At 36.6% G+C, this 56348-nt stretch overlaps 1 protein-coding gene and 1 non-coding gene across 2 annotated transcripts; one reads left to right on the forward strand and one right to left on the reverse strand.

Annotated features, from left to right (window-relative positions):
• Positions 1-9430: 9430 nt before the first annotated feature.
• On the reverse strand, positions 9431-9537 carry LOC113750965. The gene has a single exon (XR_003464730.1). It is a non-coding gene; the product is annotated as a small nucleolar RNA R71 (small nucleolar RNA).
• A 24700-nt stretch (positions 9538-34237) lies between these two features.
• On the forward strand, positions 34238-51177 carry LOC113748838 (39S ribosomal protein L47, mitochondrial-like). The gene is made up of 5 exons (XM_027292412.1): positions 34238-34397; positions 35385-35505; position 35563; positions 40546-40581; positions 51070-51177. The coding sequence occupies exons 1-5, from the start codon at positions 34238-34240 to the stop codon at positions 51175-51177; spliced, it is 426 nt and encodes a 141-aa protein (XP_027148213.1).
• Positions 51178-56348: the final 5171 nt, after the last annotated feature.

The raw sequence follows: 56348 nt of genomic DNA on the forward strand, positions 1-56348 counted from the left end.
TAGCTTCCTGGCTGCCACTATGGTACATTTGAAAAACACCATGGTGTCATCCACAAACATCAAGTGGGATTAAGGAGGACCACCTCGACAAACTCGTAAAGGTGGGGATGAATTCGTTTCTGCCAAATGTGTTAAGAGGGAGGATAGAGTTTGTTGACATAGGATGAATAACTAAGGGGATAACGGACAACCTTGACGGAGGCCTCGAGTGGGGCGAAATGTAGGTGAAGATACCCCATTGATAATGATTGAGTAAGAAATTGAGGATATGCACCGAGAAATAATCCTGATCCAAGGATCTGGAAAGCCCATTTTACAAAGTACGGCTACTAAAAATTGCCAAGAAACCCTATCATAAGCTTTGCTGATATCAAGCTTTAAGGCAGTTAGATAGGTCTTTCCCTTATTCATCTTCCTTAAAAACTCTAGCGCCTCATGTGCTATGAGCACATTGTCCGAAATTAACCTTCATGGAACAAAAGCATTTTGATAAGGGGAAACCAGCTTTGAAATCTTATGCCTTAGCCGATTGACCAATAGTTTAGCAATGATTTTTGTAGAAAACATTGCAAAGACTTATGGGGCGAAAGTCAGAGATCTTGCCAGGACTAGGAGTTTTTGGAATGAGGATAATATTTGTGTGGTTCCAACCATCTGACACGGAACCAAAATGGAGAAATTGTAAAACTGCTTTGGTAACTTCCAGGCCAACTAAATCCCAATAATGCTAGAAAAATCCCGCAGGAAACCCATCTGGTCCTGACGCCTTCCATTTGCCCATTTGAAAGACTGCTGTTTGATCTACAGTAAACTCCTGTTGTAAGTAACATCTATCTTCATCATTTAAATGAGTATTAACACAAGCTAAGATGTTTGTCAAAATCAACTGGTCCATCCTGGTTTGGAGAGAGATCTACATAAACTCTGGATCTGTGGCCTTGGCATAGGTTCAAAAAATATTGCAAGATATGATTGCTGATATCATTGGGGTCAGAGATCCAATTACCTTCATCATTCAGTAAGTTAGAGATATGAGTTTTAGCTCTCTTTTTATTTTCCTATTGATGATAAAATTTTGTGTTATGATCCCCTTGTGACACCCAACAAATAGAAGATCTTTGGGCCCAATAATCTTATTTACAATCCAATAAGTAATCCAGATAACCCCTCAGTTGGCTGTCATACTTAATTGCCTTTGCATTATTGATTTGACCCTGAAGCCATTGTAAATGAAGTTGGGTTTATGATAGCATCATGGCCGTTCAAGGTTCGGATATAGCTTCAAGTCAAGTTCATGTTCCAATCGGACCAATTACAAGAGCTCGAGCTAAGCGTCTCAAAGAACAACTTAATACCCTTGTCCAAGCTGTCCATGAGTTGTTCAAGGGGTAGATCGTTCCATGAATTTTATACTTGGATTACCTAGATCTAGGCATGGCCATGATTCCATCTATGTTGTAGTGGACCGATTTTCTAAAATGGCACATTTCATTGCATGCCATAAAACTGATGATGCATCTCACATTGCTAACTTGTTCTTTAAGGAGATAGTGAGATTGTATGGTATTCCTAGGACCATAGTTTTTGACTGTGATGTTAAATTTCTTAGCTATTTTTGGAAGACCCTATGGGCTAAACTAGGTACAAGGTTGTTGTTTTCTACTTCTAGTCACCCACAGACGGATGGTCAAACGGAGGTAGTTAACCGCACCTTGTCCATTTTGTTGCGTGCACTAATCAAAAAGAATCTTCGAACATGGGAAGAATATTTACCTCATGTTGAATTTGCTTACAATAGGGTTGTTCATTCTACTACTTGCTTTTCACCGTTTGAGATTGTCTATGGTTTTAACTCACTAACACCTCTTGATCTAGTACCTTTACCTAGTCATGAGCGTGTTAACTTAGATGGCAAGACACGTGCAGACTTTGTCAAGCAATTGCATGAAAAGGTCTGTGCTAATATAGAGAAGCGTACTGCTTAGTACGCTAAGCATGCTAACAAGGGATGTCGCAAGATGGCGTTCGAGCCTGGTGAGTGGGTATGGTTACATATGTGCAAGGAGCGATTTCCAGCTCAGCATCGCAATAAGCTATCTCCCCGAGGTGATGGTCCGTTCTGCGTTCTAGAGCGTACAAGCTTATGTTGCCAGGTGAGTATGGGATTAGTGCTACTCGTGCATTGCATTCAAGTCGTGGATGCTCAAGAGTAAAGATGCGATCTTGGAAGCCTAGCTTCTATGGCGCGATAGCTGTCTTATTCTATTATGTTTAGTTAGTTTCTATTATGTTTAGTTAGTAGTTGAGTCAAATAAGGAAACTTGCATTGTTTCCAACACCAATTAAGTTAAGTCGTATGGGTAGTTTCCTAATATTGCTTGGCGTCAAAGTATCATAGATTTGGTTGGTTTTGAGGGTCTTGTAAACTCTATATAAGACTCCTTTTCATTCATTAATAACAACAAGAAATTTTCCAGCAAACTTGAGTGAGTTTTCTCATAGCTTTCGAGCTTCCTTTGAGCAACTTAGAGTCTCCCTAAGTGTTCAAGCTTTGCCTTATCAATCAAGAACCGCACTTGATTGTGTGGTGCCTTCTATCAACACCTGTGGTTCGCTAATCCGTTAGTTTGTAGGTTGAGATAATATTAAGATTGTTCGCAATCTCGGGGATTAGAGTGTCATAAGGTTCCGCTGCCAATTCCAAACTTGAATTCCACCATCAAGATCCGGGCTTGTGAGTTGTGATCACAGTCTCCGTCATACCAACGGGATTCGTATCAATTTAACTGATCTTGTTATCCAGGTTACCGTAGGACAATTGGTGCCATTGGGTTAGATGTAGAATAGTGTTCTGGATTCCTCCATATCTTGCTAACAATGGCTTTGCATGCTGAATCTCTTACCTAAAAGGATTCAAATTTTAAGATTCTGGGCTTTTGCTTGGGTACATGTTTCGTATCTAGAATTAACGGGCCATGATCCGAGCGTATAATTGGAAGGTTTTGAAACATTGCATTTGGAAACAATTGCAACCATGAATGAGTGACAAAAGCCCTATCTAGTCGTTCAAAGGTGGCATGGGAACCAGACCTTGAATTGTCCAAGTGAACCAAACCCCCTGATGTTGCAATTCTGGAAGTCCCAAGTCAGATAGAAAGGAACGAAATTGGTGAGAGCCTGTTGGGGGTCTATTACAAAAGCTGAGTCTATCTTGATCATTTCAAATCTGATTGAAATCCCTCACAATGGCAAATGGTTGATTATAAGGGGAAAGTTTGGACTTCACATCTTGCCAGGTATGCTGCCTTTTTGGCAAGTTTGGATGGCCATAAAAAAGAAAGAGGACCCATTGAAGGCCAGATAATTCAATAACTCGCACACAGAAGTAAGTAACATGCTTTGAAATAACTTGGAACTTAACTGATTCATATCAAGCTAAGCACAGACCACCTCCATTTGGACAGCTCAAGACCACCTCAACTAAGAACCAAGAGTTGTCCAATGGTCCCGCTTAGTAAGTAGGCTGTATGGTCCCTCTATTGATGGTTGTGATGTTGCCGCTGACTAGATCCAGGGATTGATAAATTCATGAGAGCTTTCTCAATGGTCCTCGTTATGTTGCTTTGTTGCTGACCATGTTCCACGTATGGAAGTTCAAAGGCCAGGGCCGAATGAGAATTAGTTTTACACAAAGCCCCAACACACGATCCTTGAAAGGAGAGAAGACCCACACTTGTGTCATTACAGAAAAGACTATCAAAACAATCCGTAAGAGGCCTACCACTAGAAACTCAACTCCACTTGACTTATTTGAAACCTTAATTTATGGCAAGATCTTTATTTCTTTACTCTTCAATTTTTACAACATTGATTTCTTTAGAGGTAATAAATAAGCTTCACTAGTGATAGGCTCAAACTCCTCTTCTTGATGTTTCCCATAATTTGGATTGAAAATTCTTCATCCACTGCCAATATAATGAGATAATATATAATGGATTAAGGCCCGTTTGAGGTTGCGGTATTTTTGATAAAAAAAAAACACTTTTAAGTGCTAAAAGGATTTTTAAAGTGTTTGGTGAACATCATTCCATAAAATTAGGAATAGGGCTTTTGATGTTAAAAGTACTTTTAGCAAAAGCCAAATATGGTGCTTTTAAAGTAGCTTTTGTGATTTATAAAATAAAATATCAAATTTAATCATTTATCCTATATTATGAATCAAATAAAGAGATAAATACTTTTAAAAAATTTCAAATCACATATTATCCAATACAATAAGCACTTATTGAACTATGTCTCCAAATAATATATTTAAAAGTATTTAAGCAGTTAATAAATACTTTTATTAAAAACTCTACTAGGGAAGTACTTTTAAATAAACTACCGCAACCCCAAACGGGCCCTAAATTGCATTTGAACACACTTTCAAATCCTACTACAATCATTTCACGAATTTGTCCCATGTTGTTTTTGTTGTCGTCGTTGTTGTTGGTGTTATCATCTTCTCTTATGGGACCAAGTATTATTTTGAAAAAAGACCCTTTACCCTTCCACTTCAGACAAACAACAATAACAACAACATTGCGACAGCGATGGCAATGATGATGATAAAAAAAAAAAAAAAAAAGAAATTTAGTTCAGCTAAAATCTACTGATGCAATCGCATTCAAATTTTTGTATTATATCATTTTTAGTCACTGACTCTTAAAATAACATCCATCTTTTATTGTCTGATAATGTGCTAAATTGTTATATAATTTGTTTCAATTCTCCCTTGTTTTAGTTAATTATTCCGTTATTGTGTGGATTCTATTTAAGTTTTGCGTTTTGTTGGTATCTTTTAGGAATTTGAAATTAAAAAAAAAAAGCTCAAAAGAATGCTGTAAAGCATGGGTGCGTCTTAAAGAGCTTGCATAATTTAAGGCTGCAAGACCTAGATCTAATGTCAGAAGATTGATTATTCTCTGCAGCTATTGGAAAAAAAGACTAGTCCTATTCCTTCGTGAAGCTTATGGAAGATAATTAATTAGGATTTTTATTCCAACTTTGGTCCGTTTGGATTCCTTGTTTTTGCCTCTGTTTTTTAAAAACTGTTTTTCACATTTCAAATGCTACAGTAAATGTGTATTTCAAAAACAATTCCAAAAACACCATATCTAAACATTATATCAAAAACAACTCCAAATATATATATTTAATATGTATATTTCAATTATGTATATTATATATACATATATTATATTAATATAAATTGAAATATACAAATTGAAAATTATATATTTATATATTATATATTATATAAATATTTATATACATTAATATTATACATAATATTGTATATTATACATAATATAATATAAATAATATGTAATATTGTATACATAAATGTATAAATATTGTATACATAATATATTATGTACATTACATTATAATATATACATTATTAATGTACTTTCATTATTATGTACATTATTGTGTATAATAATGTATAATAATGTTATGTATAATATATAATATACATAATATGTAATAATGTATAAATGTATATTATGTATAATATATTATATATATACAATATTATGCATATTATACAAATTGAAAATTTTATATTATGTATTTATATATTATATATTATATAAATATTTTTATAACGAAATATACAATAAATATTATAAATTGAAATATTATATAAACACCATATTTATAATTAATATTAATTACATTATATATATTAAATATTTATTTATTTATTTATTCATATTAAAAATATTTTATTATATATTTATATAAATATTATATATTACATATATTATATATTATATAATATAATATATATTTTATATATATTATACATTTATATAAATGTACATTTATACATAATATATATATTTATGTATATTTGTAATATACATTTATATTATGTATTATATATAGTATAATATATTTATAATACATTTATACATTTATATTAATATACATAATATTAATTTTACATTTATACATAATATTAATATATTAATACATTTATACATAATATTAATATATATTTATAATATATTAATTTATACATTTATAATAATATACACTTATACATTTATAAATATATTTATATTATGTATTATATATAATATAATACATTTATATATTTTTATATAAATATATAAATATTTTTATTTATAAATATTTACAAATGTATTATAAATGCATAAATGTATATTTATGTAAAAATTAAAAATTAAAAATTATAATTTATGCATTTATATAATATTCATTTATAATTTATACATTTATACATTTATAAATATATTTATATTATGTATCATATATAATATAATACATTTATAAAATGTTTATATATTTTTATATAAATATATAAATATATTTATTTATAAATGTTTATAAATGTATTATAAATGCATAAATGTATATAACTATAAAAATTATAAATTATAAAAATACTCAAAAAATATGTTTTAAAAATACCTCTAAAAATAATCCAAAAAAATCTACAGTAAAATTTTTTCGTATAGTTTTTAAAAAACAACCCCAAAAACAACTAATCCAAACGGATTTGTATTTCAAAAACGAAATGCTACAGTGTTGTTTTTGAAAAACAACCCCAAAAACAGCTAATCCAAACGGATAGTTTTAAGGAAAATCGTTCAAAACGTCCCTCACATTTTGTAAAATGACTTTTTTCGTCCCTCACTTTTAAAAGTGTAATTTTATATCCCTTACATATTCACATCGGTCAAATTTAATCCCTAACTAGGTTTCCGATCATTTTTTTTAGCGGAATCCATCACGTGCAAGGCACGTGATCATTTTTGAACGGTAAATTTGTCAAATTATATTTTACATAATCTGATCTATAGTCCTCCACATTTTATAAAATAAATTTTTTCGTCCCTCACATTTTATAAAATGATTTTTTCCATCCCTCACATTTCACAAAATCAATTTCTCCATCCCTCACATTTCAAAAAATGAATTTTTCATTTCTCACTAATTATGTGTGTGAATATATTTTTTTAAACACATGTATATGTCTATTTGATTTTGCTTAATAATAATAGCATAAACACATGTATGTAATTGGGCCCAACTTGTGGGCTATCTTCTCTATTTTTTTGTGATTATGACTAATATTTACCAATAGAACCTTAATTTGCATATTCTTATTGTATTTTGACCAAAAATAGCTTTATTGGCCAACTTGACAATGAATGCAAGATTTTTTACTAGCTAATACCAGATGAAATCAAATGATCACGTATGATATATGGTATTCGTATTGTTAAGTGAAATCAAATAGACACATACATATATTTATGCTATTCGTATTATTAAGCAAAATCAAATAGACATATACATGTGTTTAAACAAAATGTATTCACACACATATTTTTTTTTTTTTAGGGTTTCCCTCACATACATAATTAGTGAGGGATGGAAATATTCAATTTTTGAAATGTGAGGAATGGAGAAATTCATTTTGTGAAATGTGAGGAATGAAAAAATCATTTTATAAAATGTGAGGGACGAAAAAATTTGTTTTATAAAATGTGGAGGACTATAGATCAGATTATGTAAAATATAATTTGACAAATTTACCCTTCAAAAATGATCACGTGCCTGGCACGTGATGGATTCCGGCAAAAAAATGATCGGAAACCTAGTTAGGATTAAATTTGACCGATGTGAATATGTAAGGGATATAAAATTACACTTTTAAAAGTGAGGGACGAAAAAAGTCATTTTACAAAATGTGAGGGACGTTTTGGACGATTTTCCCTTAGTTTTATCTAGGAGAATAATCTACCTTAGTGGGATAATTATACTGATAATTTTTAGGAAGTTAGAGGGACTCTTTTGAGTGGGAACATCGACATATATTCCCAACTCACTCTCATTCTCAGAAGTCAGAACATCGCGATTAGTAGTTTTGCTCTCTTCTTCTTTTGAAATGAAAAGTATCGATATTTTTCTTGGCTACTTTTTCCATAAGATGTGGCTAAGTCCTTCTCTCTAGTCAAAGGATAAATTGAAAATTTGGTTCTACAAATAACTTGAGATAAAATTTATTTTAATTGTTTCTCTCTTTTATTGGTATGCGTATGTTTCTTTTTTCCTTGTATTATGATTATTGGGTATGATTAAATAGTACACAATATTTGATTTTTCACAAGTCTATTACCAATTGAATAGTCAAATCTATAAATTTTTTATGATCTCAATATTTGTGATGACTGGCAGGATTGGATTTCTGTTAGGGAGATGTACAAGCTAACATAAATGAACCCTCATAGCATGTTTGTTGATTAGAATTCTTAATACAATTGTGAGATTAAATCTTATTATTGTACCTAGAGTTATCTTTTCAATTAAAGAAGTAGTTAATGGCCGTATCTTGACTATCAAAAAAATTAAGAAAAACAAGTTGTCAAAACTTGTTGACAACTATAATCAGCATATCAATGGATGCTTGAATTTATTTTTGCATTAATGATTAGTTGCATGAACCATTTCTAAAGTTATTCCTTTAACTAGAGCCTTTGTTATCATTATTTAGATTAAATTAATTTTTACATGCTTTTCTTTATTAGAGTTAATTAATTAGTTTAATTTTTTAGGAAAAATTCCCGTATCTAACTATTACTCTGAAAAGAATAAATCATCCCAATCCCTATGGATACAATCCTATTTACCACTATACTCTAATTTTTATTTATTGTAGAATAGGAATTTGGATTTGATTGGCTGAAAACTTGCTAAAATTTTGGCATTGTTTGCTCAGGATTAGTGCCTAATTTGATTTATTTCTTTTTTGAATTTTTTATTTTCTAGTATTTTTGTTGGTTTATGCCTCGTTCTTCTTGTACAGGTGAACTAGTATATATTCTTGAAATTGAGAAAACTGCACATAGGTTAAGGAAAGAGAACAGGAAAAGAGAAGAGGAGCAGTCATCTACTTCATCTCCAAGATTAAATTTAGCTATTAAATTGGCTAATTCCTCTAGAGATTATTATAGTGATTCAGAGACAAAAGAAGAAACCATGGCCAATAATAGGGTATTAAAGGAGTTGGCTGCCCTTGACTTGAACCAACAACCTTTGTGCATTACATTTCCTAATTTAGATGAAAATACTACCTTTAAATTAAAATACAGGATAATACTTCTTTTACCTTCTTTTCATGGTTTTCTAGGTTTGGAACCTCACAAGTATTTGCAGGGATTTCATGTTGTTTGTTAGAGTATAAAACCTCTCGGTGTCACAAAAGAGCAAATCAAGGTGAGATTATTCCCTTTCTTACTAAAAAATGTTTCAAAGGACTAGCTATATTACTTACCTCTAGGAAACATCATAACATGGAATGATATGAAGCAAAAGTTCCTAAGAAAAATAATTTCCTGCTTCTAGAGTTGTCAGCTTAAGAAAAGAAATTTGTGTTATCAAGCAGCACCATGGAGAATCTCTATATGAATATTGGGAGAGATTCAAGAAGTTATGTGTAACCTGTCCACATCATCAGATAAGTGAGCAGCTTTTCATTCAATACTTCTATAAAGGTCTCCTCTCAATAGACAGGAATATCATTGATGCTGCAAGCGGAGATTCATTGGTAGATAAAACTCCCAAAGAGGCAATGGAGTTAATTGCAAATATGGCTACAAATTCTCAGCAGTATAGCACAAGACAAGATGTGCCAATTCGTCGAGTAATGAGGTAAATGTTTTTCAATTTAACAATAATTATCTGAACTTATCTCTTTTGTTAGACAATTACCGTAGGAAATGTGTGAGGACCCGAATTTTTTTCTTATTTTTATTTTATTTTACTGGGTTATTTAATTATTTATTTGCCCGTTTACCCCCAAATAATTTATTTCACCCGTTTTAAGTCCATTTGTATGCAAAAATGTCCCTTTTATAATTTTAAAACGTTTTGTTAGCAAAATTAATTTTTCTACTGCTCGTTTAACGAGAAATAACGAGTACACGTTTTTGGAGATAATATTCGATTCGAGAGTGCATTAGTTTTGGAGAATTAAGAATGATCAATACTAGACTAAAAAAAGTTAATTGAGGGATTAGATATGAGTGAGTTCAAAATAAGCTTTTACCGCGCGCGCGTCAATAGTTTCCCGAAAATCGCGCCGATACGACTAATTGGAGATTTGAGAAATTAATAGTAGACTACTAAGGATGAGTAATTACCATATTAAAGAAGGTACCTTGGAAGATTAGTGCATAAGTGTACCAAACGAGAGAGAAAGTGGTAGTATGAAACCCTATCGAGTCACTATTAAGGGTTGGCTTTGTGCACCAACTTTAAGTTAGCTTCTCCAACACAATTCTTCATTCTTGCTCTCCAAGAATTGGACCACCAAACCCTTCTCTCTCTCATTCCATTTGGCTAGCCCTCAAGACAAGAAAGGGAAGAAGAGAACTCCTCACTTCTAGCTTCCATTTTGCTTGCAAAACATCATCCCACTATCAAACTCCTTGGGTTCTTGCTCTAGCTTGAAGGGAAGAGAGGAGCGGCTGGTTAGGGGCTGTTTTAAGGAGTTTCTCACAACAAAAATATAAGGTTTCTTCTTGGGTTTTGAAGGTATAAACATCTCTCACCAAAACTCTTGCTTTCTTGTTTCCTTTCTTGGTTTTGAAGCTTGTAGCTTCCTTATTGTTGTTGTTGCTTGGATTTGGTTGGTTGAAGTGGGCTCTATGAACTCCCCACCTTGGTTAAATGAGGGCTGCCATGATGTTTATGTGTGTGTTAGTGTGTTTGTGATGAGTTTTAATGGAAGAAACTAGAAGAGGAGAAAGAAAGAGAGAAACCGTGAGGAAGAGGTGTTGTCCGAAATTCTGTTCTTGTTTGGTCAGTGGTTATTTCGAAATTTTTGATGTTTTTTGGCTGTGAAATTGGTTGTTATATGTGATATATTGTGTGTACAAAGTATCATCCGAAAATCATTTGATTTGGTGGAACAAAACTTGGAATTTCGAAATTGAAAGAAACCTGGAAATGATGTTCAGGAAGCCCGAACAGTGCTTCTTTGATTGAACATATCTCTTTGTACAAAAGTCAAAATCGAATGCCGTTTGTGGCATTTGAAACTAGACATCCGTAGTTTTCTAACAATATAAAAATCACTTGCTAGTTCGATCTGAGTGAACTGCAGTGAATTGATAAAATCGGCTGTTCTGTTCTGTTCTGTCTGCCTGTTCCATTCGAATGGACATGAGAAGCTGCAACTTGTGGCTTGAATTAGGACTACTTGTGAGCTGATTTTGGAAATGTTTTCTTCTGATAAAATGAATTATTTTGAACCTAGTTTCCAACGCCACCAACCATTCATAATTTGAACTTGTATTGAGTGAGATATGGCCTGATTTTGAAAGTACGATAAAGCTGGAAAATTGGAAAGCTTTTCCTTCTTGCTGGCTGACTGGTCTAGTTTGTTGTGGGATGTTTTATTTTGAAAATTTTGATGTCAATCAATCATCAATTACTTTTTGAATGTTTAAAGGACCTTGGTTCCAAAAATGAACCGAATTGGAACTGATTTCATTGTGCAAAATGTTTAGAAAGAAAGAAAAGGGTGAGATGGCAGATTTGCTTTGGGAATTTCACGAACTTTGATTATTTTGTTAACTGCCTTCCCACGTGAGTTTTCATATGAAATTTGGTAGAGATGTAGTTCACATATGGAAGATTAAATTTACCCAAATTTGGTGTATTTTCAATGCCATTTCGATGGCCAAATGGTACCTCAAAAATGCCTTCTCAAATCTGGAAAATGACTGGACAGGTCATGAAAGTCGACCAATTTTGGTCTGATGTATCTCGATATTCAAAACTCTGAATTTAGTTTTGCTTATTGTGTTTGAAACCTTAATTGGAACTTATATTGTGTTACGAATTTCAGAGTATGATTCGCTTTCTGTGAATTATGCCGAGTTTCTAAATATTACCGAAAACCAAGACTGATCGATCCTGTCTTGTTTAAATCAGCAACTTTGAGCTGAAAAGTGGATGCTTTCCGTTTAGAATTTTGGAAAAATATCTTCTAGGAACTTTTAGTACTTTGGATCTAGTTTCCAATGGTACAAAGTTTTCCATTTTTGGACTTACGGGACTCGAGATACGATTTTTCAAAATAGTGTCACTCTAAACTGGAAAAATTTCTATTTTCAACCAAATTATTCCTTTAAGAACTTTCCACCTTCCTTTGTGATTGTTGGACTGTTTTAAGTTTGTTTTCATGGTTTAATACAAGGTCTCTTTGGAACTTTGAACTTTTATTTCCAATCTTGGTTTCCGAAGGTTAAACGTCTCTTGATGCATTTACTTGGTCATATAACTCCCTTGGTTAATGGTACTTCTCTTCGTACTCAACTTAGGGACTTCAACCCCTATTCTTATGGCCTTGATAATTGTACTAGAGTTGGCAATCATACAAGTATTCTAAAAGAATGATTTGAAAGGTTTCTTGTGAACGTAATTAGTAATACTCGGAATGTTTTGGCCAAGCTTCCAAGTAAAAATGTGTTTATCTTCCTTATTTGAAAACCAAAGCTTCTATTGCCATAGTCTCTTGAGTATACGCCCTCGATTTAATCGTTGAAAATGGACGTTGAGTGAGGCTTTTATTAAAAGAGAACTTGAGAATTTTACTCGATTTATGGGTACAACTTGAATTGGTGGCTAAAGAAGTTAGTGAGCCGTTCGTGGCGATTGTACTAGACTTTAACTAAATGAGTTTGAAAAATGAGAAAGCTCACTTATACTTGAAGCTTGGGCGTTCAACTAGGAAATTTTGACAAGAAACTAATCCTCCATCTTTCTTGGTCTGCGTGCCAAAACTTAGAGATCTGTTTAATCTTCAACTTGGAGAATTTTGGACATGACTTGACTCGGATTAATGTATTCTTAGATATTTTCAAATGCTACCCTCATGGATTAAGTTATTAAGTGATATTTGTATTCGATTTGAAACGCGTTATCTCTTAAATGAGAGTAGCGAAAATACTACTAGACCTTGGTTGATTGCCTAGGTGATTTGTAATTGTATATGTCTCAGGTGATCAAGAGGATCCCGAGGAACCCGTTTGATCTTGCCTCGCTCTTGCTTTACACTTTTGATTTGGTGAGTGTTTCTTAGAGGTGTTTGTGACTTGAATAGTTTTGCTACATGTTTACCGCATATTTCTTGTGTGTTTAAGTGTTAAGTGTTCCTTATAATTGCTCCTATGAAATTTTTCACCGTTTTAAGACGAGTGTGTACTTTATCTCACTCGACCTACTAAAATAACAAATTTCAACCATTTAACCATGAATTTCTACAGTTTACCGGTATATTTGATACTTGCGCATGTTGTAAGCTCTTAGCTGAACTGGACCCTGCCCTTGGTTACTAACCTGCTCGAGCCAAGACTGGGTTCGGTCGGGTAGGTTGGAATACTGGGCCACCGTATCGGTATACTCGAGTATACCACTGGAGAGATAAATCGATGGCCAGACAAACCGAGGGAAATATTGGAGTTATAAGGTGCAGTTGACCGAAACAGTTCCACGTGAACACCGTATTCTTTTAATGTGTGTTTATTTCTGTAAAATGATAAATGTCTCATTTTAATGTGCCAGTGTGACACCTTGAACCGTATGTGCATTATACTCAATTTACTTGATTTATTAGAACTGCTAGTGTGTTTTGGAACCTCACTGGGCTATTTAGCTCATTCCACGCTTTTGTTTTCCTTAACAGAGTTCAGGACTGAGAGTGCTCACGAATAGTTCTAAGTTGTTTTCTTTTGGAGACTTCAACTTGTATTATAGCAATGACTGTAGTACATATTCTTTTGGGTTGTATTTAAACTTGAAAGTTAACTAATGGTAAGTATGAAATGTTTTGGAGTACTTTAAATGTTATTAAAAATATTTGAAGTATTTCTAGTTTTTGAATTATGGATTGTAGTGAGCCCCGGCGAGAGTTGGGCAGGAGTTCCGCGGATACCCTTGGGTTCGCTCTTGGGAGAAGTGGGGGCGTCACAAAATGCTCTTCAAGTGATTGCTTGTGGAATGTTTGCAAATATGGTGATGCAATGTAAGGATCAAGTAGTTTGAGTGATGATCAAGTGAAGGTTTTGGTGGGTTGAATTACAAGAGCTCGTACTAAAAAGTTCAAAGATTCATTTCAAGCCTTAGTATGCACTATTCAAGAGCAATTCAGACCATACAAATGCATATAGAAGGAGTTGGACTCACAGGGAATGAATTCTGTACGTTGATCCAATATGAGAAAGAAGAAAAATGAAAGATCCGCGGCAGAGCTACGTGCAAATTTGGCCATGGATTGTGTTTCAAAGCAAGTCTGGCATTAACTCAGGTGTTAGAATTTGTTGTATTGTTTTAGGGTTCTTTGCGAGTATTTCTTTCAATTTTCAATGGGTTTTCGTTAGTCGTTAGTTAGTTGTGATAGTTTTCATGAGTTTTCAATAAACCAGCCAAGTTTGTTTTAAGCTTTAAGCTTAATAGGCCAATAGTTAGTTTGTTAAATCCGTTAGTAGTTGGAATAATTGACTAAATCCAAGTCAAATTCAGATTAATCTAAGCAGTCAAGTTTTGGCTATAAATAGCCATTCCTTTGCTTGTACCAAGTTAGACATTTTCGATAATGAGATTGAGAGTTTCTCTTGGCATCCTTGAAAGCTTACTTTGAATACTTTAGAGTTAGACTGAAGTGTTCAATTGGTTTATCAATCAAGAACCACACTTGATTGTGGCACTTTTTGATATGAATTCAGTTACCTATCTGTGCATTCCCAAGGGTCTCGAGCTAAGTATTCAACCAAACCATTCAAGCGGACCTTTAAATGTGTGTAACACTTCAATTCAAGTTTTGGTCCGTTTTATTCAAAAGCAAATTGGAACATAGAAATACATAGAAGGTGTTGGACCTGTATGGAATAAACTTTATACACTGGCTCGAGCTGAGGAATCGAGCTTGAGAACCAGCCAATCAAGACCCTAATTCAAGTCATTGGTGTTGATGGATCCATGATAAAACTCTAGTCGGATGAGCTGTTCATGTGTCACAAGAAGCGAATCAAGCCTTGCTTGTTTTGTCTCAAGTCGTTTATGTCATGTTTAAGTCGTTTATTTGGGTTGATTCCTTGGTCATTATTTAGTCTATTTCATAGTTTGTTTCTTCAGTAAATTCAGCTAAGCTTACATAACTTTAACGAGCCATATGTTTTGTTTGTTTATTTTAAGTTCATTAGCATAGTAGTTATTGGATAGAAAAGTGATTCCTTGTCCAATTTTGATTAGTCCAAATAGGTTAGTTTTGGCTATAAATAGCTGGTCCTTTACTTGTAACAAGGAAGTCGAATTTTTCCAGCAAACAAAATCAAGTGTGAAAATTCTATTGGTTTCCTGCAAGCTTTCTTTGAATACCTTAGAGCTATCCTAAGTGTTTATCCAAATCAAGAATCGTACTTGATTGTGGTGTCGTTCTACCCAACCTAAATTCATTCTTGTGCTATCAAAGATCGAGCTAGATTTTCACTCCCAAAATTTGATACCAACAATTCTAGATCTTGTGGTTTATAATGTTACAGGTTGCATCTGAGACAGGGTGTAGGATGTATTAGCCGGTATTAAAATTTTGGTTTATGGTAGCAAATTATATCCGTTTGTTTTGTTGTTTGAGTCAATTTCCCTTATCTACGTCGCTTTGTTCTTCTAGAGTTTTTTTGTTGAATCATGCTTTATCTTTTTGTTCTCGTGTGTCTCTTATGTTTTGTGTTTATCATTACTGTTCACTACTACTATTCGTTGTCACTGCTCATCCAAAAAAAATACCTATTCATTGTGTTTGTCTTTGTTTTTGTGGCTGTTTTGTAGTTGATCTTTGCTGTCCAAATTGATTCTTGACATCTTCTTGATGTTCTTGAATTGTCTTGGTTAAATTCTTAAAGTTCTTGAAGCATTCAGGGTTTCTTGGAATCTTAAATTCTTGTGGCTGTTTGATCCAAAAAAAAAGGAGAAATCTGTTCGGGTGTTGTTTTCCATCTCTATCTTGTTTGTTTCTTACTTGCACTTTATTGGGGTTGTGTGGGCTGATCTTATGTTTCTTAGCTAATCTTGAATCGAAGAGAAACAAAAATGAGGAAGCTTCACTCTTATTGAATCTTGAAAGTAAAGGTTGTGCATGTTAAAATAAAAAAATAGCTTCCTAAAACAAAAAGGAAATAGCCCAACCCAGGTAACTCGTGTGCTGTGTTGCTTCCCTTTAGGATATGACCACCAAGGATCGAGTCCCGGAGTCAACGTGTTCGAGAGGAATGTGTGACGACCCCACCTTCCCTTAGGGCGTACCCCAGGGTTTAGCGGACCGCCTGCCCAGCTCTCGCCAAGACTCGCTCACTTATTTCGAATAAAATAAGTCACAACCTTAAACATAAAAGAAACAACCATTTTCAAGTTTGAAATGTACAAATACATTCATTTCTATCTCAACTCAACTTACATACAATCCCAAATACATCAAAAGATTTGGAGTTCTAAGTACATTCAACCCTAATCGAGCAACTAGTGCGAATACAATTACAAAATTTCCAAAAATTAGACTACGCTAGCCTGCACAAGTCTCACGCCTTGCTCGTACCCCCTGTAAGGAAAACAAATGGCGTGGAATGAGCTAAAAACCTAGTGAGGTTCCAAATAGCAAATTGACCATTATTTAAAAGTACAAGTAGCAACGTAGCAAAATAGCAAGCATAACAAGTTCATAATTGTGAGCAATAACACTTCAAGTAGCAATTCTCAAAAATAAGCGAGTGCAAAGTTTTTTTTAAAAAAAAACAATTACCCAATAAGCAATAATTATTTCAAAGTATAAGGATACGAATGGCTCTTAGGAGCCAAGTTCCCCTTTTTCTTCACCAAAACTTGATCAAGTAGTAGTTGACACTCCGTCAACTTTCAAGTAAAGCAACCAGTCCAGTAGAGCACCACTTAACTACAATCTCTGTCCACCATCCAAACCCCTTACCGGGCCAGAACTCCAAGATAAACACTGGTGGTAATACTCGAGCATACCGATTAGTCGAGAAGATACACTCCACTCGACAACACTAGATACCCATGGTTCGTTATCTAATCGACCAAGCCTTTGCCGGCTCGACTTGAGTAACTAGCCAATGGGGTTTGGGTTCCCAAGAATTCGATGAGATAACATCTCCAATCGACTGAATCAAGATAAAAGTAAGGAGACGGGAATGAGAGGTACCTCCCACTCGAATCGAGTGTGGTACATACTGCCGCTCAGTACTTACAAGTCACGCACAAGTATATCAAGTCAATTGCAACAATAAACGAGTACATATCACATTAGGGTAAGTGCGATAAAGTACACCCTTACCCGATCATATCAATCACATATCATTCGATCACATTGGTCAAGTATTGAAAACAAGTATCCAGTTCAATCAAGTATTTGGAAGTACTCACCAAAGGTCTAGTGCCTCTCAAAAATCACGTTCAAATCCAACTCCTTGGTTGGAGTTCAAATCTACGATAAAATATCATTTACGAATGTAAAACTCTCTAAAATTTGAAACATAGGAGTTTCGCTTCAAGAAAATCAAGTAAATGCAACTCGTTTAAGTAGTATTCAAGATACTTATCAAATTTCGAAAAATTCATGCTTGCTTGTTTAGTTATGATCAAGAAGTGGTTTCGACTTTAGAAGTTGTACTTGGTATCAAAGACCGGAAAAATCATATTTTGAAAGGGTCATTATTTTCACTTTTCAAGGGTACGAGTTCCGGCAAAATTTTAGCTTATATATCTTGACTAAAAAAAACTCGAATACCATAGGCGATCCGAGTCCAACTTGACCTCAAATCGTCGCTCAAATCACGAGTATATATGCCTAACACTCGAGTGAAAATTTGGGCAGCATGCCCTTTGTATTTAGCTATTTTCCAGCTATTTATGACTTCATTATTTTTCTTAATTCAGCCCAAAATCAAGGTAGTAAGCTGTCCCAAATTTTGGACAGTATAACCCTGTTTTGTCCTATTTTTTCCTTTCCAAATTCAATACAAAATTTCATGGCCAAACCATCCAAATCAAGAGCACAAATGATAGGGTATACAAGCTACTAATTTCAGACCGTAAATCCAGCAAAAATAGACAAGTATTCAGCTCACATGTCTCCATACCAAGGCTGGCCGTCAAGCAAAAGTTCAACTCCACAAGCTTAAATTTCCATAAGCAAACTAATGGAACATATGCAAGCTGGAAAAATTACATGACATGGCTAAAATATATAGTAAACATGATATTAGTATTTTAACACTCATTTTCATTTTCCTTAACTAAAACGGGAAATTTATTGCTTGGGACATGAAACATGTAAAAGTGAAGTTTTCATCTCTCAAAACCTTTCATTTTCTATTCCAATTCACTACTCATACCAAAGTTAATGTTTAATCATGTGTTTAGGACATTAACAAGTTGATTTCACCACACAAAACCAAGAATAAAGCTAAACAAAATCACTCTCTCTTTCGGTCAGCCTCAAGAAGAATTCCAGCCATGAAAATAGTGAAATAAATGGAGTTTAAACCACTTAAGGTCCATGGTTTTGGTTCAGTTCCAACACATACTTGTAGTTTAAAGTCTTCTAGGGTGTTTTGAACAAATTGAGCTTAAAATCATCTTGAAAATTTAGCGATCAAAGCTGAAATTCCAGCAAGCATTCTTTCTTTGGAAAAATCATAACTTAAGTTATAAATGTCGAAAACTCATACAAATTATCTCGTTTAAAACTAGACTTGAAATACTAACAATCTTTAGCAGACATCTCAAGGAGATTTGGTTCATAAGTTAATCCAAATTGAGTCACAAGTTACCACAGCATCCCAATTTTTACTTGTTCAGGACCGATTTTTCAGTCAACTTTGCTGATTTTCTGGTGCATATATAAAATGAACCACAGCTCCAATTTTATACCATTGGAAAGATCTATGAGTCTAGTTTCAAACGCAATTGACGGTACTCAATTTCGATTTTTCTACACTAAGTTATGATCCGTTTACTAAAACTGCCCAGGGGTGACTGTCACCCGAAATTTCAACCTTTCACTTGAGTTATTCCAACTTTATTGCTGCCAATAACTCACATTTAAGCTAGCAATTTGCTACCCAATTCAAAGACAACATACTATAGCATACTAAACAAGAAATATAACATTTAGAGCATGACTTCCTAGTAGAAACTTCTCAAAGGGATGAGATAGCAGGCTGTGACAAGGATGGAACAAAGTTCCTCCAATTTTTCTCAAGCTCTCAGACAAATTTTCAGCCAAATCAATGAACATACAACTATTATTCAACTATATAAACATACTAACTTCTATATACATGGTTGTCATGATATAAAACATGAAATCTTAGCAAAACTTCACTCCAACTTTAAAGTAAAACTGATATATCCAACTTTATGCAATCGGTCAGCCCACAGATTTTTTTCCAACCAGGTTCCTTCAAATTTTCTTTCATCCAAGCCACTAATTTCTCACTCATTTTCATGGCAAATACACCATATATCATTTTTAACATAAGATGAAACATATGACCTGAGTTCTTAGTAAGAAAACCCATCAGAGTTTCAAATACAAAGCTGCAAATAAAAACTATCAGCATATGTCACTAAATTAAAATTCCAGCAACCTATAACTTAGTAAAGTATATTTTTCTTCTGCTAAACTCCTACCTTTTGGCTTAAATTTAACATACATCAAAAGCCCTCTAAAGTATGTGAAAGAAATTGAAGTTCCAAATCATGTTACCTTTAAAACAAGCTAGAAGTTAACTCCCTAGTTTTGGTCCTTCTACTCGATCCAAGCAAGCTGGAAATGGAAGTAAGACACAAGCTTCCTTTCAGTTTTCTCTCTCTCGTTGCTCTTGGCTGAAGTGGAAGCAAAACAAGAGAAATTTCTTTATTTTCTCTCAAGCTTCTCTCGGATGGAAGGTTGGAGCAGGACACAAATCTTTCCTCTCAACTCTCTCTACTCTCTCTCTCGGCTAAAGTAGGACAAAATAAGTGACCAGCCTTGTTTGTCTTTGTTTTTCTTTCTCTCGCTGGTTGAGCTAAAGAAAAGAAACAAGAGGAAGTAAATTTGGCTTAGTCAACTAGCATGCTACTTGGTCAAAAATGGAGGCAATGGAGAAATATGTCTCTCTCGGTTGGGAAATTGGAGTAGGACAAGGAAAAAAACAATCCTGCAGCTTTCCCTTAATTTTTTTTTTCTACTCTCTTGCTTAGTCAAAATTTTCGGCCAAGAGAAGAAGATTATGGCTGATATTTCCACTCCATGGTCGGCCAAGAGGTAAGAAAAGGAATGAAATGTCTTGGTCCATTTTGCTTTCAACGTGAAGACTAAAACTAGTCTTGATCAAAGTCAAAAATCCAATAATTCTAAAAGTAATTAGCCAAGATTAACCCTTCATTTCCACTCAAATAGAGTTTGCACAACCAAATAAGTTTGACTATTTCAATTAAACCCTTGCAAATGTTTTCAAAATTATTGGACGGAAACAAGAAGGTATAAAATCATATATAAATCATTTTCCAATTACTAAGAAATATAATTCATTCAAAGTAGAAAATTTCAAAAAAAATACATTTCGAAAACACCTTGCAGCACAATAACCCCTTTTGTACAAATCTCCCTCTAGTTCACAAAATTTATCACACCTACCTCGCTAGTTCGACGAATTGGTATATCACTCCAAGAAAACCAACATGCAATAAATTGAATGAGGCAATAGGAGTAAAATCATGATTCAACCGTTAGATTAACCAAAGATTCAAGGCAATTAGATTAGAATACAAATATATATATAATATATATATAATTTTTCAGAATATCAATATAAATATAATTTTCGGGTTCTCACAGAATGGGCCTCTCCTCTCAGGCGCAGGGGATTAGTCGGGCCGAAAGCCCGAATGGCCCTGTGTCAAAAAAAAAGAAAAGAAAAAGGAAATAGCCACTACCATAATTCATTTCCTAACTTGGAAAGGATTTGCATAAAACAGTCTAGTTTCATAGTTGCTTTCCTAAAAGGTTCGAACTCAAATTTCCAGCCACTTACCTAAACTTCGGTAGTCTAGTTGCCTAGGATTTCCTTCAAATTTCAAGTCGTTGAAGTCTTTAAATTTTTCAGCTAAGTTCACTCTACTCTTGAGTCAATTTCTTGTGTCAAACAATCAGTTTCTTTGAGTTGAGCTTGCTAAATCTTTTGAATCTCTCATTGAGCCATAGTCTTGTTGGTTTTTTGATTTGTTAGTTGGTTGATTCACCTTGAGAAATTCTAATTTCTTTAAGGAGAGCAATCAAGAGCCTTGAGAACTTAATTGGTGATATTATTAGTGTTATACATTTGAGTAATATACAAGAGTTGAATGGATACACGTAAGAGAGTGCGTGAGGGTATTTTTTGTCCTACTAACCATTGTTACAAGTTGAAACAAGTCTACAGGAGGTGAAGGAGTTCCTAGCATAATGATTTTAATCTTATAATGGAGTCAATGAAAGAAGAATTTAAGTAGGTTTTGGACGATGCTTTCAAGCCACTCCACCAATAGCTTGATCGAATGGTGAATAACACTGCCAAAAGAATAGGTAGTACTCAACCTTATCCAATGATCAATCTAAATCATGGGAGGTCGCATTATCCAAGGAGGAAGGAGAAGTTTCAATCCATTTCTTTTAGACTTAAACATGAGGATGAGTCATCCATAGAGGAGTCATTTGAGCATATATTGGAGACCTATCTAGCACCATACATTGATCAATATAGTCGGATGAAGGGTTCAAAGGGCTGCCATGAAGATAAAGTTCCTATGAAGGAATCGGTTGAGTCCGTTATTCATGAAGGAGAATCTCATATATCCAGTGTTTTGAAAATCGGACCGGACCGGCCGGTTCGATCGGTTGAACCGCGAACCGGCCATGGCACCGGTCCGGTTCTATGTTGATGTTGACTTTGTCAAAAGTCCGATCAAACCCGGTCAAAACCGTAAAAACCGGTTTTCAAGTTTCCCTTTTTTTATAAAAGTTTTGTAAAATATTTCTATCAAGATTCGATGATATAGGCAACCCTAGGGGAAGACCCTCCTAGAACCTCCCAACCTTGTAATTATCAGAGTTGGATCTTTTCTCCCAACAGAAATTGAACTCGATTGTTCTCATGAACTCAAGACCTCTGACACACAAAGGTAATCAGCAACCTTAAGTAAATAAGGATGGATGAAGCGACACCACGATTAGGGAACAAGCTAATCGATAAAGTCTGATTTGAATCCTAAGCCATGAACTCAAGAATTCAAGAGTAAGTTCGATTAAGAACTTGAAGGAAAATTCCTCACGATTTCTGGTTGTAATAATCTGTCTTTTACTCTTACAAGAGGTGCCTTTTTATAGGCTAAAACTAGGGCAAAATCCAGCCCACATAAACCTGGAAGAAATTCGGTCCGCATAAAGAGCTTAAAGAGCCAGCTCTTTAAGGCTTTCCGATAAGGCCCAATAAGTAATAAAATACTCAACGCCTAACAACTACTAAACTAGGTAGTCCTTAAACAACTACCAACTAAGCTAACAAGTATGAGATCATTCCTTCACTTCAAACGTACAAGTGAACAAAGTAACTTCATGGTCCATCAAGTCTTCAAACCTAGCTTGCTCCTTGCTTGTATGGTGAATGATCAAGGCTCGTAAAGCTTCCTTCACGTTCTTGGTTCTTGATCTTGTCATCGGACCACCAATGTTGATCAAAGGGTCCTTGACCCAAGGTTGAAGTTGTTGCGCACCCGTATCTGCATCATTACTGATATAGGCAACCCTAGGGGAAGACTCTCCTAGAACCTCCCAACCTTGTAATTATCAGAGTTGGATCTTTTCTCCCAACAGAAATTGAACTCGATTGTTCTCATGAACTCAAGACCTCTGACACACAAAGGTAATCAGCAACCTTAAGTAAATAAGGATGGATGAAGCGACACCACGATTAGGGAACAAGCTAATCGATAAAGTCTGATTTGAATCCTAAGCCATGAACTCAAGAATTCAAGAGTAAGTTCGATTAAGAACTTGAAGGAAAATTCCTCACGATTTCTGGTTGTAATAATCTGTCTTTTACTCTTACAAGAGGTGCCTTTTTATAGGCTAAAACTAGGGCAAAATCCAGCCCACATAAACCTGGAAGAAATTCGGTCCGCATAAAGAGCTTAAAGAGCCAGCTCTTTAAGGCTTTCCGATAAGGCCCAATAAGTAATAAAATACTCAACGCCTAACAACTACTAAACTAGGTAGTCCTTAAACAACTACCAACTAAGCTAACAAGTATGAGATCATTCCTTCACTTCAAACGTACAAGTGAACAAAGTAACTTCATGGTCCATCAAGTCTTCAAACCTAGCTTGCTCCTTGCTTGTATGGTGAATGATCAAGGCTCGTAAAGCTTCCTTCACGTTCTTGGTTCTTGATCTTGTCATCGGACCACCAATGTTGATCAAAGGGTCCTTGACCCAAGGTTGAAGTTGTTGCGCACCCGTATCTGCATCATTACTGATATAGGCAACCCTAGGGGAAGACCCTCCTAGAACCTCCCAACCTTGTAATTATCAGAGTTGGATCTTTTCTCCCAACAGAAATTGAACTCGATTGTTCTCATGAACTCAAGACCTCTGACACACAAAGGTAATCAGCAACCTTAAGTAAATAAGGATGGATGAAGCGACACCACGATTAGGGAACAAGCTAATCGATAAAGTCTGATTTGAATCCTAAGCCATGAACTAAAGAATTCAAGAGTAAGTTCGATTAAGAACTTGAAGGAAAATTCCTCACGATTTCTGGTTGTAATAATCTGTCTTTTACTCTTACAAGAGGTGCCTTTTTATAGGCTAAAACTAGGGCAAAATCCAGCCCACATAAACCTGGAAGAAATTCGGTCCGCATAAAGAGCTTAAAGAGCCAGCTCTTTAAGGCTTTCCGATAAGGCCCAATAAGTAATAAAATACTCAACGCCTAACAACTACTAAACTAGGTAGTCCTTAAACAACTACCAACTAAGCTAACAAGTATGAGATCATTCCTTCACTTCAAACGTACAAGTGAACAAAGTAACTTCATGGTCCATCAAGTCTTCAAACCTAGCTTGCTCCTTGCTTGTATGGTGAATGATCAAGGCTCGTAAAGCTTCCTTCACGTTCTTGGTTCTTGATCTTGTCATCGGACCACCAATGTTGATCAAAGGGTCCTTGACCCAAGGTTGAAGTTGTTGCGCACCCGTATCTGCATCATTCCTTCCCTCCTCGAAAGGATTCGTCCTCGAATCTTCAAAGTCTGTATCAAAATCAAAAGGGGATAGGTCAGACACATTAAAAGATGCGCTTATGCCATACTCACTTGGAAGTTCCAATTTGTATGCATTGTCATTGATCCTCTCTAGAACTTGAAAAGGTCCGTCGCCTCTTGGATGTAACTTGGTCCGTCGAGATGCTGGAAACCTTTCCTTCCTCATGTGCACCCAAACCCAATCACCAGGTTCGAATACAACATGCTTTCTTCCCTTATTCGCATGCTGTGCATATTGCGCATTTTTCTTTTCAATTTGAGCTCGGACTCTCTCATGCAAGGTCCGAACAGACTCTGCCTTTTTGACACCATCTGCGCTTAAACACTCATCAACAGGAATAGGTGATAAATCTAGAGGGGTTAGCGGCTGAAACCCATAAACAATTTCAAAAGGAGAATGATTAGTAGTAGAATGAGTGGTTCGGTTATATGCAAACTCAGCGATAGGCAAACACTCTTCCCACTTCTTCAAGTTCTTTTGAACAATGGCTCGAAGTAAAGCACCAAGGGTTCGATTGGTTACCTCGGTTTGACCATCCGTTTGAGGATGACTAGAAGTAGAAAATAGCAACTTCGTTCCCAACTTTCCCCAAAGTGATTTCCAGAAGTAGCTTAAGAATTTCACATCCCTATCACTTACAATAGTACGCGGTACCCCATGCAATCTTACCACGTCCTTGAAGAATAAATCAGCAACATGGCGCGCATCACTTGTTTTCCTACAAGGGATAAAATGAGCCATTTTAGAAAATCTATCCACTACAACAAAGATACTATCCATACCTCTAGAAGATCTTGGTAAACCAAGTACAAAATCCATGGATAAGTCTGTCCAAGGAGCATGAGGTACGGGTAGAGGAGTGTATAGTCCATGAGGGTTACTCCTTGACTTGGCCTGCTTACACTTTAAACACTTATCACAAATGTTAGCAACGTCACGCCTCATTTTAGGCCAATAGAAGTGTTCATGCAAGATGTCAAGAGATTTATCAATGCCGAAATGTCCCATCAATCCTCCACCATGGGCTTCTCTAACAAGTAATTCCCTCAGCGAACAATTGGGAATACATAGGCGATTTTCTTTGAATAAGAAACCTTCATGCCTATAGTACTTTTGAAATGCAGCATGTTCACAAGCTTGAAACACATTAGAAAAATCATCATCATGCGCATACATGTTTTTAATGTGCTCAAAACCAAGTAACTTAGTGCTCATGTTAGTGATCAAAGTATACCTCCTAGACAATGCATCTGCAACGACATTATCTTTCCCCTTCTTATACTTAATGATGTACGGGAAGGAATCAATAAATGCAATCCACTTCGCATGTCTTTTATGCAACTTACCCTGACCCTTAAGGAATTTAATTGATTCATGATCAGTATGTATCACAAATTCCTTAGGCATAAGATAATGCTGCCATACTTCAAGAGCACGCACAACAGCATACAATTCTTTATCATAAGTAGGGTAATTAAGAGCTCCCCCACTCAACTTTTCACTGAAATATGCCAATGGTCTATTATTTTGATGTAAGACAGCCCCTATGCCGATTCCACTAGCATCACATTCAACTTCAAACGTCACATCAAAATTAGGCAAAGCAAGAATAGGTGCTGAAGTTAACAAATCCTTAAGCTTATTAAATGACTCTTCTTGCTCTTTTCCCCATTGAAACCCCACACTCTTTTTAATTGTCTCATTCAAAGGTGCTGCAATAGTACTAAAGTCTTTAACAAATCTCCTATAGAAACTTGCAAGACCATGAAAAGACCTTACTTGAGACACATTGGTTGGAGTCGGCCACTCTAAGATGGCTTTTACCTTGGCGGGATCAACACGTATGCCATTTGCACCAACAATATATCCAAGGAAATTAACTTCAGGAGTGCAGAAGACACATTTTTCCATGTTAGCAAACAACCTATTTTCACGCAAGGCACTTAAAACAAGTCGCAAATGCTCAACATGTTCATCTAAAGACTGGCTAAAAATCAATATATCATCAAAATAAACAACAACAAACTTCCCAAGAAAATGCCTTAAAACATGGTTCATTAACCTCATGAAAGTACTTGGAGCGTTTGTTAAGCCGAAAGGCATCACAAGCCACTCATAAAGACCATACTTTGTTTTGAAAGCAGTTTTCCATTCGTCTCCTTCCTTTATCCTTATTTGATGATAACCAGATCTTAAGTCAATTTTAGTGAAAATGATTGCCCCATGCAATTCTTCTAACATATCATCTAACCTAGGAATAGGATGACGATACTTGACAGTAATTTTATTAATTGCACGACAATCTGTACACATTCTCCAAGTCCCTTCTTTCTTAGGCACTAAAATGACTGGAACTGCACAAGGACTAAGAGATTCACGTACCTGGTCCTTTTCAAGGAGGGAATCGACTTGCCTTTGGATTTCCTTTGTTTCCTCCGGATTTGCTCTATAGGCTGGTCGATTTGGTAGAATTGCTCCAGGAACAAAGTCGATTTGATGTTCAATACCTCGAATTGGAGGTAATCCTTTCGGTAGTTCCTCCGGAAACACATCCTTGAATTCCTGCAAAAGAGAGTAGATTGCACTAGGAAGAGAATCGGTTATGCCAAGTGTGTAAAAAGAAGAATAATCAGCTTCCCTGTACAGAAGTACTATGAGAAGACTTTGTGCCTTCAAAGCCCTACCTACCTCACGCACACTTGCATAGAAGCTCTTTTTGTTCACTTTCAAGCTCTCGGCCTCACTAAGTTTTTTTCCACTCGAATTTTTTTTCTCACTCAACTCGGCCTCTACTTTCTTTTTTCCCTCATCCTCAGGCACATTCGGCTTTTTCTTTGCCTCTCTCAGTTGCCTTTTCTCTCGCTCTTTTCTTAGATGCAATTGTTCCTCATACACTTGTGTAGGTGTCAAGGGTGAAAGAGTGATCTTGAGGTTGTCCATAATGAACTTATACTTATTAGTGAGTCCAATATGATCAGCCTGCCGATCATACTCCCACGGACGCCCTAACAAGACATGACTAGCTTGCATAGGAATTACATCACATAAAACTTGGTCCTTGTATCGACCAATAGAAAAAACGATTAAAGCTTGTTTGGTCACCTTGACTTCCCCCCCATCATTTAACCAAGATAGTCTATAGGGTTTAGGGTGGTAAGTCCATGGAAGGTGCTTTTGCTCGACAAAGTCAGCAGCTACGCAATTAGTACAAGAGCCACTATCAATGATCATGAGACATACCTCATCTTCAATTTTGCATCTCGTATGAAAAATGTTGGTCCGTTGGAGATCATCTTCTTGAGCTTGTGCATTTAGCACTCTCATAGTCACCATAGTTCGAGCCACGGGGTCCTCTTCTATTTCAATCAGGTCAGCATCCTTCCCCTCTTCTTCAAGCGGTGGCATGTCCGCATATTCCTCCTCTCCTTCGCTTTGCCACATTCCCTCTTCATTCATGTACATGATGCTTCGGTTAGGGCATTGAGCCATGAGGTGGCCAATTCCCTTGCATTTGAAACATGCCTTTGGCTGGTTGGTAGACGTATTTGGCCTTGGAAGAGTTGGTCGCGGGATTGGTTTAGAAGGAGTTGCACTCGGATGGAACGGTTGCTCCATTCGCCTGTTTTCCCTTTCTTTATTGCCTTGCCTTGGCCAAGCATTGGATGTTGGCAATTGATCTCGTCTCCAAGGTGTGGAAGAGGATGTAGTGGTTCGGCCACTAGGTGTCTTTATAGGTAAGGCTTGCCTTTCCACCTTCTCTGCATAAGACACCATTTGTTGTAGCTCAAAGTGGTCTTGAAGCTCAACCTTCTTCCGAATTTCAGGATTTAATCCATTAAGAAATCTTGCCATGGTTGCTTCCGAATCCTCTTGTATATTGGCCCTTATCATTGCTACCTCCATTTGTTTGTGGTACTCATCAACCGAACTGGACCCTTGGGTGAGTCGTTGGAGCCGATTGTACAAGTCCGTGGTGTAATGGAAGGGTACAAACCGTTTCCTCATCACTTGCTTCATTTCAGCCCAAGTGTCAATTGGTTGTTCCCTATTTCTCCTCCTTGTGGCACATGCTTGCTCCCACCAAATGGATGCATAATTTTCAAATTCAATAGCCGCAAGTTTCACCTTTTTCTCTTCAGAGTAATTGTGGAGTTCAAACACTTGCTCAACTCTCCTAACCCAATCTAAATAAGCTTCAGGATCATTTTTCCCATGAAAGGTAGGCATCTTAGTCTTGATGGAACCAAGATTGTCATCGGTTCTCCTGGGTCGGCCTCGACCTTCCCTCGCTCCCTCTTGGCTTCTCCTTGATCGAAATGAGGTGTGAGAATGATACCCCTCATCATCCGCATCATGATCAGCACTCTGAACACTCGAAACCCTATGGTGGGTATCTCCGGCACCTCGCATCTCAATGGCAGCCAACCTGTCGGATATTTGTGCCATCGCAAATTCATGTTTCTCCATCGCAAATTCATGTCTCTCCGCTTGTTTTTGAAGAGTTTGGAGCACCAGTTTGAGTGACACGTCGGTCTCAGACGGCTCAGGCATGTTCCCCTCTTGAGACATATTGTCTAACCTGCAAAACAAGTGTATCCTAGTCTACCTTGCAAGCACTCGTGTATCACTCAAGGAAACACACTCACTCTCAATTTTCCTTCTCGAAGTTCTTAAAACAACTCAAACTCTCAAAAATTCCAGAATTAATGACTCTATAAGCAAGTAACAAGACACCAAGCAGAATTTTGCAAATCTTAGAAAAAAACTCTACCCGAAGCTGAAACTTTTTTTTTTTTTCTCTTTGAGCTGTTGCTTTGCTGAATTTCTGGTCAGTATTTTGGAGTATAAATGGTGCTTTTGGGGTGCTCAAATAATGTACGAACCAGTCCTCAAATTTCAGTCAAATCGGATTGCAAAACTAGCTCAACCGATTTTAGAAACTCAAGAACTCCCAAGGCGGTTTGGGCTAAGGTGTTTGGTTTGGTTTTGAAAACGGAATTGGGTGTGTTTGGGGCTGGTGAGGTCGTTTGGGGTCTTTGGAATTCAATCAAGATTGGAACTCAAGAGTTGGAAACCAATCAAGATTAGGAAACTCAAGTTTTGGGAAATCAACCAAGATTTGGAGATTAACCAAGATTTGGGAACCCACCAAGAGTTGGAAACTCACGATTTTTTTTGGAAACTTGATTTCCTTTGTATGAGAGCCAATTCCTTCTCTTCTTCCTTTTTTTTTCTCTTCCGTTTTTTTTTTCCTTTTTTTTTTTCTTCGGCTCTTCAAGGAACACAAATTCAGATCACACCAACAAGTTCAAGAAAACGGATGAAAGGTTATGCCAATTCCAAGAAAATTCTAGTTCTTGGTTTATTGTTCAAGAATTTTCAAAATAAGACTTGGTGGTCCAAGAACTTCAAGAATTTTGTTCAAGGAGCTCAAGAACTTCCCCAAATTATGTTATGGTGTCTAGGGTTTGCAAGAACAACAACCAATACTCAAGAAATAGGCAAAAACAGAATTTCAGCAATACTCAAAAGAAAATTCCAGCAATACTCTGAACACTAAACAATATAAGGTACGTGACTCTCTTTTTTTTCTTTTTTTTTTTGTCTTTAAACCCTAACAACCCAAACAAAAGTATAACAGACTCAAGAACAAAAGTTGGACAGAAAAACACAAAAAAAACAACACCAAACAGATATTTTTTTTGACTCGGATGAACAGTAACGTGAACAGTACGCTACAGTACGATGAACAGTAATTCGGAACAGTAACGATGAACAGTAATCGCTACAGTTTTTTTTTTTTTGAAAAAGACAAACTAGCAAGATATGAACAACTTCAATTAAAAGAGAATTAACCTGATGCTCTGATTACCAACTGATATAGGCAACCCTAGGGGAAGACCCTCCTAGAACCTCCCAACCTTGTAATTATCAGAGTTGGATCTTTTCTCCCAACAGAAATTGAACTCGATTGTTCTCATGAACTCAAGACCTCTGACACACAAAGGTAATCAGCAACCTTAAGTAAATAAGGATGGATGAAGCGACACCACGATTAGGGAACAAGCTAATCGATAAAGTCTGATTTGAATCCTAAGCCATGAACTAAAGAATTCAAGAGTAAGTTCGATTAAGAACTTGAAGGAAAATTCCTCACGATTTCTGGTTGTAATAATCTGTCTTTTACTCTTACAAGAGGTGCCTTTTTATAGGCTAAAACTAGGGCAAAATCCAGCCCACATAAACCTGGAAGAAATTCGGTCCGCATAAAGAGCTTAAAGAGCCAGCTCTTTAAGGCTTTCCGATAAGGCCCAATAAGTAATAAAATACTCAACGCCTAACAACTACTAAACTAGGTAGTCCTTAAACAACTACCAACTAAGCTAACAAGTATGAGATCATTCCTTCACTTCAAACGTACAAGTGAACAAAGTAACTTCATGGTCCATCAAGTCTTCAAACCTAGCTTGCTCCTTGCTTGTATGGTGAATGATCAAGGCTCGTAAAGCTTCCTTCACGTTCTTGGTTCTTGATCTTGTCATCGGACCACCAATGTTGATCAAAGGGTCCTTGACCCAAGGTTGAAGTTGTTGCGCACCCGTATCTGCATCATTCGAACTCAAGACCTTTGTAATATAAGACCAATGTAGTAACCATTGCACCATCACATCTTATTTGGTTTTTTTGATAACTTATATATATATATAACAAACATCCATATTTCTTTTTTCCATTTTTCTTACAAAATCTCATTCTTTCATGACTCTTTCTTTTTAATCTTCACACACACACACTCTCTCTCTCTCTCTCTCTCCCCTCTTTTTTTTGTCACTCACTTTTTAATCAAACCTCTTTAGTTTTAATTTATTGATGTTTTCTTCCATCTTTTTAATTTTGTTTTTGTCCATTAAATTGAAAAAAGTTAAAAAAGAATTATTTTTCTTTAACCCAAATTATTTAATGCTACAACCACTCACTTTTATCTCATTTTTTGTTTCTTATCAAGTTTGCATTTCTATTTTCGATTCTCTTGACTTCCTTTGAACTCCAAACTTTCTTTTTTAAATTGCAATATCTAAATTCCAAAGACGTAAATTAAAATTTAAGTTCACAATGTTAAATTCTCATAGACTTGAATTTTGTATAATTTCAAAATATTGTGATATTTTTGGGTTGGATTTAAGATTATTTTGGTAGATATAATTGAAATTGAAATGAAATTTATTTGTTTTAACTTATAATTTAAAAAAATTATTTTTGAAAATCCAAGTTATTCAAAAATAGTAAACTTTTCATCATATAAAATTTTAAATTAGTCTATTGCATGTCTTATTTTGTGCATATATATAGTTATATAAATTATTTTTAAAAAAATTCATTGAACCGGGGTTGAACCGGTCCGACCGGTTGAACCTCGACCCTTTCACTTCACCGGTTCAATTGGCGGTCCGGGTTTTAAAACATTGCATATATCACCATTGGTTGAGAAGGTTGACATTGAAGAAAATTCAACACTCTATCATGATCAAGAAGTGCTTGAAGATCAATATGTACTAGTAAAGAAGCAAGAGTTAGTTGAAGAGAAATTGTACGAGATGGGAGATAAAAGTGTGAGCTATGATGTAAATTTCAGGGTAAGAAAGAGATAAAATGCGCGGGAGGCATGGAAGAAAAATAGAATAAAAATTCAAAAAAGTCAAGTGAGTGAATTTGAGAGTGAAGACGTATTTGATTGTGAGAGAAAAAGCTTGATTATAACAACTATGAGAGTTAGTGAGAGAGGTTATTGTTCTAGTAACTATCTCAACCTCTCCTTCGCCAAATAAATCTCCCAGTCTTCTTCTCTTTCTTTCCAAAAAAAAGCACCATTTCGATTTTGCAATTGAAAAACCTTACTTTTCCCTTTTTTTTAAGTCGTTGATCACTAAGGACAAAAAGACATTTTGGACTTCTTGTGGACATCACTTTAATAGAGAAGTTCTTTAATTCTGGAATCTATTCCACATAGAAAACATATTTCACATATGAAATTATGTGAAATGATTTGGACTTGAGACTTAAATTTCTCTTCTTGAATGGATTCCTTCATAAATATTTTGGTGTCAACTAGCCTTGAATCTTGATAAAACCCGTGTTTTTTTTCTTGTAACTGACGAAGATAACGCAATATCCCAACATATGTCTGTAAAATTGAAAAAAAGAAATTTTGTAGTGTGGGGGTTATTCTGATGGATTGTGCTCTATTTCAATTTTACAAGACTATGCATGAATCCAGAGATCTTAGGACCTTTGGCTTGTCAAGTTTTGATTGTTGATGGTAGCCAGTTGATTTCTTGTAACAATAACATGTAGATGCCCAAGCGAGACTTACTATATCCATGTGAATTATGTCCCCTTATCTCTATAAATATGAAGGAATTATTCCTCAATAATAAATAATAATTAATAGCATAGTGGAATCAATGGCGCAGAGTCAAAAAAAGGATTCTGACCGAATACTATTGATAATCCCTCTACCCTTAGAATAGTTCTTGAATCTAGGATAGGATTCAAGGATTTACAATCTTTTCAGAAAAAAAACCACTTCAAAAAACGCCACTCGAATGCTTCGAATCAAACAAGTATTAATAAATAGCGCCCTCCCTCTGCTTCGGATGGGAAATAATTTGGTGAGTATGGAGCCATTTCTTGCAAGACTTATTGGTCAACATGGATAGAGGAATTGATATTCGAATTTCAGAGGAAAAGAAGACGAGGGATAGGAATACTTTGGTGTGTTCCAAGAAACTAGTCGATTTTCAAAAGAGCAATTTAGGCTTTAAAAATAAAAGTGCTTTGAAAGGAACATTGGCAGTATCACTAGCCTTAACGGGTGCCCACACTGATAGAGTATTCCTAACCCTAATAGATGCCCTTTGCGAGTTCCATTCATTAGTTTTTTTTTTTGGTTTATGAAAGTGTAGTTAATTTGGGAAAGTATTCAAATATAAGAGGTGCATTAATTATAACTATATGAATTAATATGATAAATTATAAATAATTTAAGAATTCATCTTACACACTGTATACACTATCATTGTTATGTCATATGCAAATAACTTTAACCCGATAACTCAATAAGCCTTCTTAACAACCTCCATTAAACAACTTAAGCCCACTTAGCCCAATAACTAAACCCACCGCACTCCCCAACCCGACGGCCACCTCCCCTCTCCTCTCCAACGCAACGCCTTCTCCTTGCTAAAGGCGTTTGACGCATCAGTCGCTCATCGAAGTTTCTTTCATCCCCTTCTCCCTTTCTCCATTCACTTGCTGTTTTTTCAGGGGTTTAGAAGGATAAAATTTTAGCCGGTATGGAGTAGTATTTCTTATTATCTTTGGTATATTTTTCTTACATTAGTTTTGTCTAACGGATTTTACGTAGCAATGTAATTGGATGTTCTTGGGGGATTGTCGTTCGTTTAATTAATTTTTGCAAAGCAGAAAGTTTTTTTTTTTTTAATATTTGGTCTGGAGTTGAAAGTTGAAACGGTTCAACTTGGACCATTTGGCTGCAGTTTTGACTCACTGAGTTGATTCAGCCACCGTGTCTGAAGTCTCCAACATGTAGAGTATGGTTCTTGGAATAGCCAGCCAAGTTCTCGTGGGGCCTTTAGTTTTACTTTGTACTTTGTCTTGTGATTTTGAAAGAGGCCAATTTTTTTTCCTCGGTGGTTTGATTTCTTGGTTAATTTAACTGGTTCTTGTATTATATTTTCTTGATGTTTGCAGGAAGTAATCTGTTAGTTAAATCAATGTTTGCAACAAGAGTAATTGGTAGAACACTTTTTGCAGCAGCCAAGGGTGAAACTTCGTCAGCAGCTGCAGCTTCTACTGCTAGTTCTAGACATAACCCTCTTGAGGATTTCTTTGAGGCCGAACGAAGTCCAGACGATGATAAACCTGTTGTATATGGTATAAATTCCTTCTGTGCTATGTTCCATGTTCTAAAGCTCTTGGTTTTCGTGTAGGAGTATGCAACTGGCCATGGAAGTAATGTACTAGAAAAACTATGTGGTATGGACGGTATGACTTTTTAGTATTTTAGCTTATTGTCTAATGGGAAAAGGGTGAAGGAGCTGTATTCTTGTATTAGTTGGGAGGTATGGGAATTCCTATGATGTGTCTTAAACTTCAAGATTCTCTTTGAGCATTGTGGTGACAACCTTTTAAAATGGGTTTTATTTGGCTTAGAATGTCAAAAATAAAAGGGCTTGTGGAAACAGCATTAAGTATGACTACTATTTATGTGTAGGTATTTTTTCTTCCTCTTTTTTGGGGCCTTTTTTCTTGATAATTCTTTGTTCTATTTTCTGATGCTATGCTAGTTTTACATAAAGAGCTATTTTTGAGTTTTTGATTTTCTTACACCTAGATAGCTTGTTCCAGCAAAGTAAACCTATAGACTTTTGAAAGACATCAGAAAATACTTCTTGACCTTACCCACAATATGTAGCTTCTTAATTTTGCCAACCGGTTGAGGCATTTGAGGTAACAAGATATGCGGAAACTTGAGTTCTGAGAAATCATCAATTATTTTGCAAGAGAGATATGGTATGAGATAATTGTAAAACTATGTTCATTAGGTCATGAGCTTTTCTAATGTTACATAGGCTGTTTATTGAATGATTATCCCCAAGTTCATGAAATCAGTTGTACTTTCTTTTGTTGCTGCTTGCTTCATAGTCTGAGCTAATGCAAGTAGCTTATGGACCTTTTTATTTTCCTGATCATCTAATCAAAAGTATGTTTCGTGAATACTTGGTTGTACTTTGCTCACGGTGCATGTTGAGGAGTTAGTACTTATTGTGTCTATGGCCATGGAATATGCTATTACAATTGCTTCTTTTTTTTTTGGGTCTCATTTGTGACTTAGAGATAATTGCTGATTTTCCCATTTAGGTAGGGCCTGGAAAGCTTCTGAATTGCGCCTCAAATCATGGGATGATCTTCAGAAGTTATGGTATGTACTATTAAAGGAGAAAAACATGCTGATGACCCAACGCCAGATGCTTCATGCTCAGTGTGAATTTCAGAGGAAGAGAATAAATTCCCTATATTTTTATTCATCAATCGTAAGGGTATATATACAGGTATAGACATCCTATAATAGGAAGATATCCTATTACAATAAATCAGTCCTCTAATTCCTATAATTTAGGCTACAAACTAGCCTACATTTGTTAGCTATCTAATCCCTACAAATCAGCCTATATCAATCTGTGACAGCTATCTAATCCCTACAAATCAGCCTATATCAATCTGTGACAGCTATCTAATCCCTACAAATCAGCCTGCATATAATCTGTAACACTCCCCCTCAAGCTGGAGCATAGATATTAATCATGCCCAGCTTGTTACATAGATAATCAATCCGGACCCCGTTAAGAGCTTTTGTGAATATATCACCTAATTGTTCTCCAGTCTTCACATAACCTGTAGTGATCAAACCTTGTTGGATCTTTTCACGAACGAAATGACAATCAATCTCAATGTGTTTCGTTCGTTCATGAAAGACTGGATTGGAAGCAATGTGAAGTGCAGCTTGATTATCACACCATAGCTTGGCAGGTACTGAGACCTTAATTCCTACTTCACTAAGGAGCTGATATACCCATATGACTTCACACACAGACTTGGCCATAGCTCTATATTCAGCTTCCGCACTGGATCGTGAGACGACATTCTGTTTCTTACTCTTCCATGAGACCAAATTTCCCCCAACAAAAACACAATATCCTGAAGTAGATCTCCTATCTTCCTTACACCCTGCCCAATCTGAATCTGAAAAATATTCAATCCTAGTATGACCATGATTGCCATATAGGATTCCACGTCCAGGAGCACATTTTAAATAGTGCAAAACTTGTTCGACTGCTTTCCAATGGTCAACAGTTGGTGAGGACATATATTGGCTTAACACACTCACTGAATAAGCAATATCAGGACGTGTCACAGTAAGATAATTCAACTTTCCGATTAGTCTTCTGTACGTCTCAGGATCTGCACACAATTCACCTTCTTTGGTTAATTGTAAATTAGGAACCATTGGGGTACTACATGGTTTAGCACCCAACTTTCCCGACTCCGACAGTAAATCAAGTACATACTTTCTCTGTGATAGAAAGATTCCCTTCTTACTCCTGCTAACTTCAACTCCCAAGAAATACTTTAACATCCCCAAGTCTTTGGTATAGAACTGAGTATGAAGAAAGGACTTTAGAGACGAAATTCCGCTAGAGTCGCTACCTGTGATTACAATATCATCCACATATACAACTAACAGAATAATACCTCCATTAGAGTGTCTATAGAAAATAGAATGATCTGACTTGCTTTTCTGCATCCCAAATTTCTCAATAGCTTGGCTAAATTTTCCAAACCAAGCCCGAGGACTCTGTTTCAAGCCATATAGAGATTTTTGCAGACGACAGACTTTCCCTTTCCCATACCCCCCTTGAGCAACAAAACCAGGTGGTTGCTCCATATATACCTCCTCCTGAAGATCACCATGAAGAAAGGCATTCTTGATGTCTAACTGATGCAGAGGCCAGTCATAAGCTGCAGCAAGGGAGATAAACAACCTGACCGAAGCAAGTTTAGCAACAGGAGAAAAAGTATCATGATAATCCACCCCATAAATTTGAGCATATCCTTTAGCAACAAGTCGAGCTTTCAATCGAGAAATGGAGCCATCAGAATTCATTTTGACAGTAAACACCCATTTACATCCAATGGCTTGTTTACCTGCAGGTAAGGTAACCAAAGTCCATGTACCATTGACATCTAGAGCATTCATTTCCTCAATCATAGCAGTCCGCCATCCGGGATGAGCTAATGCCTCTCGAACAGTCTTAGGTACAGAAACAGTGTCTAGGGATGTAAGAAAAGCACAAGAAGAGGAAGACAAATGATGGTAGGAAACAACTGAAGAGATTGGATAAGTACATGCACGTTTACCTTTTCTGTGAGCAATAGGGAGATCAAGATCATCGTTGGCAGCCGGATCTGATGACAAAGAGACTGGTTCATCAGGACATGATTCTGGAGACTCAAGGACCAAGTCAGAACTGGGCTGATGTGCCCGACGTGAGTAGGTATATTTGATGGGAGGCTTAACCGGTGTAGAAGGAGGCGGACCCAAATTTGGTATGACACTATAGATTAACAAATCATCATCCTCCCCTGGACTCACAGAACTTGAAGAGCCTGAAGATGAAGATAAAGGTGTTTGTTCCAAAAAAGTAACATCAGCAGACACAAGATACTTACCAAGACTAGGACAATAACAACGATACCCTTTTTGCATGCGAGAATAACCCAGAAACATACACTTTAAGGACTTAGGATCAAGTTTTGTAACTTGAGGACGAACATCCCGAACAAAACAAGTACAACCGAATATCTTTGGTTCTATAGGAAACAACTGTTTATTTGGAAATAGAGTGTGGAAAGAGTATTACCAGACAAAACAGAGGAAGGCATACGATTGATTAGAAAACAAGCAGTAGATAGAGCATCAGCCCAGAAACATTTAGGAACCTTCATTTGAAATAACAAAGCTCGAGCAGTTTCAAGAAGGTGTCTATTCTTTCTCTCGGCAACCCCATTTTGAGAAGGGGTGTCAACACAAGAGGTCTGATGAAGAATACCCTGCTCAAGCATGTATTTCTGAAAACTGCTTGAAACATATTCTTTTGCATTATCACTTCGTAAAATTTGTACAGGTTTACCAAATTGGGTTCGAATTTCAGCACAAAAGGAAGAAAAGTGAAGAAATAGTTCTGAGCGACTTTGCATCAAATAAAGCCATGTCATTCTAGAATAATCATCCACAAAGGTAACAAAATATCTGAAACCAGTTTTAGAGGTAACTGGACAAGGACCCCAAACATCAGAATGTACTAACTCGAAGGGAGCAGTAGCTCGCTTATTGATTCTAGGACTAGAACTAAGACGATGATGTTTAGCAAACTGACAAGACTCACAATCTAATGAAGTAATGTTTGAAAACTGAGGACAAAGTTTCTTCAACATAGAAAGCGAAGGATGACCCAATCGACAATGTGCTTCAAAAGGAGAGATTGTTCCAGCACAAGCTATAGACCCTGGTTTCGGTGTATCAAGAATGTAGAGACCGTCAGACTCATGTCCCTCACCAATAATCTTCTTCGTCATGAGATCCTGAAATGAACAATAACCAGGAAAAAATGAGACACAACAATTAAGAGCACGAGTAAGTTTGCTGACAGAAATCAGATTAAAAGATAGTTGTGGTAGACTCAGAACAGATGATAAATGGAGAGATGATGTGGGCTGAGTGGTTCCAGACCCAATAACACTGGATGTTGAACCATCGGCTAAAGTAACAGGAGTGATAGATTTATGTGGCTGAAAGTTAGAAAGTAAACTAGGATTACCTGTCATGTGATCAGTAGCACCAGAATCAATGACCCATTTTGGAGAAGAGGAAACAAGACATGCATTGGGTTTACCTGTCTCGACAGGAGCAGTAACATGACCGGATGGCTGTTTCACTGTTTCTTGAAACTGAGTCAATCTAGCATACTCATCCGCAGATATTGTAACATGCTTGTCAGAGGTCGCACAACTAGATGCAATATGGGCAGAGTGAGCCTTCTTATACTGCAGCTTCCGACAGTCTCGCTTGATATGACCTGGTTTATGACAGTAGTGACATACAATCTCTCCTTGCTCCTGTCCATGATTGCTAGTATTCTTATCAGAGTGGTTGGGCCCCGACCCCATGCTCGTACTGTTGCCATTACTCTTGTAGTGTTGTCTTCCTGAATCAGCTGTGGTAGTTCGGCTAAGAAGAACACTGTTAGGCTGAGTAGATAGAACAGGTAACGTATTCTCTGTACGGAGAACCCTTCGAAAAGCATCTTCTAGACTGGAAATTTCTGAACCGGAAAGAATTTGAGATTTAGCAGTCTCAAATTCAGACGGAAGACCGGCTAGAAAACTCATAACCGCCATCTTCTCTCGCTGATTTCGTTGTTCCTCCACATCACAACTGAAGGGAAGCAGCATATTGAGCTCTTCATATGTTTTCTTGAAGTCCATAAAATAACTGGTGAGAGACTTGTCTCCTTTATCTGCCCTGTAAAAATCCTTGCAAACATCATAGATACGAGAGAAATTTCCTGTTCCAGAATATAAGAACTGTAAATAGTTCATTAATTGTTTTACTGTCTTACAATGAGTAACCAGACCGACCATCTCACTATCAATAGAATTACGGATCTGTATATACAAGCGAGCATCCTCTCTCATCCAAGACAATTTAGAGTCATCCGTAGGTGGATCATCAGTCAGATGGCCATCCATAGAAATACTGAGCAGATATAATTCAATAGTATTGTTCCAATCAAGAAAATTAATTCCAGTTAACTTATGTTCCGTGATTTTTGAAACCAGCGGAACTATATCAGAAACAACTCCAGGCTTTTTGTCAGACATAATTGCTAAGAAAATTCAACAAGATAACAGATTACCCACAAGAAAAACCTGTTGTAGCCAAGTCCCACACCTAGATCGATGTTGACCCACAAACAGGTATGCAAATAGCGTCGAGAGACAGAGGAGAGGTGCTGGGTTCTGACCAATCGGTACTACGTACCTCCCTGAGTTGGCGGTGTCTATAAAGGAACCTCTAAAGCCTGTACCTTGAATATGGCAGCAGCTTCCCTCACACCCAACAACCCAGAAAAAAAAAATTTATGAACAAACCTTGCTCTGATACCATGTGAATTTCAGAGGAAGAGAATAAATTCCCCATATTTTTATTCATCAATCGTAAGGGTATATATACAGGTATAGACATCCTATAATAGGAAGATATCCTATTACAATAAATCAGTCCTCTAATTCCTATAATTTAGGCTACAAACTAGCCTACATTTGTTAGCTATCTAATCCCTACAAATCAGCCTATATCAATCTGTGACAGCTATCTAATCCCCTACAAATCAGCCTATATCAATTTGTGACAGCTATCTAATCCCTACAAATCAGCCTGCATATAATCTGTAACACTCAGAATCTACGTTTTCCGAATCCAGAACGTATCTCCAAGGTAGATTCTGTATTTTCCAGATAGCTGTTTCTCTCTCTCTCTCTCTCTCTTGCAATATTTTTTCCACTCTTTATGTTGAATTTCGTGGAGCCATTTCAGCCATTTATCTCAAAAAGGAAATGCATGTACGTGCATATCTCCCTTGTTGTAATATTCTGCGTTTCTTGTAGTAAGCACCCAAAATTTGTGTTTTTCAACTATATTATCCCTATTCCTTTATTATGCTGAGATAACCTCTGGACATCCTTGTGAAGAACCTCATCACTTCTTGGAATCATGGCACCATGCAAGGTGAAAGCAATTCCAGATATTTTCTTAGTTTGTAGTTCTACATGATAGATAAAGAAAAAATTGGGGGTGGTGGGACCGGGGGGAGGCCTGATTACAGGGAAATACACTTACTTTTTTGGCTGACAGTAGTCCCAGTAGAAAGCATCTGTTAGATACATGTTTCTCTGGAAAAAAAATTCTTGTAATTTGTAGTTTACAGCAGTCCTAGAAGAAACACCATCTGCCAGATGCATATTTCTTCTAGTTCTTCCGTATGAGATCTTCACTCTTCTCAGCCTCAAAGGATTTAATATCACATTCAGTTGTTCCATCTATAATTATCTGAAACCCTGTGCCAACTATAGTTTTTATCAGCAAGTGTTTTTGTTTGCTGACATCATTATTTGCTTAATCAACAAATTGCATTTTTTCAGTCTGTTTCATTGAAAATTTAATTTTCTTCTTGGTTCTCCTATTAAAAGCTTGTTTTTAGAGGTTGTGAAGATTGGACTTTTACAAAATGTTGTGTTTTACATAGATGGGTTTGGAGTGGATGAAATATTTTCATTGCTCCTTTACTATAAGTTACAGGAAGTAGATTGAGGTTTTCTGACTTGTTTCCTTAATATGTTCCATTTTTTAACATTGTACTTTTTCATTTGACATTTGTATGGTCATTAATAGTTCCATTGTTTAATTGAGATGAAGGGGATTAAGGTAAATGGGAGGCGGATATGCTTTTCTATGAATTTCTGATCAAATAAAAATAATTGGGTATCCAGGGGTAACTTTAGGTTGCATGGATGATTGTAGTAGTAGTGAGAAGGGTAAGAATTAACATACTGGTGGGCATTTGAAGACTAAGTGATGCAGCACGAAAACTTGGTAGGCACAACAGCTTTGTAGAAATGCTTAGATATTGAATGTCACCCGAACTTATAATAGTAACTTGGAATAGGATGGGAGAATATGTTTAAGAAGGTGAAAATTGATTGGCAATTCTAGGAATCGCTCTTAGGAATCTTTAGGCATCACACCTAAAGTTGGGATGTATCACACAACCCTAAGAAAGATGTTAAGTCTGCAGGAAAATTTTATTAATGACCAAAAACTGCCTTCTCTTTGTGGAGAAATGGTTATTTATAGATACTAGAACAACCAATTCCAATCCTAATTAGGACGCCTAACTAGAATAGAATTCTAGTAGAAAGCTAGAAAGCTAAGCTTTCTTATTTCTCATAACAACTAAAATACTAATTACCAAAAATAATTACTAAACAGAAAATTACCATAAACATAAAATTCCTGCAGCTAATCCAAATTACTAAAATACCTCTGCTGGTGAAAATTAGAAAACAAACTCCATAGAATTCAAACCAACTCCCAAGTTGGTTCGTTGTCATCAAAAGCATGCCAAATCAATGCTTGGGCATTCGACACATCCTTCCCATGTGTCCAATAAACCTTAGTGGATTTTTGCCATTTATCTCTATCATCTCTCCCCGGCTTGAGAAGACTCGACCCCGGCGAGTTAATGGCCTGATACCTCTCATAGAAATCTGGATCCAACTTCTGAAATTCAGATTCGGTAATCCATGTACAATCTGTGTGTGGTCGTCCCCTCCAATGAATAAGAAATTTTTGGTAGCCACCCCCTCTAGTAGACACAATTTGGTGATCAAGAACATCTTCAATTGCTTCACGTAAGCGTGTAGGAGGTGGAAGAGTAGCCTTAGAAGTCCCACTTGCTGAATCGTCTAAATGCCCATCATAAGCAGTCAAATCATCAATATTGAACACATTGCTAATCCCCATATCATCGGGCAACTCAAGAACATAAGCATTTGAGCTGATTTTCTTGAGAACCTTGAAAGATCCTGCACTTCTTGAATGTAGCTTCTTGTAGACACCCTTAGGATACCTCTCTGGCCGAATACAAACCATAACTTCATCCCCTTCTTCAAATTCTGCAAATTTCTTCTTCAAATCTGCATGTGCTTTGTACCTTTCATTACTGGTAGCAATCCGGTGTCGAACTTCATCATGTATATCCAAAATATGCTTAGAAAAAGCCTCAGCTTCAGTACTTGGACGAGCACTAACTGGTAATGGAAGCAAATCAATTGGTTGGCGAGGATTATCTCCCGTTACAGCCTCAAAAGGACTATAACCAGTTGATCGATTCACTGAACTATTGTAAGCAAATTCTGCCATTGGTAGAATTTGATCCCAATTGGAAACATGATCACCAACCAAACACCGAAGTAGATCACCAAGGCTGCGGTTAACTACTTCAGTTTGACCATCCGTGTGTGGGTGGAAAGAAGAAGAAAACTTGAGTTTAATGTGCAGCATCTTCCACAAAGTCCGCCAAAAGTAGCTCATAAACTTCACATCCTTGTCTGAAACTATAGTCATTGGCAGTCCATGAAGTCTAACTATCTCTGTGATGAAAATCTTAGCGATATGGACAGCATCCGAAGTCTTAGCACATGGGAGAAAGTGAGCCATTTTCAAAAATCTGTCCACAACTACTAGTATAGAATCATAACCTCGCAATGTTCTTGGTAGTCCAAGGACAAAATCCATGCTCAAATCCTGCCACGGTCCATGTGGAATGGGTAGTGGCATGTAAAGACCAGTGTTTCTCTTTTGCCCTTTGGCCAATTGACAAATTCGGCATCTAGCAACAGTCTTGCCAACATCCCGTCTTATACTTGGCCAATAGAAGCGATCTTGCACCATGGCAATTGTCTTGTCACGCCCAAAGTGTCCTGCAACACCTCCACCATGTAATTCCCAAATTAATTCCCTCAGTGAAGTACTAGGAACACAAAGTAGAGTTTTCTTGAAAAGATAGTCATCATGGATGGAAAAACCAGCATATTCTACTTGTTTACCAGCCATTTAATCCTCATATATGACCTTGAAGTCTCTACAACGAGGATAATCTTGCTTGAGTGAATCAAAACCAACCACTTGAACAGCCATAGTAGTTAGAATAAGATGCACATGACTAAGTGCATCAGCCACCTTATTCTCAACACCTGCCTTATGCTTGATAACAAAATTGTATTGTTGCAGGAAAGAAAACCATTTGCCATGCCGATGACCCAATTTCTTTTGAGAATTTATATATGTGAGGACCTCATGATCAGTATATAGGACAAATTCCTCATAAATAAGATAATGATGCCAATGGTGAATAGATTGAATAACATTGTAGAATTCCTTGTCATAAGTAGAGTATTTCTGCTTTGCCTCATTCAGCTTTTCACTAAAATAAGCTATAGGATGACCTTCTTGACTTAGAACTCCACCAATCCCAACATGAGAAGCATCACATGCGATCTCAAACACCTTTGAAAAATCTGGCAGCCTAAGCACTGGGGCTTCGGTCATTCGCTTCTTCAATTCTTCAAAAGCCTTAGCTGTAGTTTTTGTCCATTGAAACTGTCCCATCTTCATGCAATCAGTGATGGGAGCCATAATAGAGCTAAACCCCCTTATAAATCGCCTATAGAATGAAGCTAGCCCATGGAAACTGTGAACCTCCCTCAAATTAGTAGGAACCGACCAATCTACTATTGCCTTCACCTTTTCCGGATTAGCAGCTATCCCTTTATTTGAAACGACAAAACCCAAAAATACAACACTTGGAGCCATGAAAGTACACTTCTTTAAGTTGATATAGAGCTTTTCTTGACGAAGAACTCTCATTACTTGTTGAAGATGGTTAATGTGCTCCTCTTTGTTCTTGCTATAAATTAAGATATCATCGAAGTAGACAACCAAAAAGCGGCCAATAAAGGACTGAAATACCTGTGTCATGAATCTCATAAAGGTGCTGGGAGCATTAGAGAGGCCAAACGGCATTAGTAGCCACTTACAGAGTCCATCCTTCGTCTTAAAGGCTGTTTTCCACTCATCACCCGGACGAATTCTGATTTGATAGTACCCCTTTCGCAAGTCAATTTTAGTGTAGATAATTGAACCGGCCATCATATTAATCATATCATCAAGTCTAGGTATGGGAAACATATACTTGATTGTTATTTTGTTGACTACACGGCTATCTACACACATTCTCCAGGTTCCGTCTTTTTTTAGAGTCAATAAAGCCGGCACTGCACAAGGACTTGGGCTGATTTGAATATGTCCTTTGTCCAAAAGCTCATCCACTTGTTTCTTAAGTTCAGCAGACTCACTCGGGTTCATGCGATAGGCAGGTAAGTTAGGTAGTTGAGAACCTGGTATGAAATCTATTGCATGCTGGATATCACGCATAGGTGGTAGTCCATGCAGCAAATCTTCGGGAGCTACATCGGAAAAATCAGACAGCAATTTGACAATTTCTGGAGGCACTTCTTCAGAGTTGACACCTGCTGAAATTTTCACCTCTTTGAAGACTAATACCATAATAACTCCTTGCTCCTTGCTCTCCCTTTCAAATTGCTTCTTGCTCAAAATCTGAAGAGGTTTCTTCCTTGTCTCGATCACTTCATTAACTCTTGAATTCTCTTGTTTGGTTGGTTTCTTCTCGTGAAACTTCTCATTGTTTCAGCACTCATAGGCTTTAAGACAATCTGCTGGTCATTAAACTTGAATAAGTAAGTGTTTGAATTTCCGTTATGATCCATATCTCGGTCATATAGCCAAGGTCGACATATGGGAAACAGTCATTGGAATAACGTCACACCATATAGTATCGCTGTAAGGTCCATGTTTAATGGACACCAAGCAATGTCTCGTTACCGGTATAGAGCTACTGTTGATCCAAGCAACCTTGTAAGGTTCAGGATGTGGCTCTGTAGGCAAATTTAACCGTTGTACGGTAGACTCTGAAACATCAATGCCACCATCAATAATGAGCTTTATAGTCTCTTGTCCACAGCAAACTAAGGTTTGAAAGATTGAAGTTCTTCGCCAGTCTTCCTTTTGTGACATATGTCTCACAACCGAGAGATAAGACGTGTCTTCTTCTTCCTCTTCCAAATCATCAACATTAAGTTGTGCTATCTCAGTCAAATAATCAGCACCTTCATCTTCCTCCACCTCTAGATTTTTCTTATCTCTGAAATCGGCGCTAATGTGCAAGTTTCTCTTATTCAGGCACTCCCATGCCATGTGTCCCTTCTAACCACAATTGAAACATCCATCTTTGTTTTTGTTTCTTTCATCGATTGTGGAAGCCTTAGTTTTTGTCTCTACAGGCTTGGAAGTTGCTTGAATTGCTGCTGATTTATATGGCTTGCCATTTGCAGCAAATCTTTTAGGAATTACCTCCCCACCTTGAGTATTGAACCTCTTAAATAGTGGCTGCTGCAGGCTCTTTTCAAGTCTAAGAGCTGGTTGGAATGCATTATCAACTGTGTAGATATCACGTCCCATCAATTCTTTCCGAATTTCAGGTCTCAACCCAACTTAAATCTGGATAAAGCTTGTGCTAAACTTTCGGTGCCTCCGCAGCGAATTTTTAGCTCTTCAAACTTATTCATATATTCAGCAACTGTTATTCCTCCTTGCCTTAAGCTATTCATATCTTAAAAAAGATCAGCTTCATAATGTAGAGGTACGTACTTTCTCTTTAAACACAGCTTCATCTCTTCCCATGTCAAGTCTAGTTGTCCAGTAAGTCAAAGGCCATGCTCGACTCCTGTCCACCACACTTGGGCTTGTCCAACAAGTTTCATGATAGCAAACTTAACTTTTCTCTCATCAGTCATATCATACCATCAAAATAGCGTTCCAAAATAGCGAGCCAATCAGAAAATATTTTAGGATCAATTCTTCCATCGAAATCAAGGATATGTACTCTTACCTTTTTTGTGATGTCTCCTGCGAAATCATAAGTGTTGTCTTCCTTGCCTTGCTGATGAACAATCTCATCAGCCATGTCAAAAAGAGAAGCTTGTAACCTTCCAAAAGATCGATTTAATCTATTTTCACTCCTACCAGATTGATTCCCGATTGTGTCTTCAGGCTGTTCGAGATGGTCTGGTTCCTTTCCATTGTTTTTGACCCCAGATCCGGACTCACCGTTGCCTCTAGATTTAGGAATTTGCTGTTGCTCAGTATTAAAAATTTTGTCTTCTAACACAGCAAGCCTCTCTAAGAGAAGATTAATGATGTTATCCCGTTCCTTGTCTGTGTATCGAACCCTAAAACTCAACCCACTTCTTGTCGTCATGGGAAAGCCTTGCTCTGATTACCAACACTAACGCAGCACGAACACTTGGTAGGCACAACAGCTTTGTAGAAAAGCTTAGACATTGAATGTCACCCGAACTTATAATAGCAACTTGGAATAGGATGGGAGAATATGCGTAAGAAGGTGAAAATTGATTGGTAATTCTAGGAATCACTCCTAGGAATCTTTAGGCATCACACCTAAAGTTGGGATGTATCACACAACCCTAAGAAAGATGTTAAGTCTGTAGGAAAATTTTATTAATGACCAAAAACTGTCTTCTCTTTGTGGAGAAGTGGTTATTTATAGATATTAGAACAAAGCTGATTCCAATCCTAATTAGGACTCCTAACTAGAATAGAATTCTAGTAGAAAGCTAGAAAGCTAAGCTTTCTTATTCCCCATAACAACTAAAATACTAATTACCCAAAATAATTACTAAACAGAAAATTATCAGAAACATAAAATTCCTGCAGCTAATCCAAATTACTAAAATACCCCTTCTGGTGAACATTAGAAAACAAACTCCATAGAATTCAAACCAACTCCCAAGTTGGTTCCTTGTCATAAAAAACATGCCAAATCAATGCTTGGGCATTCGACACATCCTTCCCATTTCTCCTATAAACCTTAGTGGATTTTTGCCATTTATCTCTATCACTAAGAGAGCCCTGAGCTCAAAATTTTTGAGAGTTGAGACATTTGGATTGTAGAATTCTCTCCTTTAAAACCATAGTCACAGTCTTAGCTTTTAAAGAACAAGGTAGATGTTTAGTTCTACAATTTCAGTGGTTATACCATATCATCATGCAACCATGCTGTTGTCCTGCTCAGGGTTCTTGTTCCTTCTTAGTTTATCCAGGTCAGAAGAGATAGGTATATAAATGTTTTTTTTTTCTTTTTGGTAAGCTTTCAAATGCTTCACGATCTAGAGAGCTCTTTTAACTATCCACTAGTTGGCTATTCATGATTTTCAAGGGCTTTTAAATGCAACCCAGGCCATAATTTGTACTAAGTGCACAATATTAGTTCCAATTGTTCCCAACAGATCAATTGTTGCTAGGTTATTAGTATCTCATCTCATTTACCACATTTTGTGATAAGTGATTTTGAGCCATTAAATACCATCTGATTTATGTAGTATTTTGGATTTTACCTGTATCAAATTGCTGGAATATGTGGTCAAGTGTGGTATTTGGTGATGGCAACAACAGCAAACAATTCAGTTTTTCTTGTCACTTTCTTGTTCTCCAACGTTGTGCTTAGTTGTATTTTATGTCCTGTATTGGTATCTTTAATTCCTAGGTTGCATTCATGATTCGTTTACCAGCCTGTACAATAAAAGGAATTGGTTAACCTCTTTGAAATTATTCTGCATACCTGCATAGAGTTTTGCTCTCACCAATTTGTGTATCTGTTTTTGAAATGGTCTAACTACTACGCTATCATATTCAGTGTGGCATTCCTGGCTGGTAAATATCCTTTGTGTGTCCTTATATTTGATTTGAATGTCATTTCTCTATTCTTAGCTTCCTGAAAATTCAGATGCCTTCTTAATCCCTAATCAACCTTGTTGCAAAGGCCTTCTAGTAAATGTAGTAAGCTTGTGTGGAAAAGTGCCTGTAAAGTTTGTGAATTGATTTTGGAAGTGTAATTCCTTATCTGAAGATTAACAGTGATGAGAACATGAAGATTGTCCAAGCAAATCGATTTAGTTAATTAGTCCAAGTTGTGTCATTTATTTGGTGGTATTAAGCAAGGGTTTGTTTGTCATTTACCTTGCCAAATTGAGTCATTTATTAGATATTAAAATTCGGCCAGACTTGTCTTAGTTAGCCGAATTAATTAGTTATTAGTTTAGTAAATAAGTGAATCCAATTCACTTTAGGGTTTCTAGTTTAAGTGAATCCAATTCACTCTAGGGTTACTAGTTTAAGTGAATCTAATTCACTTTAGGTCTTCTAGTTTTGTATGGCTATATATAGCCCAAGTAAGAGACCTTCAAAATCAGTTTTTTGATCAATAAAAATTCGTGAGTTATTAACTTTTCTCTTTCCAAGAGAGCTCCTTTGAATATTTGAGAATCTTTCTCAAGATATTCATACCGAACTTATCAATCAAGTAACTCCTTGGTTGTGGCGTTCTACTACCTATAATTTGGTTCGCTAATTCGTTAAGTCGCGGGTTGAGATTGTATCAATATTGTTCGCTACTTAGAGGGTTAGATTGGGTCAAATTCTCCGCTGCCAAACTGTTGGTGTCGTTGTCTAGATCGTGTCGAAGTGCGTATCACATCAAACAGCACTTCCGTTCTTTGACTTACATGTAAGAATTGGTTGCGTGCAATGGTGTATTAAATAACACAAATACTATCCTTAGATATTATAAGCTCTAGGTATGTTTGTTCAACTGATAGTGTAATTTTAAAGGTTTATTTCTGTCTTGTACTTCACCCTCCTAAAGATGCGCATTTGTTCCCTTCAGAAAACTTCTGTAAGCCACTGGGACTGCTCCCGAGAGCAGTTTGCCATTAAATGGCACTTAAATGTTTTGGGTCTTTGAGAATTTGACTGCTGCTTCCTTTCAGTTCATTTTAAGCTGATCCACTAACTTTGACTATTGAGGTCCTAAAACTTTCTTTGAGTCTTCATTAATCTTGATTATCCTGAAAGTTTTTACTTTTGGATATTGATATTTGCACATTCTGAGCCCAAGTGATGAAAGAACGTCAATTCTTTCCAGATATTGATCATCTATGAAGTTAACTAGTCTCTACACATCGAAATAACTGTGAAGAAAAAGAACTGATTGACATTGACACCATCTCAAGGAGAATGTATACCTTTTAGTCCATTTTAATTGATAATCATACTGATATCATGGATTTGGAATAACTATAATATAATCATGACATTAGGATTAGAATGACGGGAGTAAGAATTTTTAATTCAGTGGGAAATTAAAGAAGGATATTGGATTCAGTGGGAAATTAAAGACTTCTTGGATTATTCATTCAGTGCATGCTTTATTGACTTGGTTGGAGCCTTGGTTCCTACTGAATTTAGATTAAGTTCCTATTAATTGGGAAGCTTACACATCCTCAATGGGTCAATTGCTAATATAGGAGGACAACTTTGTTGGTGAAACTGTGGCTTGCCCTTGTGGAGTGAGCAAATACTTTCATGGAATGTTTCCTCCTCCCACACCCCTCCAGCTCCCCCAGAGACCATAAAAGCAAATGAATAGCCCTCTGTGATGCATCATTCTCACTTTCCATTGAATTCTCTCATATCTATTGCTGAAAGTGGGCTTCTTGCTAGGATTTAGTTTCCGTTATGCAATGTGAGTAACTGTTGCAATGATGATGTTAGACCTTGTAAAGCTGTGATTACATGACCATTGGTAGGGTAGAGATCTTGTGCTGACAATAAAATCTTCACTTTTGAGTTTGATCAAATCCAGGAAGATGCATTATACAAGTGTGCTGTGGAACTTGGCTCCTCTCCAATAGATTCTCTCTCCATTTCCTGTAGTGCACATCTGGATGCATGACACATGTCTTCATTTATTAGGATTTGTCAAATGAAAAATGATCATATTCCTTCCTAATAAATGAAGACACGTCATGCATCTAGATGTGCATTGTGGAAAATGGAGAGAGAACCACTGGAGAGGAGCCAAGTCCGTGTGCTGCGTGCTGTCGGCAAAACAAGACTAGTCAACAGGAACTTACATACTTGGTTAAAGTACGTAAAAGAAACCCAAGTTTCCTTTTGGATGGGTGGCATTTGTTTATCTGCTTCATCAACCAACAGGGATTTGTAATCTGATTTGTTGTACCTTATCACCAGGCATTGCAACTACAGATATGGCAAGATCATGTTTTACAAGTTCTGTTTACTGTCCACTATGTGATGGTCTAGAATGCAAAAAATTGGCATTCTGTTTTCATGTGGAATGTGTTGTGGGGTCTACCAGTTTACTCACAGCATTAAGGTGGTTAACGGATTTTTTTTGCAAAATTGCAGGTAAGGAAATCAATGTGTCGAATAAAGCATGTATTGACTGAGAGGGCAATTGAAGAACCAGATCCAAGGAGGTCAGCTGAGATGAAAAGAATGATAAACGCCCTATAGTGTCCTCCATTTAGTTCTTATGCAAGCTTTCTTGTTCTTATAGTTGGACGTCGGGATATCAATAGCTCTTCTTCTTTATTTAGTAATAAAGATAGGTGGTGAGTGGGTTTTATTTTCTATTGATTCAGATATATGGATGTCCTACCACATGAGAAATGTGATACAATGCAAGTCTAAGGATATCCTACAGTTCATGAATATTTTCTGGTTGGTTGAATGTAAAATTTTATCAGGAAAATGGTAGTTTTGGTACCCAAACTTTGGATGAAAACAAATCTGGTGCCTAAACTTTCAACTTTTGAGCACATGTAGTACCCTTAACAGTGTTTTTCAAATTGCTGTTAGAAAAGGTCATGTGATTGTCACGTGTCCGGCAATTGTTGTATAAAAAAATGTCCAAAAAATATAAAATATCTTTTTGATAAAACTATCAGCCCTTAAACTTAGTGTCAAAAGGATATTTTACATGGCACTTAGTGTTAAAATGATATTTTACTTTTGGTTTTGACATTTTTATACAATAGTTATCAGACATGTGACAATCACGTGACTTTTATTGGTAGTGATTTGGAAAAATCCATCAGGGGTACTAAATGTGCTCAATAGTTGAAAAATTAGGTACTAGATATGTCATTGTCCAAAATTTGGGGATTAAAATCATTCATATGTCAAAGTTTGGGTACTAAAACTGCATTTTTCCCAAATTTTATTTGAGCTATCTTGCCTACTGCCAACTTTGGAGGACAATGCAGTTGGTTTGGATGTTTGCTTTTTGACATTGAGCCTCATAACTACCCTATGTTTGATGTCACGGCCCCACCTCCCCCTAAGGCGAACCAGAGGGTTCGGCGGTCCGCCTGCCCAGCTCTCGCCGGGACTCAGTCGTTCACTACAATCCTCAATGGAATTTCAAGATATTTATATCAAATATACATCAAAGGTTCCCAAACTTTACATATCAAAAGCGAAGCGTCCACGCTTCCACTGCGCCCCTCTGATCCTTGATACCAACTATTCTACAGGAGGAAGTCCAAAACTAGACTATTACACATCCAATCAATTCTAAACGTTCAATACAATCCCAATATGAACGATTACACAAAAGGAATTCTAAGTTCAATCCATACATGAGATAATCCATGAATAAACACTACAAGCCCTTCCTTCGCCTTGAGCCCTGTGGAGGGGAATAAAACATTTTGGGGTGAGCTAGAAGCTCAGCGAGTAACCAGTAAAATCAGTTATCAAATCAGTTTCACAATCGTTCATTTCAATAATGTCATTTCAATATGGAGTATCAATAATTCAAGAAACATTTACAATGGAAAGCGATAGTAACATTCATGAAAAGGATACGTTCGTTCTCCTGTCATTTCATTGCATTTTGGTTTCATTCGTGCATTCATTCACCCCGTCCCTGGCTTTTGGCCAGGCTCCACCAACCTACAAGGTAATACTCAAGTATACCGAAACGTTCACCCAAGTTCCTAGTCGCCCGACCGAGTCCGCTTCTGGCTCGAGACGACCGGTAACAAGGGGCAATGGCCAGTTCAGCCCAAAAGGCTTACATTCATGCGCAAGTAGCATTTAATCATTAATCATTGAAAATTTCATATTTATTTAGGTCGAGTGCGATAAAGTACACACTCGCCTAGAAAACTCGTTTTAACAATCATTGAAAGCAAAATCGATAATAACAAGACACTGATATGTAAGAAAACAGTTCCAAAATTAACTTTGAAAACAGTTCAAAAGTAAATAATGCGGGAAAGCGGTTCAAAAGTAAATTCGGAAACAGTTCAAAAGTAAATAATGCAAGAAACGGTTCAAAAGTAAATTCGGAAACAGTTCAAAAGTAAATAATGCAAGAAACGGTTCATAAATAATTTTAGAAATAGTTTGAGGTCACTCACCTCCATGGCTCAGAAACCATCCATCATATTGCATTACTTCACTCAAGTCCAAGCCCTAAAGCACAAACGCAAAGCAATCAAGCCCATTCAAAATTCGGACAGCATTTCCCCTGAATTTGCTAACTTTTCCAGCCATCATGGCTTCATTATTTCCTCATTCCAACCCAAGGGTACACACACAACAAAAGTTCATCCAATAGCCATTCAGCAAGCTCCAAGTAGTACAAAGACAAGTCAAGCTAGGGAAAAGTCCGGAAATGAAAGTTAAGCTCAAAACCAGAAAAACAGTTTTGACGTTATTTTGCGGTAATGGTGCCAAAAGCACTACGATGGTCGGATGAAGGTGCAAGACCCACCGTTTCGAAGCTAAGAACCAGGGCTACAACAATGTAGAAGGTCACTCAGTCCAAATCCCAGTACAACTAAGTCATATATGCCAAATACCAAACCAGAACCGTAATTGCAGGTTTACAAATTACACTATACTGTAATCAGTACAACTCAGTCTAAACAGGTCCAAATGCAGAAATTCCAAAGGCATATGGTAGCCAGGACATCAAACTACATTTCATCAGAAGACCTCAACACCCAAAACCAAAACAATTCCAGTCAAAACAACCCATTACAGGCGCAGTTCTTACATCCTGATGAACCCAGAACAGCAACAGTAAATTCGGCTTATCTCATTTTACACTACTCCAATTGACCTGAAATTTTACAGGCACCCTTAAAACATCAATACCTACAACTTTCATGTTTTGAGCCAAGGCCAATTCGGCCTCTATCTAGGACCAAAAATTTCGGACAGAATGAAGAACCAAGAACCCTAATTTTCCAGATTTCTTCCAAAACAGAATTTACTTGCAATTAATCACTTTTTCCACCTCCTAGCTTCCTCAACTATCATTTCCAATCATCATACATAACCACATAATAAAAATCATATGAGAACAGAAAAATCCTAATTAAATATAAAACTTCACTAATTTCAACCAAAATCATGAAATCATCCATAAAATCACTTATTCAACCACCACCAATCACTAATTGAACATTATCAAGATCAAAGGAAGAATTCCCTAGTTACTCACCTTGCAAGCTCAAGAAAGTAAGCAACTTAGCACCAATTTCTTCCAAACAACTCCACAACCAACCTCAATATCTCCAAACTAAGAAGTTCTATGGAAAAATTTGAAGATTAAACGGTTGAATTGAAAGATTGGGCAAGATTGGAGCTTGAAAATTGAGAGAGTTTTCTTTCCTTTGTTCCTAGCAAGAAATTCGGCCAAGAGCTTCAAAATAAGAAGAATTTTGGGTCAATTTTGGTTTAAATGGTAAAGGCATGAATAGTGGTCAAAAGGTCAAAAAGGTAAGAATAAATCCTCAAGTGACACATGTCATCTTCATTAATTGCTTGCCTAACTTTTTGTCTCTCTTACACAAATATCTTAACACATTGTAAAATAATATCACTTAATACAAAATTCCAACAAGTTGTCAAAAATATAATGCATTTACCGCACTTGCGGGTCCCACGTCCAAAATACGCTTTTAATTTCTCAAAAACTAACCGATACTAGAAAAATCATTTTAAAACTATTTTTGCTCATAAACTTTATCTGGGGAATTTTTCTAATCAAGAAAATGTAGAAAAGGCGGGTTTTGTTTTAAACAAAATAAACCCTAGAAAATTAGAAAATTTCCGGGTTCTCAAACTCATTTTTTTCGGGGCGTCACATTTGATCTTTGTGACACTTGTTCGTTCTTTACATCGAAAACTTGTAGACTATAGTAGGGTTTGGAACATGAAAGATAATCTCTCTTATATTGCAATTAAGGTGTTTTATTTTGAATGCTAATACTTAATGTTGTTATGGACTAAAAAGGGGAAAAGAAAAAGACGGTAGATTGGACGAAGGATAAAAGCATTTGGCATAAGTTGCAGACTATTGTTGCGCTGTGACATACTAACTACTTTGGCATAAGTTGCATGCTATTGTCGCGGTGTGACATACCAACTACATTCTAGCCTTTTTTGGGAATAGGTTTAGGTTAGTGTGTGTGTTTCTTCCGACTGTTTGAAAAAAAAAAAGACATACCAACTACATTCTAGCCTTTTTCCGAATCAGGAGTATAACTTTTACATTGTCCTCCAAAGTTGCAGTTGGCAGAATTTTACATTCAATGAGTAGCTCAATACTTCTATTGATGATTTATGTCAAGATATAGGTCAAAAGAAACGAGGCAGAGTCAACTAGCAATAAGAATTCCTTGATCAATATTATCCTTGACAATAATAACAATTCTAGATAATTTTAGGGTGCAGGCAAATCCTAACTTTAATCATAGATAATTCTAGGCCTTCATTTAATCAATTTTTTTTACGCTTAATCAAAATTATACTTGAAATGATAACAATTTTAGATGAATTTAGGGCATAGAAAAATCCTTACTTTAACGGATAATTTTGGGTCTTTCGATTACTTTAGTATACATCAACCGCTAACTCACATTGCAGGCAAATTACCCGTAATTCAGCCCTAGAATCTAAATGTCTAGCTACCAATACCTACCCCAAACCAACAACGTCCAACCCCATAGTGTCATGGAGCGAGCTAAATAAAAGAAGGCCACGTGTTTGATTCTTATTGGTGTAGTTAGGAGTTTGTTAGAAATTGATACCTTTATAAGCAGGCATCTCTGCTTTGTTGTAATGAGTTTTTGGAATTATTCCCTCAGATTCGTCTGAATTAACTTGAGGAGCAATCCTCATTTTTCCCTCCCAAATTTTCCTTCAATCTTTCCCTTCTTAGCTAAATCATTATTTCTGTTTCTTGGTAATTTGTTTTCCAGATTCAATTAAAATGAAAGTTGAAAGTTCATTCGTTCACTATTTGATCGATTCATCATTAATTGGTTTCCTTCATTCGAGCTTAATTCCTTATGCTTCCTGCAAACTCTGGTTTCTCTGGTTTCTGTACCATAACACATAGCCACCACCGCTGCACCTGCGTGTTGTGCTCTCCATATGCTGAAACCTGCTTTCAGTCACCTAGGTTGTGTTCCAAAGGGTTCATCTTGAGAAAAATTCTGCATCCTGTACTCATGTTCCCAGACAGGTTTCTAAGTCATGGATCTATCTTGAATCTGTCCACTGGACAAATTAAGCAAGCAGTTCTGTTAGCTCTTGATGATAGTGCAAAACTACATCTACACGACAATAGCTCCAACCTTCCTTCCCCATTCCCAATCTTGCGC

Source organism: Coffea eugenioides, chromosome 10 (genome assembly GCF_003713205.1).
Source record: "Coffea eugenioides isolate CCC68of chromosome 10, Ceug_1.0, whole genome shotgun sequence".
Taxonomy (NCBI): Eukaryota; Viridiplantae; Streptophyta; class Magnoliopsida; order Gentianales; family Rubiaceae; genus Coffea; species Coffea eugenioides.

What these genes read in the sequence shown, in the direction of transcription:
- LOC113748838 (XM_027292412.1), top strand. Translation starts at nt 34,238, where the DNA reads ATGTTTGCAACAAGAGTAATTGGTAGAACACTTTTTGCAGCAGCCAAG. An exon ending in TGATAAACCTGTTGTATATG is followed by an intron (nt 34,398 to 35,384) that starts GTATAAATTCCT and finishes TTTCCCATTTAG; the next exon opens with GTAGGGCCTGGAAAGCTTCT. An exon ending in ATCCAGAACGTATCTCCAAG is followed by an intron (nt 40,582 to 51,069) that starts GTAGATTCTGTA and finishes GCAAAATTGCAG; the next exon opens with GTAAGGAAATCAATGTGTCG.